This window comes from Adiantum capillus-veneris, chromosome 2 (assembly GCF_014529385.1).
Source record: "Adiantum capillus-veneris isolate H3 chromosome 2, ASM1452938v2, whole genome shotgun sequence".
Classification (NCBI taxonomy): domain Eukaryota; kingdom Viridiplantae; phylum Streptophyta; class Polypodiopsida; order Polypodiales; family Pteridaceae; genus Adiantum; species Adiantum capillus-veneris.
Window position 1 is genome coordinate 25,210,607 of NC_140932.1, and position 72,089 is coordinate 25,282,695.

At 42.8% G+C, this 72,089-nt stretch overlaps 1 protein-coding gene across 1 annotated transcript; it reads left to right on the plus strand.

Moving 5' to 3' along the window:
- Nucleotides 1–10,992: 10,992 nt before the first annotated feature.
- Nucleotides 10,993–53,521, plus strand: LOC147462526 (stress response NST1-like protein). The gene is made up of 2 exons (XM_086484252.1): nt 10,993–11,576; nt 53,082–53,521. Exons 1-2 carry the CDS (start codon nt 11,028–11,030, stop codon nt 53,250–53,252), a joined length of 720 nt encoding a protein of 239 aa, XP_086340378.1. The 5' UTR covers nt 10,993–11,027; the 3' UTR covers nt 53,253–53,521.
- The last annotated feature ends 18,568 nt before the right edge of the window (nt 53,522–72,089 follow it).

Consider the following 72,089-nt stretch of genomic DNA (forward strand, 5'->3'; position numbering starts at 1 on the left):
TATATATTATCTGACAAGTACTAAACGTTTTTTTAAAGCAAATCGCACTCATCTGGTGCGAGATGACAAATTGCATCCTTATAAGTACATAGGGTCTCTTGGTCACACTTGAACCCATGACCCGGGTCACGCAGGCCAAGTACTCAACCAACCAAGCTAACTCCTTCGGAGAAGATGTGTAGAAACAAGTGCTAAACTTAAAACATGTTACAAAAGAGTTGAAAGATCTAACCAAAAAGTTATGAACTCAAGATATATATATATATATATAGAGAGAGAGAGAGAAGAGAGAAGAGAGAAGAGATTTATTCAATCTTAATCATTGGTGGTACACGAGTTTATGCAATGGTTTGTAGGTCCACCCTAATTTCTTTATTATGTTGTGTTAATATGATTGAATAAATTCAAAAAGTATTGAATGTTTAAAAAAACTTATTATACATTAATGTAACATCCATTGTACATTGATACTTTATTTATTGAAGCATAGGTTTGTTTCATAATATTAAAAGCCATGTTCGTTTTTATCGCAGCAACACTGTCAAGAAGTAGGCGGTCTTGCCAGGAAGGCACCGGGCCTCTTGCTGTGAGAGTTTGTGAGGAAGCTCAAGGGTTATGAGAAAGAGCTAAGATGTAGATAACATAGCTTCTAGAGCTAAAGAAGAAATGTAGCCAAAGAAGCCGCTCACTTTTCCTTACAAACACACACATGATGGAGAGAACTCATGAAAGATAGTCAGAACAAAACAAAAATGAAAACATCGAGATTACGATCATATCGTATCATGGGTAGGATAAAAGGGTTAATGGATGAGTTAATGATATTTAATCTTTGTTGTCCAAATAAGCTACGGATTGCTCTTTGGAACTGTAGCTTTGTGCTTACTATAATGTATATGTTTTGTCTAGCGATGGGGATTAGTTGTGAGTACAAATCCTCTTGATCCATAATAAAATAACCACACTCACATCAAAAGAGAAGTTATAGTCAATAATAGGCAGTATGATGGGATGTGGTGAGAGAAGTATTTCGTTGAGCCTTTCAGGACCAAATAGAAACACTATGCGTTGCCGAGAGTGAATCTTTCGACTAATCCAAATGTTGACCCTAATAGATTGCACAGAATGGAAATGAAAGAAATCGCCTCTATGTGGATTATGGTTATTCATCGATGATATACTTAGCATGTTCAAAGATAAAGGTGTGAAAGAAGTGAAAGGAGAAGAAGAAGAGAGTTTCTCTCCCAAGCCCTATTGTTGCCCATAGGCAATAAGGATACTGCAGGGAGAGAAGTACCTGTAGCAAGGAGATTCTAGAGTTTGTGGAAGAGAATGAGAACCTTAAGAGAGAGAGAGATTCTTGTGGAAGATGAAGATATGGTTACTCACCTTGTGCTCATAATTGTTTCCCGCAAGAAGGTTGTACCCATTACATTGACAAGGTTGCTGCTTGAATACATGAGAGCAATCACCACCACCTTAATGGAGAGAGAAGATGAGGCAAGACTTCAACCTTTCTTCAAGAGAAAGTGTGGCACTAAGATGAGTGTGTCACTATGGAATTGAGCTATTCTCACTCACTCATAACTTGCCCCAATGAAGAGAAGGTTGCCCTTTTTATAGGTGAGGGAGCCATGTTTTACATAATCACTTGATTAGGCTTAAGAGTTAGCCCAAATCAAATGTTCTTTGGATATTTCTTAAAATGGGCAATATTAGGACTCAAAATATCATGAAATTTAGCATTTTTGGTCGTTGAGGCTCCATGTGGGTGCATGATGTATGTGGGCCCCACCTAGGCATCTTTTGTGTGGCTCCAGCAGGGGGTCCCAACTTGTGTGTCTTGTCCTTCAAAGCATCTTTGAGGTGTCACATTCACATGCTTGTGTCTTTTATCCTCCAAATATCTTATTTTATGGAAAAAGACCAAGATTACCTCTTTTCACTTGATTCACCTGTTTACCATCTCTTCTTGCAGTGTAGTTGTGAGAGGGTTTTTCATTGGTTTCCCTGTAACTTTTGACCTGTAACTCGGATTGACATGCTTCAAAAGGCAAAATTGGCCTACTAAAAGAGCTTGACTTGGTTTTGGCCTTTTCTCCACGCCCTTAGGTCGGGATTTTCAAATTGGGATGGTCCAAGAAGCTTTGGATCTTCCTTTTCATAAAGTCTTCTAGTAGGCCCTTCCCTCTTGTATGTATCCAAGAAGGTATGCATTATTGAAGGGTTATATTATTAAATAAATGTGAAAAGAAGAAAATAATTTATATATGGTAGGGTATAGCTGAGATATTAGAAGAAATATACAAATGCTTTTCCCCAGACAAAAAGAGGCACAATCATTGATACTTCTCTTGCAGTACTTTCTAATAGTAATGTACATTTATATTACTTCAAAGGTAATACTAAGGTATGGTAGAAAGCTTTTATTTATGCATATGAGTATTATATGAAGTATACTTATGCATCAAAAAGTCACAAGATAAATCGTTCAATGCCCGTTCCCACTATATACGTGCAACAGCACGACATCCACCCCCTCTATACCTGCACATCCTCCGGTATTTGCCACGTTGTCTCTTTTTAAGATCAGACCTCTTGTACATCTTCCTTGCTTTCTTCTTCACTGGATGATTCTAGAGCTTCATGTTCACTTTGATCTTCTTCCTCATCAACATCTTCTAGATCATTGTCTCCTCTTCTCTTAAACATTTTAATCCTTTTTTCCGCAATGGGAATCTTTACTTCTGTACCATCTAGTTCAGACAAGATGTAAGTAGCATTTTCATGCACATGCTTTACAACATACGGTCCAAACCATCGTTTTGAGAACTTACGCATGATTGTGTGATGGTTATCAAGGCTACTATCATACACTAAAACCCAGTCACCTTTGTCAATTGCTTTGCTCCTGAGTTGATGTCGCTTATCAAAGTAGTCCTTGTTTTTCAACCTTGCATTTTTGAGTCGTTCTTTTGCAGCTTCAATGTCTCCAGGTCTTCTCTCGAGTTGCCTTATACGCAGTGCAAGGAGATCATCCCTACTAAGCCCCTCTTGCCAAGGTAGTACATTCCATGTGGGAATTGTATCTTCAATCAGCATCACTGGCTTTTGACCATACATTAGCTCCGCAGGCATGTAGCCAGTTACTGAGCTATGCGTTGTACGATCAGCCCATAAAGTATATGGTAACAATTTTTGCCACTCACCAACTCTTCCTTCACAAGCCTTGGCCAAAGCTTTGATGATAGGAGGATGCCCTCTTTCACTCTTTCCATTGCCTTCAGGGTTGTAAGTTGTGGTAAGAGAAAGCTTGATTTCTAATCTGGTAAAGAACTCCCTTGCTTCCTCAGCATCCAGCTCACCTCTATCTGCAATGATCTTTCCCACACAACCATAAATTACCTCATCAAGAAGGAATTTGCACACAGCTTTTGTGGTTTTAGCTCTTAATGCTCTTCCTTCAACCTGATTAGTTAGGTCCTCTCGTGCAAGAACCAAGTATCTCATCTGCCAGAGTCCTAAAGGCATTGTGACTAGATCCACAACCCATTTATAGTGCATGGCTAGTGGATATGTAGGGTGCAATCCATCACGATGTCGGACATTTGAATACATTTTACAAGTTACACATGACTCTACAAATTGAGATACATCTTTATACATACCCTTCCACCAATATTTTTCTTTCAACTTGAGAAGGTTGCCCACACACCCCTGTGTCCAGCCCATAGACTCTCATGAAACTCTTGCACGAGCTTTACTTGAGTCTCTTTTTTACATATAACCCATTGTGGTGTAGCACCCTTTTGTTTAGGATGCTTCCACAAGTAACCATCCCTCAAAAAGTACCCATATGCTTTCCTGCGTATCCTCTTGAATTCTTGTTCAGACCAATCATCCTGTTTTGCTAGAGTACTCTAATAGCTTCCAATAAGAAGCCAATCACCTTCATAAAGATCTTTCAAGAACAATTCAAGTGTATTAGTCATGCAGACATAGTTACCTTTGACATGAGAGATGGAATAGAACTTTGTGCCCACATCATCTCCCTCATCAATCATCTGTGACTCATCTTCATACCTTGCCCTTGATAGCATATCTGCCACTGTATTGTCTTTACCTGCAATGTGCTTGAACTCGGGATTTAAGGACTTAATGTAGGCAATCCACCGCAACATAGCAATGTCTGGAGTTGAGCAGCTTGTAATCATCCCAAGAAGTGGTAGACAATCTGTTTCTACAACCACACATGCACCAATTAGATACTCTTTCCCACTTTTCAAGGCTGTAACCATACCCCATAACTCTCTCTTTATCTGTGGATAGTTTCTTTGGCGAGCACTTAGTACCTTTGCTCCAAATCTTACCACATACCTGTGTCCTTCTTTGTCATCTTGCCATATTGCCCATCCAATCCCTGTAGGACTGGTGTCTACTGTCACAATTACTGGCCTTTGACACTCATGGTCTGCCTTTCTCAAAGTCGTTGCTGGCTGGAGCAACTCCTTTAGCTTTTTCATGGATTTTACATGTGCTTCTGTCCATTTAAACTTTTGATTCTTTCTAAGCAGCTGATAAGAGGATCAGCTACATGTGCATAATGTGGAATCCAAATAACATAGAAGACACATGCTCCCAGAAACCTTCTAACCTCAGTGATGCTAGTGCATGTTTCTTTCATTCTTTGGATGGCATCTACCTTTGTTGGACAAGGTTTCCTACCATATGGCCCGCACATGTGCCCCACAATGAGCACTTCATTGACACCAAACATAGACTTTTTCCCTGACAATGTAAGATTCACTTCTTCCAGCCTAGACAAAATTTTATCACAATCATTTATGTGATTTACCACAAACCTGCGACATCCCTTGAGATCCAAAGCTTCATCTTTGTCACTTTCTTCACATCCTTTGATAGGCAAATCATCAATGAAAGGCATTGTGATTTGAGGAATAAAGTCACGTAAGACCTTATTCATCCCATTCATCATATGTGCAACCGAGTTGGTTGCTCCCTGTGGCAAGGTACACATCCTTACCAAACCCAAAGGTGTCCTCATGGTTGTCAAGTCTCTGCTTTCGATTGCAAGCTGAAATTGATCATAACCTGAGTAGAGATCCCCCATTGAGTAGATTGCCCTCCCTACAAACGCCTCTGCAAACTCATCCACAATTGGACTTGTACCTACATTTCTAATTGTCACCTTGTTCACTGGTTGCATATCTTGGATGAAGCGTAGAGAACCATTCTTCTTTGGAACTGTGAACCACCTGTTTGAGTATGGAGCACAAGAAGGCTCCAAGATTCCCATTTTGATTTTCTCATTCAGTAGCTCTACTAACTTTGGCAAATGAGCCTTTGGAACCGGAATAGGCCGCAGATTCCAAGGCACATGAGGTATTGTGAAAATTACCATTGGAGCTACAATAGAAGGATCAACACATCCTATCTCATGTGGCTCAAATGCAAACGCCTTACCATGCTTTGAAAGCATTTCTTTGAAGCACTTTGTCTCCTCCTGTGTTAAAAACTCCTCGCAACCAATCTGCAACTCTTGAAAAGACTCCTTTGTGAAGGTATGCCCAATCTTTTTAGGATTCCTCAAACTTGGTTGTAAAGAAGCCTGCTCAATCTTTTCCCTGTTCTTGGGTGGTAAGGGTGAAGCTACTGGTTTTACCTTCTTTGCTACACTCTTGTATTTAGTTTCAACATGGACTTCTGGGCCAACTGTTTGGCTTTCTTTAAAGGCTTCTATTACTTAATACATTTCCATAGAGAAAACTTCCACAACTTCATTTTCAAGATGCAAATTAGACCCCATTATAGCATCAAGCTCATCCATAGTATCTACAAAAGAAACTTGTTCACACAAACCCAAAACATTTTCAGTAGGCTCTAGCAACCCACTCTTTTTCATGCCTATTTGTACATTATGCACATATTGCCTCTCACATCTCTTCAAATCTTCAAGTTTTGTAAAACATACTGATCCATTCCTTGTTACCAAGGAGCCCATTGAAAAAGTTTCACCTATTTTTGGATCAGGCGAGACCCTTTTTCTTTCTGTACCACTGCAATCTCGCTTTACAATGGTACTTGGCCAAAACCCATCATTTCTCTATGATCATGAAACTCTTTGCTCACCTTTGGTAGAGGATGTTCTTTGAGGTTGTCACGATTTCTTTCATGGTTTACACAGACTGTGAGAAATTGGACAGCTCGTTTACCATCTTTGCTACGTATCCTGGCATATGCTGAACCATCATCCATTACCTTTGTTTCCATTCAAACTCCCACAATGTAGGGTTGTCCAAGGATGAGATGATATGAAGATGTATCCTGTACAAAGAAGTTTTGGTCAATCTGTACATCACCTATTGTTACCTTCACACCTGGACATGTTGCATACAATTCACCGGATGAATTGTTTGCCACTTTTACCATCCAGCCATGATCTGTGTCCATCGGCCATTTGCACTTGTTGTAGAGACTCTTTGACATTATGTTTACTTCTGAACCATGGTCAATCAAGGCAACAAATGGCTCTTCAAGATCACCTACCTTGACCAAAGTTTCTGTAGTAGCCCTTGCCCAATGACTTCGTGAATAGTAACTCCTAGGAATATCTTCAACTTCTTCATCATCATTTGAGAAATGCACTTGCTTCACTCTCCCACTAGATTGGTAGCATCCTACCACATCTCCATCATTCTCCTTATTTTGCAGATGCATCCCTTGTGTTTTCGAGGTTTCCCCTTCAACCTGTGGACGAGAAACTTCAGCAAGGGTTTGCCTCTTCCTCTTGATGATGTCAATGATCTCCTCATGGAATTTACGCTTTGCAATGCCAAGAACTTCTCCTAGAGTAAATTCAATCTTGCTATTCAAGATCCTTTCCTCCAAGACTTCCTTTAAATCTGTAGCAACCTCAATATCAGATTGTAGTTTATAAGTTGGGCCTTTTGTCTTACCTTTTGTTGGCTTTTTTTTCTTTCCTGTTGTAGACTCCTCCATGAGTACTTCAGGTGGAGATGCTCCTCGTGTTGAGGGTGTTTGAGAAGGCATTGAGTCGCTTCTTCCTCCACTTCTAGAAGATCTTTTTGATGGTCCTTCATCAGCATTCTCACGTCTACGCTTCTCTTCTACAATCGCCTCATTTTGTTGGCATTTTGTAATGTAGGCATGCACTGACAATGAGTCCACTGGATCATTCCATCCTGTTTCTAGACGTATGCAATCACCTGCTTCATGTAGAATCTCTTTTGTAAGCTTTTCCTTTTTAGCTAATTGCATGACATTTGGCCAAATTTGACCATGATGGTCACTCACCTATTCATCACTAAGATGCTCAATTTTTACTCCATAAGTAGCTGCCTCAACTGAAGAGGTGGCATGCTTAGTTGCCATATCTTCAACTAAGGTTTGCATTCCCCCCTTCCCAAAGTTAGTTCTCAAGGGTAGACCTGTCTCTCTTAAGTGGATTTTACCATCCTTAAAAAAGACAACATCTTTTGACAAAGCATCACTAAAATCATCACAATCCCTTCTTACATGGTCTGTACTATCACACCAAATACATCTATTAACAAACCCTTCTTTGGGCTGTTGTCTTTGTCTAGGAAGTGGCCCTGATGGTTGGCCTTTTTCTTCAAGCTTTGTAAGCTTCATCTTCAAGTCACGCATTCCCTTCACAAGCTCATCTAGCATGGACTCATCAAACTTAGGAGCGATAAAAGTAGGCTTTACCATTTTGTCAGAAGTTGAGGTGGAAGGACTTGTAGTGTTTATTACCATCTTGTCCCTTCTTCTTTGTCGTTTGGCAAGCAGTGAGACAACACTTTCAACCTCATTCCAGTCGGTCTTTAGTCCTTGCTCAACATCTTTATCTTCAAGAAGAAGCTCCAAATTTTCTTGAAACTCTTTACCTGCAGCTTGTAAGAAAAGATCTGTCTTCTTTGCATCTAGTGTGGCCCTTTTTGTCCTTGTGAGTTGTGCATAGCGCCGCTCAAATTCCCTAAGTAGCTCTGTTATTGATAGTCCTTGCTTTGGCTTGACTACCCATTCTAAGAATGTTCTTTTGGTCACTCTCTCCAAGTCCTCCATGAAATATTCCTCCTTTAAAGCTACTTTGAGTTCTTCCCAATTTCTCCCATGCCCATCTTTAATTCCCCTAACATGCTCCCTAATTTCTGGAGCAACAACTAGCTCAAAGCTTTGAATCATCTCACCTTCTGACACGCGATGCAGCTCCATCTCCTTCACATACTCGCGTTAAGTACTTGGCTACATCTTTGCCATTAAAACTGATCCATTCTGTTGACGACCGCTTGTATGGCCTTCGTTGCTGAAATCTCCCTTCTTTCAGAAGCATGTTGTTGTTGCATGAACATTGCAAATGCTTGAAAAATTTGCATTGTTGCTGGGTCAAAATGCATACCCTGTTGCTCAACATGATCACCCATGGTTACGCACAAAACTCTCACCCTGGCAGTTTCGCGTTGGGTTCACCAAAAGTATGTCAAGAAGTAGGCGGTCTTGCCAGGAAGGCACCGAGCCTCTTGCTGTGAGAGTTTGTGAGGAAGCTCAAGGGTTATGAGAAAGAGCTAAGATGTAGATAACATAGCTTCTAGAGCTAAAGAAGAAATGTAGCCAAAGAAGCCGCTCACTTTTCCTTACAAACACACACATGATGGAGAGAACTCATGAAAGATAGTCAGAACAAAACAAAAATGAAAACATCGAGATTACGATCATATCGTATCATGGGTAGGATAAAAGGGTTAATGGATGAGTTAATGATATTTAATCTTTGTTGTCCAAATAAGCTACGGATTGCTCTTTGGAACTGTAGCTTTGTGCTTACTATAATGTATATGTTTTGTCTAGCGATGGGGATTAGTTGTGAGTACAAATCCTCTTGATCCATAATAAAATAACCACACTCACATCAAAAGACAAGTTATAGTCAATAATAGGCAGTATGATGGGATGTGGTGAGAGAAGTATTTCGTTGAGCCTTTCAGGACCAAATAGAAACACTATGCGTTGCCGAGAGTGAATCTTTCGACTAATCCAAATGTTGACCCTAATAGATTGCACAGAATGGAAATGAAAGAAATCGCCTCTATGTGGATTATGGTTATTCATCGATGATATACTTAGCATGTTCAAAGATAAAGGTGTGAAAGAAGTGAAAGGAGAAGAAGAAGAGAGTTTCTCTCCCAAGCCCTATTGTTGCCCTTAGGCAATAAGGATAATGCGGGGAGAGAAGTACCTGTAGCAAGGAGATTCTAGAGTTTGTGGAAGAGAATGAGAACCTTAAGAGAGAGAGAGATTCTTGTGGAAGATGAAGATATGGTTACTAACCTTGTGCTCATAATTGTTTCCGGCAAGAAGGTTGTACCCATTACATTGACAAAGTTGCTGCTTGAATACATGAGAGCAATCACCACCACCTTAATGGAGAGAGAAGATGAGGCAAGACTTCAACCTTTCTTCAAGAGAAAGTGTGGCACTAAGATGAGTGTGTCACTATGGAATTGAGCTATTCTCACTCACTCATAACTTGCCCCAATGAAGAGAAGGTTGCCCTTTTTATAGGTGAGGGAGCCATGTTTTACATAATCACTTGATTAGGCTTAAGAGTTAGCCCAAATCAAATGTTCTTTGGATATTTCTTAAAATGGGCAATATTAGGACTCAAAATATCATGAAATTTAGCATTTTTGGTCGTTGAGGCTCCATGTGGGTGCATGATGTATGTGGGCCCCACCTAGGCATCTTTTGTGTGGCTCCAGCAGGGGGTCCCAACTTGTGTGTCTTGTCCTTCAAAGCATCTTTGAGGTGTCACATTCACATGCTTGTGTCTTTTATCCTCCAAATATCTTATTTTATGGAAAAAGACCAAGATTACCTCTTTTCACTTGATTCACCTGTTTACCATCTCTTCTTGCAGTGTAGTTGTGAGAGGGTTTTTCATTGGTTTCCCTGTAACTTTTGACCTGTAACTCGGATTGACATGCTTCAAAAGGCAAAATTGGCCTACTAAAAGAGCTTGATTTGGTTTTGGCCTTTTCTCCACGCCCTTAGGTCGGGATTTTCAAATTGGGATGGTCCAAGAAGCTTTGGATCTTCCTTTTCATAAAGTCTTCTAGTAGGCCCTTCCCTCTTGTATGTATCCAAGAAGGTATGCATTATTGAAGGGTTATATTATTAAATAAATGTGAAAAGAAGAAAATAATTTATATATGGTAGGATATAGCTGAGATATTAAAAAAAATATACAAATGCTTTTCCCCAGACAAAAAGAGGCACAATCATTGATACTTCTCTTGCAGTACTTTCTAATAGTAATGCACATTTATATTACTTCAAAGGTAATACTGAGGTATGGTAGAAAGCTTTTATTTATGCATATGAGTATTATATGAAGTATACTTATGCATCAAAAAGTCACAAGATAAATCGTTTAATGCCCGTTTTCACTATATACGTGCCACAACACGACAACGCGCGGGTCACATACTAGTATTTGTAATGGCGTTCGCAAACTCTCCAGCTGCTCCATCTCCGCCTCAATCTCTTGTTGCTTCGCCACCTTATACTTTTTCATTGTGCATCGCCCACCTCTGCCTTGGATAGCTGCCGCCCTCGCTCACGCATCACCCGCCTACTTCATTCTTTTCACTTCCTCGTTCAGTTAGCAAGGGGATTTTCCCAGATTCTTGCTAATTAGAGATTACAACGTATTGGGTCCCCCCTACTAGCGTTCTTTGTCTTTCCTTTGGGTCTTCTCACAAGTGAAGCATAGCCTCAAAAGCTTGTGGGTACAGATTTTCCTTCTCCATGTGACAATCCATCCGAATTCGACTATTGGATAACTAAAAATTACCACAAGGAGTGTGTCTGCATTGTGACGGCCTTGTTGGGAACTGGAGGAGGCTTCGTGTGTCCGCGCAGTATGAACTGGGCCTGAGAATCAAGGGTGTTCCAAATTGAACCTGTATTGTTATGTGGCTTTCATGGCGCTGGTCCGGCAGCTTCATTCGTCGTTGAAGGGGTTTCTGTGCAAGCCCTCATTGCACGTGCTGGCGGCGCAGTCTCGCCACATCGGCTCTTCCACACCTCGCTTTGATGATGAGAATGATGGGGATGGAGGGTCTGGAGAAGAACAAGAAGACGAGCCCAGCCCCGACTCTCCTGTCGATGCAGAAGAGAACACGAAACCTAAACCTCCACCTCCACCGTATGCGGAAGAGCTCAGGAAAATCTTGACGGCCAAGTACCTCTCCAATCAGCCCATAGCACGCCCTCATTCCCTCCGTGACAAACCATCAACGGAGCTCAATTTGCAGCAGCTTAGATCGCAGTACAAACAGAGGCTTTCTGCTGTGAGAAAGCAGTACATGTCGGAGTTAGAGAGACAGAGAGCTGCTAAGGCTGCACAGGACAAGAAGCAGAGAGAGGAGATCCAACTTGCAAAAGAAGAGCGGCTTCGCCTCAAGAAGGAGAAATCTGCCAGGCGTGCCATTGAGGTTGCGGAGGAAAAAAGAATCTTGCAGGAACAGCTGGTATGACACTCTTGCATGCCATGTCAATTATAGGTGCAAGTGTGTGTATATGGGCACTCTGATCTTGCAGGAACAGCTGGTATGACACTCTTGCATGCCATGTCAATTATAGGTGCAAGTGTGTGTATATGGGTACTCTGCAGAGGAAAATTGAATCTTTCAGGAACATCAGCTCTTGCATGGCATTTCAATTGTAGTCACGCGCGAGCACACACACAAACACATTCACACATATAGATATACAAACAGAGTATATACATACAATTATGTATATATGCACACGCGTGCGCGCGCACACACACACACACACACACACACACACACACAGAGAGAGAGAGAGAGAGAGAGAGAGAGAGAGAGAGAGAGAGAGAGAGAGAGAGAGAGAGAGAGAGAGAGAGAGAGAGAGAGAGAGAGAGAGAGAGAGATGAAAATGAGATGAAATGTTATATTGACGTCTTCAAAAGGCCAAAGTGACCCATGAGACCAGAGCGTGACAATTGGTGAATCTGCTACAAAGTCAGAGTAATAAAATGACAAAATAAAAATACTTTGGAATCCTAAATTGGTAAGTGTGAACTAAGGAGCTAGCTGGGATAGCTAAATCACAAGTCACAAGAGATCCAGCATTGGTCGGCTGGTGGATCTCATCAATCTCCTCCATGGTCAACTGCCTGACTGGGCGTCGTGCATGTCGGGCGAAAGTGATCCGAGTCCTTTGATGTAGCCTCCGTCGATGCTGTGTAGTCCTCCGCAGTCGTGGGCGTTTGGATCTCCCTAGCTCAGTCGCTTGGTCGATCAGTGTGCCTTTGTCGATCAGTGTGCCTCTGGTGTGAGGCGACAAGCTCTGTTGCGGTAGTAGCTCCTTCGGGTGGAGAGAGAGAGAGAGAGAGAGAGAGAGAGAGAGAGAGAGAGAGAGAGAGAGAGAGAGAGAGACTATGCAACATCAATGTGTGCAAAAAGCTGTGATGACCTATGAAACCAAAAGATTACACAATAATTTGATACAATTGGACGAAAAAATGTTTATTGAAAAGCAGAAGTAAAAAGGGGATAATTGAAAGGCCAAATTGTATGAGGTGTTGCACTTGAGGGCTCTATAGAAACTTAGAAAGGCCTTGAGGAGTATTGTCACGTGCACATCTAACCCTATGTGCATGTGGGCAAGGTTACTCCTACTGCTAGGCTTTCCTAAAGCCTAGGAAGTGTTCTGGCACTATGTGAGCCTGCACGCAAGACGTGCAGGTCCGGCTACTCTAGGCTAGTTGCATACCCTTTGATTGCATACGAGCACCACCAAATCCCAATGTCTGCAATGTTAGAATAGGCAGTGGAAGATGCAATGAAGACAATAATTGGCCTTTGATCTGGTGGACACTTCGACTCCAATCTGGCTCGACTCTGATAAGATCCTCCGACACAAGAGAACACTTGCATCGCCACATGAATGAACACGGCAATTGTGAAGAAGAGAGATCATTGAGGTAGTGTAACAGATTTGGACACTCCAAGTCAAGAATCAATCGAGACAGCACCAAATAACCACTTCAAAACAATTCACAGATCACAATAGATTTGCATTGGCCCAGTGGAGTTCCATGCCTAGAGATATTGGCCCCAAAGACTGGCGCCCCTTTCGGTATTTCTTTATGTATTAATCAATCACCGAAGTACAAGAGAGCGGTTAGGGTTTCACTCTCAAACTCTGCATCTAGATGCTCTGAGAAGTGAGCCCTAAACCACTAATAAAAAGGTTACAAGGGATGCCCAAAAGCAAAGCCCCAAAAGCTTAAAATCAAAAGCAGTTTCTCTCTCTCTCTCTCTCTCTCTCTCTCTCTCTCTCTCTCTCTCTCCATGAAAGTAAAATAAAGCAACTCAACTTTCTCCTTGGCCATTTGCGTAGCCAAAAATCTTCAAAAGCGTCGCTCAAATTTTTATTTTTATTTTTTTTCACCTCCGTGATTTTCGGAAATATCCGTACGTTGCCGCCACGTAGCATGGCCGCTTGCTTTTAGGGTTTCTAGCCAGCAATTAGGATTAGGGTTTCCAAAAATTAGGGTTTTTGGTAGAAATTAGGGTTTGCAGGAATTTTAGGGTTTCTGGCAGAAATTAGGGTTTTTGTTGTCGGTAGCCACGTCATCACTTTCCCTCTTGAAAGCATTGTAATCGACCGCGACTACGCTTGCAAAACTGATAAAAGCCATAAACCGTCTTAGCAGACACTGACTGTTAGTACCTACGTACTAGGAACACACATCTAGCACATGTACCAATCGACAGTCACATCACACGACATCACAGGACATCACATGACATTCAACATTCATTCGGATCTTAGACCATGATTTATCGGTAATGTAGCTAGCAATCACATCAAGGTTCAAGCGGGACCTCATCGATGTCCGATTGACTAACCCCTATTGCAACCATGTCTATTCGAGATCAATTAGACCAAAATGCTGCAGTCATTTCGTCTATCAGTTCCTGCACTCAAAAGAAGTCAAGAACAAATCAGTATCATTATCAGGAATTCCATTTCATAAAGTCATCCAGCAGAATACTGTCAGCTCTCATTATCCCTGAAGCTCAAAGAGACATCAGTGACTTTAGTATCAAAATCAAGGCATTTGTTGACAAAGGAGTGGAGCGACTCCCCTCTTGTGCATCCCATTGCACCAGATCTCCGGCCAAGCTGAATTCTGGGTTCCGTTTGGAATAGATTATGCTAAACCAAAAGCGTCGAGGTAAAGTTTCACAATCTGAGGAGTATGTGTTAGGTCCTTCTCCTCCATCCACTTCGCATCAAATGCAGGATAGTTCTTGAACTTAACCAAGAACCGCCTTCGGACTTTACCTTTCTTCGTATCCTTATGTGCCAAAATTTGTTCAGGAACAAGGATCTCCTCGTTTTCTTCCATTTCGGGTTGCTCATTAGGCTCCCTATCATCAGGCACATCACCCTTAACATGTTTCCGTTAGGTGCAGCGGAATGATTGTTTGCGCTTTGCTCAAGATGAGTGCTCCGAATTGTGCTCAAGGTTCCTTTTAGTTCTTATGGAAGGTAGAGCCTTCCGTTTCTCAATGGAAAGTGCTATGATCACAAACAAAGTGAATGGACACTGTGCGTGCAAGTGTATGAGACTAAGAGATAGAGAGAGAAGAGAGATACGACACCAGAGTCGTTGTAAAACCCTCCTCCGAAGGCCCCACTCTCGTCGGCGAGAGTGGTCTACTTTTGATTGCACAAGTGGTACAATGCGGATTGAATGGACTTCCTCCTCCATCCACTTTGCATTCAATGCAAGATAGTTCTTGAATTTAACCAAGAACCGTCTAATCACTTTACCTTTAATCTTTCTATCTTTATGTGCCAATATCTGTTCTGGAACAAGTATTGCCTCACTTTTCTCCACTTCGAGTTGCTCATCTGGCTCCCCATCATTGGGCACATCGCCTTTAAAAGACTTCAAGAGACTCACATGAAAAGCATTGTGAATTCTCCAAGTACCGGGTAGCTTCAGTCTAAAGGAGACATCATTTATCTTTTCTTTTATCTGCAAATGTCCATAGTATCTCATGCTAAGTTTTGGAAAAAGCCGCTCCTTTCCCTTTTTCTTTCTCAGGCGTGCCTTCTCAAATCGTAAGAGCACCCAATTGTCCTCCTTTAATTTCAAATCGTGACAATGTCGATCTGTTGCCTTCTTGTGTCTTTCCTGAGATTTTGCTAAAGCCTCTCGGACCTTGGCAAAAGCAGTGTCCAAGTCCCTCGTGTACTGGTCGGCTTCAAAAAATCTCATCTTTCGTGCTTAGGAAGGGTGGAACCTTCGTAGCACCTTCAATAATCTCAAATGGCGCCTTCCCCATGGAAGAGTGGATTGTTTTGTTGTAGGCAAATTCCACCAAGGCAAAAACATTTTCCATTGAGTCTTTTGATCAGAAATGTAAGACTTCAATAAATCCAGTACGACTGAATTTGCAATCTCAGATTGCCCATCTGTCTGCGGGTGAGATCTGCAACCGTGTGCTAATGTTCTCCCAAAATAGCCTTCCAGAACAAACTCGTGAATCGGGGATCTCTGTCAGAGACTATTGTCTTAGGCATGCCATGTGATGAACAGTCTTGCTAAATGATCCTGCTTGATTGTTTTCTTCATTGGAATCAAATGAGCCTGCTTGCTAAATCTGTCAATAACAATCCAGATACCATCGTGCCCACTCTGTCTCTTCAGGAGATCAAAAATGAAATCCATAGCAATACTTTCCCAGGGGCGGGTGGGAATGGGTAAAGGCTGTAACAATCCCTGTGCTTTATGCCTGTCAAACTTGACCTTTTGGCATACCAAGCAATTGCGTACAAAATCGTCCACATCCTTCTTGTGTCACAAACTGGTGACGTGGCATGCCTGGACACACTCACACCGGCTGGCAGCAGGGTACAGGCCCGTAAAAGGCGGCGACAGGCTGACGTGGTATTATCGTACAGCAAATCCCGCTTTTTGCGTTGACTTGTTGACGTGTCAGAGTGTACGGATTTTCGCTTTTTTACGCTGATGTACGGAATTCCTGATTTTGTGCTAGTTGAAAATTACTGGCAGCTTTTGGCTCCAATGCTTTATTTTTAGAAGCTTTTCACTTACTACTTTTGGGGCTTTGCTTTTGGGCATCCCTTGTAACCAATAAATAAGTGGTTAGGCCCTCACTTCTCAGAGCATTTGGACGTAGAGTCTGAGAGTGAGCACCTACCCACTCTCTTGTACTTTGAACATAGATTAATACAAAAAGAAATACCGAAAGGGGCGCCAGTCTTTGGGGCCAATATCTCTAGGCACGGAACTACGCCGCGGGCCGTGTCTACTCAAAGTGTGAATTGTGAACTGTTTTGAAGTGAATCTCTGTTGTGTCGCGGTAGAATCTTGACTTGGGGTGTCCAAGTTTGTTACAATGGTATCAGAGCACGGCCGATTTCTCTTCTATAGGGAAATCCGATCCTTTTCTCGCGACACTTATGGATTCCAACCGAGAACAGCTGACTTCTTCAGCATCTGGGAATGCGGGAGGAGATCACAAAGAAGATTCGCATGAAGAGTACGGCCACCACGGCCTACTCAGGCTGAGATTGAAGAGATGGAACATCGACAATTGGCTGACGATGTGAGAAAGATGATGATTAACATTGCGAAGGATCCAAAATTTACAAAATTTTTAACTCAGCATTCTTCGAAGAAGTGCACACCTAGTGGCAGAAGGCCACAGAGCCACCCATCAAACCGGCACTCAAGAAACCTCCTGCTCCGAGGATGTTTACAGAACAAGAATTAGACAAGAATTAGAAGAGGTGGTTGATACATGGATCAGTTAGCTTTTGGACTCAAACAACAATGCCAAAAAGCACGACAAAAAGCAGAAGAAAGGAATTGACTTCCTGGGTTATTTGGTCGTCAATCTACTTTTGCCTCGGCAAGAAGGCAGAAGAAGTGTGTACGATTTGAAGGACTACCCAGTTCTTCTTCTTCTTCTTCTGACAGTTCTCCCACTCTTTTGACTTGAGCAAGAAGACAGGAAAGGGAAAAAGCGAAGCAAAAAGCAAAGCCTCGAAAAGGGAAAGAAAAAGGCAAAGAAGCCTAAGTTTCGCCCAGTTTCTGACAGTCCTACAGAGGACTCCTCTTCAGATAGTTCGGACTCCGACGATCACAGGTTTTACGCAAAGAAGAAGCATTTCTATAAAGCCAACCAGTATGACTTCCTCGAAGATTAAAGCAAGAAAGTTAGAGAATTTAAAGAAGGTGGACATTCAATTAAGTTTGACACTTTTTCTGGATTCCGAGATGCTTCGAGGGCTTTGGCCTTCATACAACAGTTTGACATAGCTTTCTCTGGAGGGCATTACTCAGAGCACTCCAAGATTCAAAGGGCTACCTCTTTCTTCAAGGGAAATGCTCGAACATGGTGGTCCACCCTGCTACTGAACAAGGAAGCTCCGGTTAAATGGTTGAAATTCAAAAGGCTTTTTATTTCTTCTTGGTTGACTCGGGAGTATGAACGAGATATACAAACTGCTTGGAATCATCTTAGGATAACCAAGGGAGATTCTCTGGACACATATTGCTAGAGATTTTGGAGCTCTTTTCTACCAGCTTCTTCATTTAAGAAGATCTCGTTTAAAGAACAGATTGAGTGGTTTTGCTGCGAACTTCCTACAAAGATCCGGGATCACTGCTTAGAACAAAAGTCAAATTCTATTCAGTAGAAGAGGCAACAGAAGAAGTCATAAGACTTGCAGTGTCTCGACTCAGCAGTACCAGTAGGGAACCCACCAGTGTTTTCAGCCTCCAGCACTTTGCGTTTTTGCATTTGCAGATCTGCCTTAGCGTTTTCAGTTTCCAGCATTCCCTATCAGCAAATCAGGTCAGCGTTTCCAGCTTTTAGTCCTCTGCACTTGCAGCTTCACCTTTAGCCTCGTAGATCTCCGTTACCGTAGGAGATCCTCTCCATCTCATCAGATCAGCCAGCGTTTTCAGAATTCAGCAGATCAGCGTTTTTTAAGCATCATCATCAAGTTGTTGTCACTGTTGTCCTCACCAACACAGTCCTAGTACTCAGCCTCAGATCAGCTCTCAATTTTCAGCCAGATCAGCCTTAGCGTTTTTGCATTTCAGCCCGTCCTCGTCGTCGCCATCATAGTCGTCGACATCGTCGGCAAGTCCACAACATCTAGACCATTGTACCAGATTTGTGCAATCTAAAGCAAATACCTCTCTAGCAATAGAGAGGGGGGAGCCTTGGAGGGGGGTTTGGGACCCCATCTGGTGTAGTATCTTCTCTCTCTTTCTCTCTCTGTCAGCACTTTCAGTCACAGTAACATTCACTTTGTTTTGGTCATTGCACTCTCTCTCTCTAAGAATAGCGGAAGGCTCTCCCTCCGGTAAGTAAAACCCCTCGAATAAAGTTTGGAGCACTTATCCTGTAACGGACTTGGACACTCAAAGTCGAGAATGTCACAAAGTGATGACGTGGCTGACAACAGAAACCCTAATTTCTGCCAGAAACCCTAATTTCCGGAAATCGCGGAGGCTGAAATTTTTTTTTTTTTGGAAAATGATGAGCGACGCGAATTTTCCTTTTTTGATAAAAAAAGAGAAAAGATTCTCTAAGAGAGAGAGAGAACTGATGCTTTTTATTTTAAAAGCTTTTGGGGCTCTGCTTTTGGGCATCCCATGTAATCTTTAAATTAGTGGTGAGGGCCTCACTTCTCAGGGCATCTGGACGCAGAGTCTGAGAGTGGAACCCTAACCACTCTCTTGTACTTTGATTATTGATTAATACAAAAAGAAATACCGAAAGGGGTGCCACTCTTTGGGGCCAATATCTCTAGGCACGGAACTCCGCCGGGCCAGTGCAAATCTATTGTGATCTGTGAATTGTTTTGAAGTGGTTATTTGGTGCTGTCGCGGTTGATTCTTGACTTGGAGTGTCCAAGTCTGTTACAGTGGTATCAGAGCACGGCCGATTTCTCTTCTACGGGAAATCCGATCACCAATTTTTTTCCCGCGGCACCTATTGCTTCATGCAAGGATCAGTCGACTCCCTCTGCATCTGGAGATGCGGGCAGGGATCACAACGAAGATTCCGGCAGAGAGTATGGCCCGCCTTGGCCTACTCAAGCGGAGCGGCGAGAGTGTCGCCAGTTGATCGGCGATGCAACAAAGATGATGCTCAATTTTGCCAAGGACCCGAAGATGGCAAAATATATGAACCAGACCTCTTTGGAAGAGGTACAGATGGAGTGGCAAAGAACCACAACACCACTCCCGAAACCCGCTCTCAAGAAACCTTCTGCCTCCAAGAAATATACGGAGAAGGAACTAGAGAACGTGGTTGATGCACGGATTGCTCAGCTTTTTGACGTGCAAAAGAAAGCCAAAAAGCACGGCAAAAAGCAGAAGAAAAGCACTGACTTTCCAGGTTATTTGGGTCGTCAGTCGACTTTCGACAAGGCAAAGAAACTGAAGAAGCGCGTCAAGTTTGAAGGCCTACCCAGTTCTTCTTCTTCTTCTTCTTCTTCTTCTGACAGTTCTTCTAGCTCTTCAGACTCGAGCGAAGAAGACAGGAAAAGGTAAAAAGCGAAGCAAGAAACAAAGCTTCGGAAAGGGCAAGAAAAAGGCAAAGAAGGCTACATCTCGCCCAGAGACTGACAATTCTACTGAGGACTCGTCTACAGACAGCTCAGATTCCGATGACGGAAAGTTTTATGCGAACAAGAAGAATTTTTACAAAGCCAACCAGTATGACTTTCTCGAAGATAAAAGCAAGAAAGTCCGAGAGTTTAAGGAAGGTGGCCACTCGATCAAGTTTGATACTTTTTCAGGATACTCAGATGCTTTGAAGGCTTTGTCTTTTATACAGCAGTTTGACATCGCTTTCGCGGGAGGACGCTATTCAGAGCGCTCCAAGATTCGGAGAGCTACCTCTTACTTTAAGGGGAATGCTCGTACTTGGTGGTCCACTCTTCTTTTAAACAAGACTGCGCCAGTTAAATGGTTGAAATTTAAGAGGCTTTTTATTTCTTCTTGGTTGACGCAAGAATATGAACGAGATGTACGAGCTGCTTGGAACCATCTTCGGATGACCAAGAAAGATACAATCAATGCTTACTGTGAAAGATTCTGGAGCTCTTTTCTACCCGCCTCTTCATTCAAGAAGATCTCGTTCAGAGAACAGATTGAGCGGTTTACCTTGGGTCTACCTACAGAGATCCGAGATCACTGCTTGGAATAGAGGTCAGCTTCTATTTAGGAGTTGATGAGTCATGCAAAGGGGGGCTTTGCCATTCACTCTGGCAGTTTGACCTACCCCACAGATAAGGCCATGACACAACGAGTTGAACAGACTTCTGGGAATGAAAGTAGAAAGAAAAAGAGCAACCCAGAGAAAAAGGATGCATGACCAAAGCTTACTCCTGAGGAGAGAGCTCGCTTCATCAGAGAGGGGAAGTGCTTTGGATGCGGGAAACATGGACATATCTCCGCGAAGTGCCCTAAAAAGGCACAGAAAGAACAGCATGATAAAGACGACGATAGGCCTGAGAGTTCGAGAGCAGCTGAGGAACGTGGCAGAAAAGGTAGATAGAAAAACAGAACTGGTACCACATGGCGTGGGACCTGCACCGAATCTAATGAATGAAAGTACAAACTTTGCCGCTTTTGGGGCAAAGTGAAGGATCAGGAAGCTCTTTTGAAGGAGCCAAGGCCAACTTCTTTTCACTTGGAATTGGTGGCTCGATTTGGAATTACGCCCGACAGACTGACGCCACAGGCAGAGGTAGTTCGACTGGCACTCGGATGGGATGTTGCCATTACACCGAGCATTGGCAAACTTTGTTTGCAATGACAGGGGTGTTGAGGGCACGCGAGTGACGTTCTACTCAGGATCCCTTGGTACCACAAGAACTACGCCGTGGTTGACTACCGGGCCGAGAAAGAGACTTTGATAAATGAAGGGCTTAGAGATTATACTTGATGAACTTCAGTTTCTTACTCATTCTTTTGGGAGAGAACTGAACGCTGGATAAAGGTTGAATATGTTTTGACCTGATCAAAAGAACGCCAATATTTTTCTCCACACTCATGCCGTTTGCTTTTCAGAGGGCCTGAAGATCAAACCATTGATCTAATACCTGGAAGCACGCCACCGAATCGGCCACCTTATCGTGTGAGCCGAGTACAGAATGAAAAGATTATGAACCCAGTGAAAGACCTCTTGGAAAAGGGTCTTGTCCAGCCTAGTACTTCACCGTATTGCTCTCCAGTGTTGTTGGTTTTGAAGAAAGACGGATCTTGGAGAATGTGCATCGATTATAGCGCTCTCAACAAAATCACCATCAAGAACAGATTTCCGATTCCTAGGATCGATGATATACTTGACAGGTTACAGGGATCCTTGTGCTTTAGCAGGATTGACTTGAAGAGTGGATATCATCAGATCAGGATAGCGCCAGGAGATGTCTACAAGACAGCTTTTCGGACGACTTTTGGGTTATTTGAGCTTTTGGTGATGCCTTTTGGCTTAACCAATGCTCCTGCGACATTTAACCGGATGATGGACAGGATTTTTCGAGAGTACATGCTATTTGTTGGCATTTTCTTTGACGACATCATTGTTTTCTCCAAGAATGAGGCAGAACACAGAGATCATTTGCTTCAAGTCTTTCAGGCATTACGAGATTACAAGTTAGTGATTGATGCAAAGAAAAGTGAATTTTTCCTACCAGAGATACACTTTTTGGGACACATTGTGTCAGCAGCAGCAGGAGTGCAATGGATCCGGCCAAGATAGAGACTATCCGTGATTGGCCCGATTTGAGGAATGTCCATGAAGTTAGAAGCTTCTTGGGACCGTGTTCGTACTACAAGCGGTTCATACGAAAGTTTGCAGAGGTTGCTTCCCCTTTGCATACCTTGACACAGAAAGGAGTACCTTTTTCGTGGGGACCCACAGAGGTGACTGCCTTTCGGACATTGAAAGAGAAATTGACTACAGGACCAGATTTGACTTTGCCGGACTTGCAGAAGTCATTTGAAGTATTTTGTGATGCTTGTGGTCGTAGTCTGGGTGCGGTCTTGATGCAAGAAGGCCATGTCATTGCTTACGAGAGCCGATTGTTCTCTAGGCTGGAGATGACAGCACATATATATGAGAAAGAGCTTTCGACAGTGATTCATGCTTTTACTCAGTGGCGGCACTACCTACTCGGAGCGGATTGTACTGTCTTTACAGACCATCAGAGTTTGCACTACTTCTTGTCACAGAAGCAGCTTTCGGAAAAGCAAATGCGGTGGGCGAACATCTTGTCACAGTTTCACTTCTAGATCGTCCATGTGCAGGGACAGAAGAATGTGGTGGCAGATGCTTTGTCTCGGAAACCGTTGGTTCTGGCTATTTCCGCGATACATCATAGGAGCTTCGAGGATATGGTCGATCGATATGCCACAGATACAGATTTTGCAGATATTTTTCACACGGATACGAGATGGGGAGACAATAGCTCGATACTTCCTTTGGGAAGGCTACTTGATGAGAAAGACTATGTTGTGCGTTACACAACCGTTGAGGGAAAAGGTTATGATTGAATGCCGCTGTCCACCTTTTACGAGTCACCGCGGCATTGCTATCACCATGAAGGGGGTAGAGAGATACTTTTTTTGGCCGAGACTCAAAAAGGATATGGAAGAGTTTGTGCGCAGTTGCTTAGTATGCAAGAAGGTCAATTTTGATAGGCATAAGGCACAGGGATTGTTAAAGCCTTTACCCATACCCACCCGCCCCTGGAAAAGTATTGAAATGGATTTCATTTTTGATCTCCCGAGAACACAGAATGATCACGATGATTTTCCGATTACATGGCAATCTGAGACGATTGTCTCCGACAGAGACCCCAGATTTATGAGTTTGTTTTGGAAGGCAATTTGGGAGAACATTGGCACGCGGTTGCAGTTCTCGTCATCGTTCCACTTGCAGACTGACGTGCAATTTGAGATTGCCAATTCAGTGATTTTAGATTTATTGAAGTCTTGTATCTCGGATCAGAAGACTCAATGGGAAAAGAACCTATCTTTGGTGGAATTTGCCTACAGTAACACGATACACTCTTCGACGGGGAAGACGCCATGTGAGATTGTTGAAAGCGCTGCAAAGGTTCCATCCTTCCTGAGCACGAAAGATTAGATATTGGAAGTGGATGAATATTCGCGAGATTTGGATACGGCTTTTGCCAAGGTTCGCGAGACTTTGCAGAAGTCTCAAGAACGACAGAAAAAGTCAGCGGATTGCCATCGTCGCGACTTGAAACTGAAGGAGGATGATTGGGTGCTCTTACTTTTGAGAAGGCATGCCTAAGAAAGGGAAACGAGAGGCTTTTTCCAAAGCTTAGTATGTGATACTACGGACCTTTCCATATTATTGAAAAGATAAATGATGTCTCCTTTCGATTGAAACTGCCAGATACTTGGAGGATTCACAATGCATTGCATGTGAGTCTCTTGAACCCTGTTAAGGGTGATGTGCCTGATGATGGGGAGCCTGATGAGCAACCCGCAGTGGAAGAAAACGAGGAGACCCTTGTTCTTGAACAGATTTTGGCACATACGGATACGAAGAAAGGTAAAGTCCGAAGGCGGTTCTTGGTTAAATTCAAGAACTTTCCTGCATTTGATGCGAAGTGGATGGAGGAGAAGGACCTAGCAGATACTCCTCGGATTGTGAAACTTTACCTCGATGCTTTGGTTTAGCATAGTCTACTCCAAACGGAACCCAGAATTCAGCTTGGCCGAAGATCTGGTGCAATGGGATGCACAAGAGGGGAGTTACTCCACTCCTTTGTCAACAGATGCCTCGATTTTGATACTAAAGTCACTGATGTCTCTTTGAGCTTCAGGGATACTGAGAGCTGACAGTATTCTGCTGGATGACTTTATGAAATGGAATTCCTGATAATGATACTGATTTGTTCTTGACTTCTTGTGAGTGCAGGAACTGATAGACGAAATGACTGCAACATTTTGGTCTGATTGATCTCGAATAGACATGGTTGCAATAGGGGTTAGTCAATCGGACATCGATGAGGTCTTGATTGGACCTAGATGTGATTGCTAGCTACATTGCCGATAAATCATGGTCTAAGATCCGAATGAATGTTGAATGTCATGTGATGTCCTGTGATGTCATGTGATGTGACTGTCGATTTTGTACATGTGTTAGATGTGTGTTCCTAGTACGTAGGTACTAATAGTCAGTGTCTGCTAAGACGGTCTATGGCCTTTGTTGGTTTTGCAGGCGTAATCGCGGTCGATTACAATGCTTTCAAGAGGGGGGTATGTTACAAAGTGATGACGTGGCGGACAACAGAAACCCTAATTTCTGCCAAAAACCCTAATTTTCGAAAATCGCGGAGGCTTATTATTTTTTTTTTTTGGGAAAATGATGAGCGACGCGAATTTTGCTTTAAAAAAAAAAAAAGAGAAAAGACTCTCTAAGAGAGAGAGAGAACTGATGCTTTTTATTTTAAAAGCTTTTGGGGCTCTGCTTTTGGGCATCCCTTGTAATCTTTAAATTAGTGGTGAGGGCCTCACTTCTCAGGGCATGTGGACGCAGAGTCTGAGAGTGAAACCCTAACCGCTCGGTTGTACTTTGATGATTGATTAATACAAAAAGAAATACCGAAAGGGGCGCCAGTCTTTGGGGCCAATATCTCTAGGCACGGAACTCTGCCGGGCCAGTGCAAATCTATTGTGATCTGTGAATTGTTTTGAAGTGGTTATTTGGTGCTGTTGCGGTTGATTCTTGACTTGGAGTGTCCAAGTCTGTTACAAAGAATCTACCGCGACACCACAAATAATCACTTTAAAACAGTTTACAGTTCACAAGTGATTCGACACTGGCCCGTCGAAGTTCCGTGCCTAGAGATATTGGCCCCAAAGACTGGCGCCCCTTTCGGTATTTCTTTTCGTATTAATCTGCAACTCAAAGTACAAGCGAGTAGTCGGGACTCACTCTCAGACTCTGCGTCCAGATGCTCTGAGAAGTGAGAGTCCAAGCTACTAATTGAAAGGTTTACAAGGGATGCTAAAAGCAGAGCCCAAAAGCTTCAAAAGTTGTGAATTTTTAAAAGCTTGCCTCTCACAAGGGTTAGTAACCTTTTAAAAACAAAAGCTCTCTCTACTGCTTACGTAAAAATAAAGCAGCTCTTAAATTTGCGTAGGCTTTTCCCCAGCCCTGAAAAAGCAAACTGCTGCGCTCTGATTTCCGTACATTGCTGCCACGTCAGCTTTTCGCATTTCGCGTTGGATTTTACGGGCAGTTCGTACAATCATGCCACGTGTCAGTCCATGCCGCCAACCAGCCACGTCAGCAGTCTCAGTCGGTTCCGCTGTGGGTCTGTCCATACCAAAGGGGGGAATAGGTGTGTGTGTGTACTAGGCAGCCAGGTCACCAATTTGTGACATACCCCTCTGTTGAAAGCTTTGTAATGGCCCTCGATTACGCCTGCAAAACAGACAGAGGCCATAAACTGTCTTAGTAGACACTGACTGTTAGTATCGACGCACTAGAAACACACATCTAGCACATGTACCAATCGACAGTCACATCACACGACATCACAGGACATCACTTGACATCACATGACAAATCACACTCAACATTCATTCGGATCTCAGACCATGATTTATCGGCAATGCAATTAGCAATTGCATCTAGATCCACTCAAGACCTCATAGATGTCCGATTGACTAATCCCTATTGCAACCATGTCTATCGAGATCATTCAGACCAAAATGCTGCAGTCATTTCGTCTATCAGTTCCTGCACTTAAACAAGTCAAGAACAAATCAGTTTCATATTATCTGGAATTCCATTTCATAAAGTCATACAGCAAAATACTGTCAGCTCTCAGTATCCTTGAAGCTCAAAGAGACATCAGTGACTCTAGTATTCAACAATCGAGGCATCTGTTGACAAAGGAGCGGACTAACTCCCCTCTTATGCAAACCCACTGCACCAGATCTGTGGCCAAGCTGAATTCTGGGTTCCATTTGAAGTAGACTATGATAAACCAAAAGCTTCAAGGTAAAGTTTAACAATCTGACGAGTATCTGCTAGGTTCTCCTCCTCCATCCACTTTGCATCCAATGCAGGATAATTCTTGAATTTAACCAAGAATCGTCTTCTCACTTTACCCTTATTCTTTCTGTCCTTATGTGCCAAAATCTGTTCAGGAACAAGGATCTCCTCGTTTTCTTCCACTTCAGGTTGCTCATCAGGCTTCCCATCTTCGGGCACATCACCTTTAAAAGGCTTCAAGAGACTCACATGAAAAGCATTGTGAATTCTCCAAGTGTCAGGTAGTTTCAGTCAGAAGGAGACATCATTGATTTTTTCGGAGATCTGGAAAGGTCCATAGTATTGCATACTAAGTGTTAGGTGCAGCGGAATGAATGTTGTATTTTCTCAAGATTAGTGATCTTTATTGCTCAAGGTTCCTTTTAGTTCTTAGGGAAGGAGAGAGCCTTCCGTCTTGTAGAGTGCTATGATCACAAACAAAGTGAGTGGATATTGTGCGTGCAAGTGAATGAGACTGAGAGAAGGAGAGAGAAGAGATACGACACCCGAGAGGTTGTAAAACCCTCCTCCGAAGGCCCCACTCTCGTCGGCGAGAGTGGTCTACTTTGATTGCACAAAGGTGTACAATGCGTATGCAATGGACTGATGCAAGTTGGACTATGCCGATGACGACGACAACGACGACGACTTGATGGCTGAAATCTGAGATCTAATCGCTGAATTTCGGGACTGTTTCGGTGGCTGAAAATGACTATTTTGGCTGTGTTTTTATGGCTAAACTTGGGGGAACATCTGCAACCAACTTGGGGTGAATCTGCTACTTTGCTAACTGCTGAAAACCTGCGTTTTGTCACTGCTGAAAACTGCAGCTATCCTAGCGTTAGTGTTGGGGCTGAAAACGTTGGACAAGCTGAGGTCTAGGCTGGCGTTTTTGCATGAAAAACGCTGGCTGAAAGTGGGGCGTTTTGGCAATGAAAACGCTGGGCTGAATGGCCTGTGGGAAGTCGCCAAGGGAGGGGTGGTGATGGCGATGGGTCGGATGCTGAGGGAGGGTACTGTTGAGAAGTTGCCTGTTGAGCGGGAAGCTCCTGCTGCCTCTTTTGCCAGAAAGTGATAACTTGGGTTTGCTTATATATTAACTTAGCAAAATTGCCCTACCTACTTTTGTTGGAAAGTCACTTAAAAATAATAAGTGAAAATCCCAATAAATAGGAATAGGCTAAATCATAGTAACAGGGAATGGCCGTTTTCAGGTCTCCGTTCCCCGTTCCCATTCCAAGTTCCCGTTCCGAATCCCCGTTCCGTGTTTCAAACGTGAGTACCCGTAACAGGGAAGGGCATTTTGTTCCGCGTTCCCGTTCCCCGTTCCCGTTCCGGTTTCCCGTTCCTGGTAACTATGGGCTAAATGCAGTGGAAAATTCCCCTAACTGATGCTAATGGATTCTGATGGGAATTCCGATGATCATGTTGTGTGCAACCGGAGGATATGCATCTATGCTAAGTGACTGGGCATGCACGGTCTACGAATAGACTCACAAAAGTGCCAGATCACTGCTAATCTAAACTTGACTGGACTGGCTGAACCTTGCTGTGGTGTAGCTTGTCCACAGACACATAGGTTGGGATGTGTCACGTGACATGCCCTCCTTTTCAAAGTGAGATACTGGTACCGAACTGTATGGCGTCGAGGGAGATCGTCAACAGCATCCGGAATCCTGGAAGGGACTCTTCGCCGGCCCACTCTGCTGTGTGGGTCGAGCGGTACTTGAACTTCATAAAGGTCTGCAACGCTTGCTTCTTTGGGCCGCGCCGAAAGCGACTCAAAGTCTTCTGAATCTCCTTTCTTGCTTCAACTTCGTCTGGAGTCCTGCATCTTTCGTCTTCAAGAATCTCCATGGCTGAAAATTCCTGAAACCATCTCCAACACAAAACCATGAACATACCCATTCCATGTTAAGTGAAGGAAAAAAATCTTGTCTTCTCTAAAGACCGTGTATGCAATGTAGATGAACATAGAGACGGAGTGACAACCCGTTCATCAAACACATGCAAACAATGCGATCGAATCTTTTCTGTTTGATCGAAATCAATCAACTGTGGCAAATCACAATGGAAATGCCCATGCTTGGTGCTCATACAATCATGTGATCTTTCGGAAACTGTGTCATGCCAAGGAAGAGACATGAAATGTGACTTCCTGACGTACAAACTTTTCAGCTTTTCATGAACAATCCGCATACATTTGTGCTCATCCATGAGAGAAATGTGCTCAACATACAATATGTCATGCCTAGTAAAAGGGATTACATAACGATGCTGACTAAAATATAGGAAACCGTCACGAATGAAACATTCGAACAATGCGTGCGTATCAATCATGCGAACACATAATACTTCCTGTGATGGTTCTTTGAACCAAGGCTCGAGAGCCAAGATCGGATCTTCGTGATTGAGAGAATCGTCCTGTGGGGGTTCTTTGGACCTCGACTCGAAAGCCAAGATCGGTTCTTCGTGATTGATCGAATCTGCAACGAGGTTAGCTTTGATAGAAAAAGCATTCACTAATACCTCATCTGTGTGAACAATCACATCATCTTCATGCGACTCATCATGCGTGTGAGAAATCACATCCTGATCATGCAAATCATCATGCTTGTCATTGTCATCCAAATCATTATGCAAATCATTGGCATCCAAATCATCATGCTTATCATTGGCATTCAAATCATCATGCAAATCATTGTGCTTATCATTGTCGTTTAAAACATCATGCAAGTCATTGTCAACCAAATCATCATCATGATTCACACAATCATGCAAATCCTGTGTGTCATGCTTTGGAGAAGGAGAGACTGAGAGAGTCTCCCTATCGTGATTCTGTGCAAAGTACGCCTGTACTTGAGAAAAAAGTCGCAACATCTCTTTGTTTTGTCGGTCGCTCTGTTCTTTGAGGGCTTTGTTCTCACGATCAAATTCTGCTTGTCTTGCTTTGGCTTCCAAGCGTGCTTGCTCGCTCTCACGCGCTATGGCTGCCATTCTTTCTTGGTACTTACGCTCGATGGCTGCCATGTCTTCTTCGTAGGCTTTTCTTTCTGCTTCTCTTTCTTGGTCCAACTCCTCCATAGGAGTTAGTGCAATCTTTGTCGTAGATGGGGAAGGGTCGGAAAAACCTCCTGGTGGGGAAAATTCTTCTTCGCCTCTCTCATGCTCATCACCTCCAAGCGAAGTATCCATTCCGCTTCGAGTGATGATCATTCTACAATCGTGGGTTCTTGGGGGTCTTGGGTTCTTAAGTTCGCAAGGAACTTGGGTTCTTGGGGGTCTTGAGTTCTTAAGTTCACGAGGAACTTGGGTTCTTGCGGGTCTTGGTTCTTGGGGTTCTTGAGGTTTTCTTTCGCTTGCAAATCGCGTTGGAGAAGGATCCGAGTTCTACCCTTTTCTGCGGGCGCACCCCTTGGTGGCCTTGCGCTCACACCAAGGTTGCTTTTTTCCACCTCACGTCGATTGACCGGCCGCTTAGTGCACGGTCCGCTCTCAATGAGTGAAAAGAGAACAAGGGGAGGCTAGACAAGCCCTTCTTTCTTGGGATTCCTGTCACTCTTCAACAAAACACGATTAGGAATCGCCACGCCCAAGTAAACGTGGGTTCATGCGATCGCAACAAGCAAAAAAAATCTTGTGGTTCTTGTGGTGAGTAATGCAGAACACTTCCAAAGCTCTGATACCAATGTTAGGTGCAGCGGAATGAATGTTGTATTTTCTCAAGATTAGTGATCTTTATTGCTCAAGGTTCCTTTTAGTTCTTAGGGAAGGAGAGAGCCTTCCGTCTTGTAGAGTGCTATGATCACGAACAAAGTGAGTGGATATTGTGCGTGCAAGTGAATGAGACTGAGAGAAGGAGAGAGAAGAGATACGACACCCGAGAGGTTGTAAAACCCTCCTCCGAAGGCCCCACTCTCGTCGACGAGAGTGGTCTACTTTGATTGCACAAAGGTGTACAATGCGTATGCAATAGAATGATGCAAGTTGGACTATGCCGACGACGGCGACGGTGATGACGACGACGACTTGATGGCTGAAATCTGAGATCTAATCGCTGAATTTCGGGACTGTTTCGGTGGCTGAAAATGACTGTTTTGGCTGCGGTTTTATGGCTAAACTTGGAGGAACATCTGCAACCAACTTGGGGTGAATCTGCTACTTTGCTAACTGCTGAAAACCTGCGTTTTGTCACTGCTGAAAACTGCAGCTATCCTAGCGTTAGTGTTGGGGCTGAAAACGCTGGACAAGCTGAGGCCTAGGCTGGCGTTTTTGCATGAAAAACGCTGGCTGAAAGTGGGGCGTTTTGGCAATGAAAACGCTCGGCTGAATGGCCTGTGGGAAGTCGCCAAGGGAGGGGTGGTGATGGCGATGGGTCGGATGCTGAGGGAGGGTACTGTTGAGAAGTTGCCTGTTGAGCGGGAAGCTCCTGCTGCCTCTTCTGCCAGAAAGTGATAACTTGGGTTTGCTTATATATTAACTTAGCAAAATTGCCCTACCTACTTTTGTTGGAAAGTCACTTAAAAATAATAAGTGAAAATCCCAATAAATAGGAAAATAGGCTAAATGCAGTGGAAAATTTCCCTAACTGATGCTAATGGATTCTGATGGGAATTCCGATGATCATGTTGTGTGCAACCGGAGGATATGCATCTATGCTAAGTGACTTGGCATGCACGGTCTACGAATAGACTCACAAAAGTGCCAGATCACTGCTAATCTAAACTTGACTGGACTGGCTGAACCCTGCTGTGGTGTAGCTTGTCCACAGACACATAGGGTTGGGATGTGTCACGTGACACTAAGTTTTGGAAAAAGCCTCTTCCTTCCCTTTTTCTTTCTCAAGCGTGCCTTCTCAAAACGTAAGAGCACCAATCATTCTCCTACAATTTCAAATCGCGACGATGGTGATTTGCTGCCTTTTTCTGTCTTTCCTGAGATTTCTGCAAAGCCTCGGGGACCTTGGCAAAAGCCGTGTCCAAGTCGCACGTGTACTCGTCGGGTTTAAAAATCTTATCTTTCGTGCTTAGGGAGGGTGGAACCTTCGCAGCACCTTCAATAATCTCAAATGGCGCCTTCCCCGCCGAAGAGTATCGTGTTGTTGTAGTCAAATTCCACCAAAGGTAGATGCTTTTCCCATTGTAGTCTTTTGATCCGAGATATAAGACTTCAATAAATCTAAAACCACTGAATTGGCAATCTCAGATTGCCCGTCAGTCTGTTGGTGGAAAGATGAGGAGAACTGCAACCGCGTGCCAATGTTCTCCCAAATTGCCTTCCAAAACAAACTCATGAATCTGGGGTCCTTGTCGGAGACAATCGTCTCGGGCATGCCATGTCATCTAAAGATCTGGGCCACAAACAGTCTTGCTAAATGATCCGGCTTGACTGTTTTCTTCACTGGAATGAAATGAGACTACTTGCTAAATCTGTCAATAACAGTCCAGATACCATCGTGACCACTCTGTGTTCTTGGGAGATAAAAAAATGAAATCCATTGCAATACTTTCCCAGGGGCGGGTGGGTATGGGCAAAGGCTGTAACAATCTCTGTGCTTTATGCTTGTCAAACTTGACCTTCTGGCATACCAAGCAACTTCACACAAACTCGTCCACATCCTTCTTGAGTCTCCGCCAAAAGAAGTATCTCTCTACCCCTTTCAAGGTGGTAGCAATGCCGCGGTGACCCGTAAAAGGCGGACAGGCATTCGGTCATAACCTTTTCCCTTAATGGCTGTGTAACGCACAACGTGGTTTTCCTCATCAAGTAGCCATCTTGAATGGAATATCCCGCTACTGTCTCCCCATCCCGTATCCGTGTGAAAATGTCTGCAAAATCTGTATCTGTGGCATACTGATCGACCATATCCTTGAAGCTCTATAACAGACTTGGACACTCCAAGTGAAGAATCTACCGCGATAGCACAAATAAATACTTCAAAACATTTCATAGTTCACACACTGGCCCGGCGGAGTTCCGTGCTTAGAGATATTGGCCCCAAAGACTGGTGCCCCTTTCGGTATTTCTTTTTGTATTAATCTGTGTTCTAAGTACAAGAGTGCGGGTAAGCGCTCACACTCAGACTCTGCGTCCAGATGCTCTGAGTTGTGAGAGGCTTGCTCACATATTTAAAGTTACAAGGCATGCCAAAAGTAGAGCTCCAAAAGCTAAAAATCAAAAGCTTTCCCATAAAGCAAAGGCTCTTTCTCTCTCTTGCTTATAAAAATAAAGCAAGTGCCAAAAAGCTGACCATATTTAGCTTTTAAAAATATAGCAGAAAAAGTCTCTCTCTCTCTCTCTCTCTCTCTCTCTCTCTTTCTCTTAACTTGCGTGGAAAAAGCAAGTCCAACTGCTGCCGCAAATCACCGAGGTCCGTACAGCCTTCCACGTGGCAGCCTTTCCGCGTTTTACATTGCAACCAACCAGTCAGTATTTCAGGGTTGGAGTTTCAACAGAATTAGGGTTTTTGATTTTAGGGTTAGGGTTTCAACATAATTAGGGTTAAGATTTCAGCAGAATTAGTGTTTCTGGCAGCCACGTCATGACTTTGTGACATACCCCCCTCTTGAAAGCATTGTAATCGCCCTCAATTACGCCTGCAAAACAGACAGAGGCCATAACCGTCTTAGCAGACACTGACTGTTAGTACCTACGTACTAGAAACACACATCTAGCACATGTACCAACCGACAGTCACATCACACGACAGCATAGGACGTCACTCGACATCACAGGACATCACATGACATTCAACATTCATTCGGATCTTAGACCATGATTTATCAGCAATGTAGCTAGCAATCGCATCTAGATCCAGTCGGGACCTCATCGATGTCCGATTGACTAACCCCTATTGCAACCATGTCTATTCGAGATCAATTAGACCAAAATCGAGATCAATTAGACCAAAATGCTGTAGTCATTTCGTCTATCAGTTCCTGCACTTAAAAAACAAGTCAAGAACAAATCAGTTTCATATTCCGGAATTTCATTTCATAAAGTCATCCAACAGAATATTGTCAGCTCTCAGTATCCCTGATGCCCAAAGAGTCATCAGTGACTCTAGTATTCAAAAATCGAGGCATCTGTTGACAAAGGAGCGAGTAACTCCCCTCGTGTGCAAACCCACTGCACCAGATCTCCGGCCAAGCTGAATTCTGGGTTCCATTTGGAATAGACTATGCTAAACCAAAAGCTTCAAGGTAAAGATTCACATTTCGAAAAGTATTTGCTAGGTCTTCCTCCTCCATTCGCTTCGCATCCAATGCGAAGTAGGTCTTGAATTTAACCAAGAACCGTCAGTTCGCTTTACCTTCTTACTTTCTTTCTATGCCAATGTCTGTTCTGGAACGACTATCTTCTCGTTTTCGTCCATTTCGGGTTGTTCATCATCAGGCACATTGCCTTCAAAAGGCTTCAAGAGACTCACATGAAAAACATTGTGAATCCTCCAAGTATTCTAGCAGCTTCAGTCCAAAGGAGATATCATTCATCTTTTTGGAAAACCTGGAAAGGTCCACACTATGTCATGCTAAGCTTACAAAGAAGCCGCTCCTTTTCCCTTTGTTTTCTTTCTTGGTTGTGCCTTTCCATAACCCAATGCTTCTCTTCAATTTTAAATCGCGACAATGGCGATTTGTTACCTTTTTGTGTCTTTCCTGAAATTTCTGCAAAGCCTTTCGGACGAAGTCCCTCGTGAACTGGTGGGCTTCAAAGAAAAATCTTATCTTTCGCGGTAAGGAAGGGTAGAACCTTCGTAGCAAATTCAAGAAATCTCGAATGGCATCTTCCCCATCAAAGAGTCAAACGTGTTTCTGTAGGCATATTCCACCAAAGGTAAAAACCTTTCCCAAGTAGTCTTCTGATCCAACCAAGAAGACTTCAACAAAGCCAGTACCACTGAAATAGCAATCTCTGATTGCTCGTCAGTCTGCGGGTGGAACGAGAACTGCAACCGCATGCCTATGTTCTCCCAAATAGCCGTCCAAAACAAACTCGTGAACTTGGGGTCCTGTCGGAGACAATCATCTCAGGCATGCCATGTAATCTGAAGACCTAGGCAATAAACAATCGTGCCCATGATGTGTTCTCGAGAGATGAAATCCATTGCAATACTTTCCCAGGGCGGGTGGGTATGGGTAAAAGGCTGTAACAATCCCTGTGCTTTATGCCTGTCAAACTTGACCTTCGGGCATACCAAGCAACTGCGCACAAACTTGTCCACATCCTTCTTGAGTCTCGGCCAAAAAAAGTATCTCTCTACCTCTTTCAAGGTGGTAGCAATGCATCGGCGACCCGTAAAAGGCGGACAGTGGCATTCGGTTAGAACCTTTTCCCTTCAACGGCTGTGTAATGCACAACATGGTTTTCTTCATCAAGTAGCCATCTCGAATGGAATAATCCGCTACTATCTCCCCTTTTTGTATTCAACTGAATACATTTGCAAAATCTGTTCTTTGGCGTACTGACCGACCATATCCTCGAAGTTCCTATGATGTATCGCGAAAATAGCCAAAACCTACAGCTTTTGGGACAAAGTATTTGCCGCCAATTTCTTTTGTCCCTGTACATGGACAATCCGGAAGTAAATTGTGACAAGATGTTTGCCCACCGCATCTGCTTTTTCCGATAGCTGCTTCCGTGACAAGAAGTAGCGTAAACTCGCATCCTCTGTGAAAACCGTAAAATTGGCTCCGAGTTGTCGATTCTGGCCTTGAGAACAATCGGCTCTCGTAGGCAATGACATTGGCCTTCTTGCATTAAGACCGCATCCAGACTACGACCACAAGTATCACAATATACTTCAAATGACTTTTGCAAATCCGGCAAAGTCAAAAACTGGTCGTGTAGTCAAATTTTGTTTCAATTCCTGAAAGGCTGTCACTTCTGTGGATCCCCACGAGAAAGGGACTCCTTTCTGTGTCAAAACATGCAAAGGGGAAGCTACCTCTGCAAACATTCGAATGAACTGCCTAAAGTAGGAACACAATCCCAAGAAGCTTCTAACTTCATGGACATTCTTTAAATCGGGTTAATCATGGATAGTCTCTATCTTGGCCGGATCCATGTGCACTCCTTCTGCTGACACAATGTGTCTCAAAGAGTGTATCTCTGGTAGGAAAAATTCACTTTTCTTCGCATTAATCACCAACTTGTGATCTCGTAATGCCTGAAAGACCTGGAGCAGATGTTCTCTATGTTCTGTCTCATCCTTCGAGAAACAATGATATCGTCAAAGAAAGTGCCAACAAATAGCCTGTACTCTCAAAAAATCCCGTCCATCATCCGGTTAAATGTTGCAGGAGCATTGGTTAAGCCATAAGGCATCACCAAAAATAACCCAAAAGTCGTTCTAAAGGCTGTCTTGTAGACGTCTCGCGGCGCGATTCGGATCTGATGATATCCACTCTTCAAATCAATCCTGCTAAAACACGAGGATCCATGTAATCGATCGAGTATATCATCGATCCTAGGAATTGGAAATCTGTTCTTAATGGTGATTTTGTTGAGAGCTCTATAATCGATGCACATTCTCCAAGATCCGTCTTTCTTCAAAACCAACAACAATGGAGAGCAATACGGTGAAGTGCTAGGCTACACAAGACCCTTTTCCAAGAAGTCTTTCACTTGGTTCATAATCTCTTCGTTCTGGGCTCGGCTCACATGGTAAGGTGGCCGGTTCGATGGTGTGCTTCCAGGTTTCAGATCAATGATATGATCTTTAGGACGAGCTGATGACAACTCGCCTTACAGGCCCTCTGAAAAGCAATCGGCATGAGTGTGGAGAAAAATCTTGGCGTTCTTTGTTTTGGTCAAAACCATATTCGACCTTTATCCATCGTTTAGTTCTCTCCCAAAAAAGTGAGTAAAGAAACTGAAGTTCATAAAGTACAATTTCTGAGCCCTTCATTAGTCAAAGTCGCTTTCTCAGCCTGGTAGTCAACCACGACGTTGTTCTTGTGGTACCGACCGATTTCGGGTAGAACGTCACAACCTTCCAAGGCAATTACGTAAAACTCCGCGTGCCCTAAACACCCCTGTCATTGCAAACGAAGTTTGCCAATGCTCGGTGTAATGGCAACATCTTGTTCGGGTGCCACTCGAACTACCTCCGCCTGTGGCCTTAGCCTGTCGGGCGTAATTCGAAATTGAGCCGCCAATTCAAGAAGTTGGCCTTGGCTCCTTCAAAAGAGCTTCCTGATCTTTCCCTTTGCCCGACAAAGTTTGTACTTTCATTCATGTGATTCAGTTCAGGCCCCACGCGATGTGGTACCAGTTCTACTTTTTATCTGCCTTTTTTGCCACGTCTCTCAACTGCTTTAGAACTTTCTGGCCTTTCTTCATCCTGCTCATTCGGTGCCTTGCTAGGGTACTTTGCGGAGATATGCCCAGTTTCCCCGCATTCAAAGCACTTCCCCTCCTTTATGTAGTGAGCCCGCTCCTGAGGAGTAAGCTTGGGTTGTGCATCCTTCTTTTTTGGGTTGCTCTTTCTCTTTCTACATTCATTTGTCGAAGTCTGTTCTACTCTTTGTGTCATGATCTCATTGGTGGGTAAGCCAGACTGCCAGAGTGGATGGCAAAACCCCGTTTCACATGACTCATCAACTCCTAAATAGAAGTTGACTTCTGTTCCAAGCAGTGATCTCGGATCTCTGTAGGTAGACCCAAGGTAAACCACTCAATCTGTCACGTGACACATCCAGCCCTATGTGTCCGTGGACAAGCTACAGCATGATCAGGGTTTAGCCAGTCCAGTCAGTCTAGTTTAGAAGTGATCTGGCACTTTTGTGAGTCTATTTGTAGACCGTGCATGCCCAGTCACTTAGTATAGATGCATATCCTCTGGTTGCACACAGCATGATCATCAGTATTCCCATCAGAATCCATTAGAATCAGTTAGGGGAATTTTCCAGTGATTTTAGCCTGTTTTCCCTATTTTTGACGTTTTTCATTTATTATTTTTAAGTGACTTCCCAACAAAAGTAGGTAGGGCAATTTTGCTAAGTTCGTATATAAGCAAACCAAAGCTAGCATTCTTTGGCAGATGAGCAAGGAGCACAACAGGCCCTCAAGCAGCAGGTACCCCTTCTCTCTCAGCAAGAACTCATCAAGGATCCCCATAGTCCTAGCGTTTTTGGGTCATCACCATCAAACTCCCCAAGCTGGCGTTTTCAGTTTCCATCTCATCGCCTGAGTCTCCTACAGCCTAGCGTTTCAAGGTCGCCCTCAAGGCTGCAGAAAGCAGCGTTTTCAGCCCTTAATCGCAGCAGGTCTTTCAGCGTTTTCAGCATTGAATACAGCAGCAAAAACGCAGCCATAGCAACTGCAGATCCCAGCGTTTTTGCCCAGCGTTTTTCAGCAGAAAGAAACGCAGCAGTTCACGTTTTTACAGCAGGTAAAACAGCGTTTTTTCAGCCCTAAAAACGCAGCCAAACCTGCGATTTTCAGCAGCCCAAAACAGCCCCAATTTAGCAGATTTTCAGCAGATAGAAGACCGCAGATTTCAGCCCTAAAGTCGTCGTCGTCATCCCCGTTGTCATCACTGGCATAGTCCCAAGTTGCATCAGTCCATTGCATCGTCATTGTACCACTTTGTGCAATCAATAAGTAGACCACTCTCGCCGACGAGAGTGGGGCCTTCGGAGGAGGGTTTTACGTCTCTGGTGTCGTATCTCTCTTCTCTCTCTCTATTTTTCAGTCTCACACACTTGCACGCACAGTGTCCATTTACTTTGTTTTTGATCATAGCACTTTCCATTAAGAACGGAAGGCTCTCCCTTTCATAAGAACTAAAAGGAACCTTGAGCACAGTTTGGAGCACTCTTCTTGAGCAAAGCGCAAACATTCATTCCGTTGCACCTAACATTGGTATTAGAGCTTTGGCAGTGTTCTGTATCACGCAAGGAAAGAACCACAAGAATCACAAGAATTTTTTTGCTTGTTCGGTCGCACGAACCCAAGTTCGTTTGGCGTGTCGATTCCTAATCGTGCTTTTTGAAGAGTGATAGGAATCCCAAGAAAGAAGGACTTAGCAATATAACAACAAGAAGCGAATCGAGTTGCGTTGGCACAACAAGAAACCAATCGCCTTGCTTTCGAACGCGAGCGCAATGAAAGAAATGAACGAAAAGCAGAAAGGGAGGCCGAGCGTGCAGCTCAAAGAGAGCTACGCACTCAAGAATTGCTTCGACAAGTGCTAGCCTCGAAGACCGAACCATCCAAAGATCGTGGGAGTTCCTCAAGTGGTGCAAGCCATGATGCGGATTCCAACCATCCAGTTACAGAGAAGTTGACTTTCAGTAAGTATGAGTATGATGATAAGATGGATGCTACGGTTATTCATTCTTGGTTGCATCAATTTAATGCTTATTTTGCGACAACTAAGAAGACAGGAAATAGCAAGGTTTTGACGGCAGCTATGTACCTTGCCGGTGATGCCATCAATTGGTACCACCCATGGCAAGAGGCACAGCTAGCCGCGCACCTAGAGGATGTCGAGTTGCTCGATCCAATCGATCTCAACAAGGCGGTAGCGATTGCTCTTGCACAGGAGATGAAGCACAACAAGGGAAAGCCTAAGGAGAACAAGACTTCCACAAGTACCTCGCAGACTTCTCAAAACCCTCAGAACGGTAAGACTGGTAAGAATGGTAACTCTTCTAACCAATCTTTCAACAGTTCCTCAGAAAAGAATTCTTCCAATGAATCTAAGGGTAAGGCTAACACAATTGCTAAACCTAAGCTTACTCCAGATGAAAAGGTAGCACAAGGAATTGTAGGAGGATACATCACGTCGGAAGAGCAAAGCACTTATTCTAAGGAAGGTCGTTGTTTTCATTGTCACATTAAGGGTCACATAAAAAGAACATGTCTTAAGCTTGAATCGAATGAATCTAAAGAATCCTCAGAACCCACTTCTTCTGTCAATACAATTAATGATAACACGAGTGTGCCCCAAGTTTCTCATGACCCTCCCATTGATGATTCTCTCATTAAATGTTATGGTCGTACGTCGGGGCAGCGTTTTGTCATATTGTTTGACCCAGGTAGTATGCATGATGTGATCAGTCCCTCTCTTGTTGAGAGAGCCCGCCTCGAAGTTAGTCTGAGATCTCCTATGGAGGTCTCTGGCCTTTTTCTCGGTATGGATGCTCTCATCACGGAGGAATGCCTTGATATGTTGTTTGCAATTCAACAAGCTGTCTTCACTAAAAGATTTGTTGTTTCTCCTCTCTCAAGATGTGATATGATTTTGGGAATTCGATGGTTTCATGATAATAACCCTCTCATTGATTTGAGGCTAATACTTTCACTCTCAATGCCAAAAGTGATTCTCCCATTGTCATTCATGGAGAAGACGTTGTTCATTCTCCCTCTCTCATTGCTAATATGCAGGACAAGATTGAAAGGATTCGGGAAAAGGAGACTCTCTCAGTCTCTTTTTCTCCAAAGCATGACACACAGGATTTGCATGATTGTGATCAACATGATGATTTGGATGATAATGATGAGCATGATGTTTTGCATGATCAAGATGTGATTTCTCACAAGCATGATGAGTTGCATGAAGATGATGTGATTGTTCACAAGGATGATGTGTTAGTGGATGCTTTTTCTAACGAAGCTAACCTCATTGCAGATTCGATCAATCACGAAGGATCGATCTTGGCTCTCGAGCTTAGATCCAAAGAACCCTCACAGGAAGTATTATGTGTTCGCATGATTGATACGCACGCATTGTTCGAGTGTTTCATTCGTGATCGTTTCCTGTAGTTTAGTCAGCGTCTTTATGTGATCCCTTTTCCTAGGCATGACGTATTGTATGTTGAGCATGTTTCTCTCATGGATGAGCACGAATGTATGCGGAATTTTCATGAAAAGCTGAAAAGTATGTATGTAAGGAAGTCACATTCCATGTCTCTTCCTTGGCATGACACATTTGTAGAAAGCGCACATGAAAGTATGAGCACCAGACACGGGCATTTCCGTTCTGAATTGCCACAGTTGATTGCTCTAGATCATAAGAGAAAGATTCGATCTCATTGTTTGCATGTGTTTGATGAACGGGTTGTCACTCCGTCTCTATGTTCATCTACATTGCATGCACAGTCTTTAAGGAAGACAAGATTTTGTCCATTCACTTTACATGCGATAAGGTGGCCGGTTGGGTGGTGTGCTTCCAGGTATTAGATCAATAGTATGATCTTCAGGATGAGTGGGTGGTAACTCGCCTGGCAGGCTCTCTGAGAAGCAATCGACATGAGAGTGGAGAAAATCTTGGCGTTCTTTATCAAGTTCAGACATATTTGTCCTATCCTCATCACTCAACTCTTTCAAAAAGATCGAGTAAACAAACAGACTGGATTTCATTAATTTGGAAATGGCCGAAGCCGATACAATAGGGACAGACTCGCCCTTAAGTTTTATATCGAGTACAATGGTTCTGTCCTTCTCTGTGGTCAAAGTCGCTTTCCTCACCCAATAGTCGACCACGGTGTTGTTCTTGTGGTACCAGGGAACTCCCAAGAGAACATCACAACCTTCCAAAGGCATTATGTAGAAGTCCTCATGTCCTAAATACCCCTGACAATGCGAAGTTCGCCAATGACAAGTGTAATGGCTACGTCCTTGCCGGGTGCCACTAGAATTGCCTCTGCAAGTGGTCCCATCCGATCGGGAGTGATCTCGAGCTGTGTCGCCAATTCCAGAGAAATGAAGTTGGCCTTGGCTCCTCCATCAAAGAAGATCAGGGCTTCTTGGTCTTTCACTTTGCCCCAAGCTTGGCAAAGTTCTGTACTCTCGTCCATCGTGTTCGGATCAGTACCCACCCAATCTAGTACCCATCCTGTTTTTATCTTCTCTTTCCTTCCACGTTCCTCAGCTGCTCTCGAACTCTCAGGCCTCTCATTGTCCTTGGAGATATGCCCAGTTTCCTCGCATCCAAAGCACTTCCCCTCCTTGATGTAGTGAGCCCTCTCTTGAGGAGTGAGTTTGGGTCGTGCATCCTTCTCTTCTTGTCTGGGTTGCTCTTCATCTTTCTACTTTCATTTGTCGAAGTCTGTTCGGCTCTTTGCGTCATGATCTCATCTGTGGGATAGGTCAAACTACCTAAGTAAATGGCAAAACCACGTTTCGCATGACTCATGAACTCTTGGATGGAAGCTGACTTTTGTTCTAAGCAGTGATCTCGGATCTCTGTAGGTAGACCCAAGGTAAACCGCTCAATCTGTTCCTTGAATGAGATCTTCTTAAATGAAGAGGCGGGTAGAAAAGAGCTCAAGAATCTCTCGCAATAAGTGTCCACTGTATCCTTCTTGGTCATCTGAAGATGGTTCCAAGCAGTTCGTATGTCGTGTTCATACTCTCGAGTCAGCCAAGAAGAAATAAAAAGCCTCTTGAATTTCAGCCATTTAACTGCGTTGTCTTGTTTAATAGAAGCGTGGACCACCAAGTTCGAGCATTCCCCTTAAAGCAAGAGGCAGCTCTCCTAATCTTAGAGTGCTCTGAGTAACGCCCTCCGGAGAAAGCTATGTCAAACTGTTGTATAAAAGACAAAGCCTTCGAAGCATCTCTATAACCAGAAAACGTGTCAAATTTAATTGATCGTCCACCTTCCTCAAACTCTTGGACTTTCTTGCTTTTGTCTTCCAGAAAGTCATACTGGTTGACTTTATAAAAATTCTTCTTCTTTGCGTAAAAGCTGTTGTCATCAAAGTCCGAACTATCTGAAGACGAGTCCTCTGTAGAACTGTCAACCACGGGGCGAGATTTAGGCTTCTTTGCCTTTTTCTTGCCCTTTCTGAAGCTTTGCTTTTTGCCTCGCTTTTTACCTTTTCTGTCTTCTTCGCTCGAGTCAGATGAGCTAGAAGAACTCTCAGAAGAAGAAGAAGAAGTGGGTACTCCTTCAAATTGAACACGCTTCTTGTGCTTTCTTGCCGATTCAAATGTAGACCGACGACCCAAATAACCTGGGAAGTCAGCGTCTTTCTTCTGCTTTTTGTCGTGCTTTTTAGCTTTGTTTTGCACGTCAAAAAGCTGAGCAATTCGTGTATTCCTGGTAGTAGGAGGTTTCTTGAGAGCCGGTTTGAGGGGTGGTTTTGTGGTCTGTTGCCACTGCGTGTGCATCTCATCCAAAGAAGTCTGGCTCATATATTTTACAAATTTTGGATCCTTCGCAAAATTAAGCATCATCTTTGTTGCATCACCGATCAATCGTCGACGCTCCATCTCTTCGAACTCCACCTGAGTAGGCCGAGGCGGGCCATACTCCTTGCGTGAATCTTCGTTGTGGTCTCTTCCCGCATCTCCAGATGCAGAGGAAGTCGATTGATTTTTGCCTGAAGCCATAAGTGCCGCCTAAAAAGAATCTGATTTCTCGTAGAAGAGAAATCGGCCGTGCTCTGATACCACTGTAACAAACTTGGACACTCCAAGTCGAGAATCTACCGCGACACCACAAATAATCGCTTCAAAACAGTTCACAGTTCACAATTGATTCGACACTCGCTCGACGGAGTTCCGTGCCTAGAGATACTGGGCCCAAAGACTGGCGCCCCTTTCGGTATTTTTTTTTGTATTAATCTGCAACTCAAAGTACAAGCGAGTAGCCGAGACTCACTCTCAGACTCTGCGTCGAGATGCTGTGAGAAGTGAGAGCCCAAGCTACTAATTTAAAGGTTTACAAGGGATGCTAAAAGCAGAGCCCAAAAGCTTTAGAAGCTGTGAATTTTTAAAAGCTTGCCTCTCACAAGGCTTAGTAACCTTTTAAAGACAAAAGCTCTCTCTCTACTGCTTACGTAAAAATAAAGCAGCTCTCAAATTTGCGTAGGCTTTTCCCCAGCGCTGAAAAAGCAAACTACCGTGCTCTGATTTTCGTACGCTGCTGCAACGTGAGCTTTCCGCATTTCACGCTAGATTTTACGGGCAGTTCGTGCAATCATGCCACGTGTCAGTCCATGCCGGCAGCCAGCCACGTCAGCAGTTTCAGCCGGTTCCTCCCTGGGTTTGTCCATGCCAAACGGGGAAATAGGTGTGTGTGTGTGTACTAGGCAGCCACATCACCAGTTTGTGACATATCTTGAGCACTATCATCATTCATTTTCGATGCACATTACAGTTTTATTAAAGAAGGAAGCACTTTACAGAGCCAATCAATATGATTTTCTCGACGACAAGGGCACAAAGGCTAAGGAATTCAGAGAGGAAGGAGAGGCAGTAAAGTTTGAGTACTTTTCAGGGTTTCGAGATGCTCCCAAGACTTTAACCTTTATCCAACAAATTGACATAGCATTTTTTGAGGCCGCTATATAGAGCGCTCCAAGATTAGACGGGTAGCATCCTTTTTGAAAGGCAATGCACGGACATGGTGGTCCACTCTCTTGTTAAGAAAAGAAGCACCGACAAAATGACTGAAATTCAAGAAACACTTTATTTCTTTATGCCTCACACAAGAATACGAGACGCGATTACTGACTGGAATCATATTCGGATGGTCAAGGCAGAACCTTTGGATACTTACTGTGAGAGATTTTCAGATGTCTTCCTACTTACTTCATCCTTTAAGAAGATCAATTTCAAGGAGCAAATTGAGCGCTTTTGGTGTGGACTTCTTAAATAGATCAGAGACTACTGTCTTGAAAAGAAGTCTTGAAAAGAAGTCTGAGTCCATACAGCAATTGATGGGACATGCGGAGCAGGGATTCGTTATGCTTTCGGGTAACTTGACTTATCTACGAGATGAACCCTCAACAAGTCAAAACAGAAGCAAACGGCAGAGAGATCCATCGTCTCGACTAGCAAAAGAACAAAGAGACGAATATTTCAAAGCGGGGGAAAGTGTTTCGAATGTGGAGAACAAAGATATATCTTTGCACGGTGCCCCCAAAAGGCACAAGAATGAGAATGGTTGACATATTGAAAATAGAACGGGATGAGGAGATATTCGTTCTAGAACAGACATTAGATAATTAGCATTATTTTGCTTTATGAATTTATGAATGAAATATGACTTTTTGAAGATGCTTTAAGTATGAAACTCATGGTTTATGGAAGATCTTGCTATTTGTGAACAGATAACACGATTAAGAATGAGATGATGATGATTTTGGAGCAGTGACAACTCTCGAATGAACTTGATAACGAATCATGAATTGTGAATGTCAGGTGCAATGGAAGAGAATAAGGATTTGCTCGGATCTAGTACCCCCGCACACAAACACAAGGGACACTTTTACTTCTCTTGAAAGAACTGAACTGAATTGAAAGGAAGAGATAGAGACAAGAGAGAGAAAAGAGACGACATAGGGATGTCAAGTCCCAACCCTCAAGGGCCCCGTTGCTCTGTTGCTAGAGCAAGTACTTTCTTTATTCTTGCACAAATTCTACTACAGTGATTGGATGCTGATGCTAAGGGGTACTGATGCTGTGGTACTCGACGACGATTGTGTCGATGACAATGTCGATGACGACAATGGAGACTATGACGATGACAACGATGGTGTCGTCGTCAAGTCCGGGATCTACGATGATGGCGATGAAGGTGTCATTGTCAAGATAGGGATATGCGATGACGATGACGATGAGGATAACGAAGGTGTCGTCCTCAAGATAGGGATTGCAATGACGATGACGATGATGATGTCGACGACGACGATGGTGTCGATGATGACGGCGTCAAGGCTGAAAACTCTGAACGCTAGACTTCCTGCTGGGGATCTGCTAGTGCTGCGGCACTGCGGCTTGGATCTGCAACCGCCGAGTCGCACTAATGCTGAAATGCAAAAACGCCATGTTGTCTTGGCTGGATCTGCGAAACGCTAGACTGATCCGACTGGAATTGAAAACACTAGGCTGATCTAGGTTTTGCTTGGCCGATGCGGCGAGGATCTGCAACGGAATGGGGAGGATCTGCGAAGCTAAGGGCTGAAACTGAAAATGCTGGTGGTTGATGGTTGAAAATGCCGATTTGCTGCTGCTGAAAAACGCTGGGCTGAATTATTGAGAAAACACTGGGACCTGTGGGTGCCTGCCCTTCTATGTCCTGCTTCTTCTGCTTCTACTGAGTGCCCACTGGGTTTCTTTTATAGATCTATAGCAAATTGCCCTACTTACTTTTCCAACAAAAGTCACTTATTAATAAATAAGTGAAAAATGTGTACTTTGGCAAAAAGGGTTCAATGCTCAGAAAAATGTTGATGCTATTTGACTGTGCAAGAGAGGGTATGCAACTGTGACCGGCCTGGGCATGCAAGAGGCTCACAAAGTGTCAGGCTCAGTCCTAAGCTAGGCTATGACTGATGCTAAACCATGGCAGAAGCGTGTCCATGTGGCGCAAGTGAAGTGCGCACGTGAGAGTGAATCACGAATGATTCAATTGAACTGTCGTGCGTGCATCAAGAGTTCCTGCGAGATGAGATTGTTACGCAGCTAGAACTGAATGATTGAACCACTCTGTTGTTCTGTATGTACTATACTCGTACATGACAATGCTCGAGTACGGATGGAAATCTATGGACATGATCGCAATATGGGATTAGTCAATCCGACATCAGTAAGATCTGGGATAGATCTAGATGCGATTGCTAAATACGTTGCTAGGAATCATGCTTCTAGATCAAAACGGAAGCCATGGACGTGATTGCAATATGAGATTAGTTAAATCGACATCAATGAGGTCTGATGCAGATCTAGATGCGATTGCTAAATACGTCGCCAAGAATCACGGTCCTTGATTCTATATGATGTGCCTAGAAATGTGATGTGTTGTGTCACGTGACACATCCAACCCTTTGTGTCCGTGGACAGGCTACAGCACGACAAGGGTTCAGTCAGTCTAGTCAGTCTAGATTAGAAGTGATCTGGCACTTTTGAGAGTCTATTCGTAGACCGTGCATGCCCAGTCACTTAGTGTAGATGCATATCCTCTGGTTGCACACAGCATGATCATCAGCATTCCCATCAGAATCCATCAGAATTCTTCAGGGGAATTTTCCAGTGCATTTAGCGTATTTTACCTATTTTTGACATTTTTCACTTATTATTTTTAAGTGACTTTTGTTGGAAAGTAGGTAGGGCAAATTGAATAAGTTTGTATATAAGCAAACCTAAACTAGCACTAAATGGCAGAAGAGCCAACAAGAGCCAAGCTCAGCAGGCAACTTCTCAAGCAAGACCTTAGCGGTTCTCCCCTCCAAGCAAGACTCAGCCCTAGCGTTTTTCCTCATCGCCAGCCCTTTTTCCCTTGGTGTCTTTCATCAAACACAAGACGGCATTTCCCCCTTGCCCTAGCGTTTTGCATCAGCAAACCATCGCCAGCAGAAGCTTTAGCAACCTAGCGTTTTTGCTACAGTGGCGTTTTTGATAGATTTCAACATGGCGTTTTTCAGCAGATGGAACCTCAGCATGCAGCATTTTTTCAGCCATGAAGCACCTGCAGTTGCAGCCATCTATAGCAGCGATTTTCAGCCCTTAAGAACCTCAGTTCTCAGCCCTAAAGCCTGCAGATTTTCAGCGACAAAGATCGTCAGAAAACAGCCCCAAAATCAGCGTTTTTGGACTTGCCGCAGATTTCAGCCCAGAGCGTTTTTTGACAGCAGATAAAAGATTGCAGATTTCAGCCCTTACGTCCGTTTCGCCATCCCCGTCGTCATCGCCGACATAGCCTAGACTTGCATCAGCCCCATGCATTCCATTTGTACCAGATTGTGCAATCATAAGTAGACCACTCTCGCCGACGACAGTGGGGCCTTCGGAGGAGGGTTTTTACAACGTCTTTGGTGTCGTATTTCTCTTCTCTCTCTATCTCTCAGTCTCATTCACTTGCACGCACAGAGTCCATTCACTTTGTTTATGATCATAGCATTCTCTCATTAAGAACGGAGGCTCTACCTTCCATAAGAACAAAAGGAACCTTAAGCACAGTTCGAGGCACTCATCTTGAGCAAAGCACAAACAATCATTCCACTGCACCTAACATGATGGGATTGTCGTCTTTGTATTGGATTTGTGTCGTCTAGTGCGTCGGTATGTAGAGTCAGTGTCTACTAAACTGGTTTATGGCTTATGTCTGATTTTGCAGGCATAATCGAGAGGGGGTATGTCACAAAATGGTGACGTGGCATGACCACCCGCGAGCCGAGGGGTTGACATGGCAACAAGACAATACAACTGATGACGTGGCAAATTGTACGAAATCCCAAAATATGTGCTGGTTGATTGCGTGGCAGCCTGTACGGATTTCCGCTAATTGCGTTGATGCTTTTTGGGCCAGATTTTGGGACTTATTTGCTTTTGAGTTAAATGCTTTTGGGCATCCCTTGTAAGAATAAATAGACCCACAGGGCCTCACTCTACAGAGCATCTAGACACAGAGGAATCCCAAAATATGTGTTGGTTGATTATGTGGCAGCCTGTACGGATTTTCACAAATTGAGTTGATGCTTTTTGGGACTTATTTGCTTTTGAGTTAATTGCTTTTGGGCATTCCTTGTAAGAATAAATAGACCCACAGGGCCTCACTCTTCATAGCATCTGGACACAGAGTTTGAGAGCAGAGGACCCTTCGGGAGTTGTACTTTGCTCAAGCATTAATATAATAACGAAATACTGAAAGGGGCACGAGGTTTTGGGGCCAACACCTCTGGGCACGGAATTACGCCGACCCGTGTCGACTCAAGTTTTAAAGTCGTTAAGTATTTTAAGTGATTCTCTCGTGTGTCGTGTCGGATTCTCTGCTTGCGGTGCCCAAGCTCACACGACTCGGTCACTAACGGGTAGAAGGGGGTGGCAGCGCCGTTCTCCACAAGCGACGGGCAGAGCAGCGTTTTAAACGTTGCCACAACAGAGGGGGTTCCAGAACCGGACGCAACAGGTGCTAACCGGCGCCATTAGAGGATCTTGCGTTTCAGAACGCCATTGCGGGGGGCTAGGCACCAGCGACAAAAGGAGGAAAGGCTCCTCACGAGCTCTTTTCACGGGCACAGCTCTGTCAAAGGTGCAATGGAAACGGGTGAATTGAGTGATGAGCTTGTCTGCAACCATGAGCAAGACCCCTCTTTGTACCGGGTAGCCAATAGATCTCGTATCTATTGTGATGAATCTCCTTGCCGTCAAGGTCCTAGTGCTTACCGCCCACCGAACGGGCACGGGATCACATCGCACACAATGGAATAGTGCGGAGGGGTAGTGCTAGCAGAGGGCTATGAGATCGCAGGAGAAAAACGCCAGATGGAGAGAGATCGAAGTGGAGAGAGAAAACGCTAGAGAGGAGTCACCGGCTCACCAAACCCTAGCAAGCAAAAACGAGAGAGAGAGAGAGAGAGAGAGAGAGAGAGAGAGAGAGAGAGAGAGAGAGAGAGAGAGAGAGTCCCAAACACTGAATCTATGCACTGTATAACATGCCAAAAGTATAAAGGGAGGGGATTGTGTTGCTAAATTGGCTTTATTTGACAGAAAAATAATTCTAAATGAATTATTGGATTTATAAGTCAGAGGTTTTCTCGCTTGGAACACCAAGGAAAAATAATTCTGATTGAATTACTGGAATTTTAAGTGAGAGGGTTTTTCTCATTGGAGACATCCGAGTACAGAGTATTCCTAGTGCGTCATTCAGAGTAATGAGGGGAGCACTGCGAAAGGGAATATCTGTAAGGCCACCAGGAACGGGTACTTCTGATGCGTCACATCAAATGGGTGACATGGAGCATATGGAAGAAGTATCCGACCATCCGGGAACGGACATCTCTGATGCGTTATAGGATGGGTGACATAGAGCATCGTGAAGGAGATTGTACCGTAAGTTCAATAGGAAAGGAGTAGGTGATGGGTATTCCTGATGCATCACAAGGTGGGTAACGGGTGCATTGGAAAGGGGATATCCATAGTCGTCGGTCGAGAAGAAATTCCGAACTGTGTTAGAAAATTGCACAAGGAAGAGCAAGCACTTGAATGAAGATGGGTTCAGAGGAAACTTTGAGGAAATACAATTGCTTTCTGAGAAAGCAGGTTGCTTTTCGAGAAAGCAGATGCTTTCCCGCGAGGAAGTCTATGCCTGCATTGCAACTGTTGCACGTGATTGCATCTAGGGACGCTTGGGAAGTGCTGTGAAAGCATTGTTTTTAACTTATAAGGTTTTATTGAGTTTTTGGGCAGATTCAACCTATTTTTGAAATACGCTGGCCGCCCACTTAATAAATGGGCAGCCATCTGATAAATATGGCAACAAATCAGCCAGCATTTTGTCTCTCTTTTTCTGCCAAATAAATAAATAAATAAAAACGGCCACGATCTCTACGTGGGCAGCCAGTGCTCTGCTATCTTTGTCGTGGCCAGGGAACAATAAAAGCATCACATGCCCTCTCCTTGAGGGAAGACCGGTTTTTGCAAGGAGGAGATGCTGCTGCAGATTTCAGCCGCAAAGAAGACATTGCTGGTGATGCCCATGGCTGCCCAAGTGTACCAGATGTCGCCAGGACCCAGTGCGCAAGTTCCCTCGCGAAGAAGTGTCTACGGAGCATGTTTCCATCGCAACAAGCTGCTGTTTTACTCTGTTTTACTCTGTTTTCAGCCCATAAACGTCGTAGACGGGGCTGATTTACAAGAAGGAACCCGAGAACACACCTCTTTTGTGTGTAGGATTGGAAGAGAGGATTTTCTATGTAGAGATCTCTTCCCGGGAATTTCTTTTCGAGAACCGAGTTGCGTTTCGAGCGTCGAGGCTTTGAAGGTAACGAGTTTCATGTTATAATCTCTAAGTATTTGTTTGCAGGTGTAGTTTCTTTTAGTGAGGGAGTAGAAGCAGAGGAAGGCATGAGCCTCTTGTAAGGTGCAACGGAATGAATGTTTGAACTTTGCTCAAGATGAGTGCTTCGAACTGTGCTCAAGGTTCCTTTTACTTACGGAAGGGAGAGCCTTCTGTTCCTTTAGTGAGAGAGTGCAATGGACACAAACAAAGTGATGAACACTGTGAATGAAGGTGCAGGAGATTGAGAGATAGAGAGAGAATACGACGCCAGAGACGTTGTAAAACCCTCCTCCGAAGGCCCTACTCTCTATGGCGAGAGCGGTCTACTTATGATTGCACAAATCTTTACAATGCTTGGACTTGCCGACGATGTCGACGACGACGACGACGACGAGACGGGCTGAAATTTGAAAACGCTAAGGGCTGAAATCTGCAAATCTTGTATCTGTTGAATTCTGACTCTATGTCGATGATGATGTCGATGACGACGGTAGACGACGACGCGCTGAAAATGCAAATGCTGAAATCTGCGTTTTCCGGGCTGAATCTGCAAACTTCGCGGGATCTGACCGTGCGGCGAGGATCTGCTGCGGGAAGGTGAGATCCGCGAGTTTCGGGACTTCTTCTGCGATGTCTGACTGCTGAAAACTGAGAACGCTGGTTCTAGGGCTGAATCTGTTGCGAAGATCTGCAAAAATGCTGAGGTTGGTCTTGCTGAGAAGTTGCCTGTTGAGCAAGGTGCTCCTGCTGCCTCTTCTGCCAGAAAGTGCTAGCGCTAGGTTTGCTTATATACAAACTTAGCAAACTTGCCCTACCTACTTTCCAACAAAAGTCACTTAAAAATAATAAGTGAAAAATGTCAAAAATAGGGAAAATAGGTCTATGCACTGTAAAAATGCTCTTGATGGGATTTGATGGGAATCTGATGGTCATAGTATGTGCAACCAGAGGATATGCATCTAATCTAAGTGTCTGGACATGCACGGTCTGCGAACAGACTCACAAAAGTGCCAAATCACTTCGTATTCTAGACTAACTTGACTGAATTGAACCCTGGTCATGCTGTAGCTTGTCCATGGACACATAGGGTTTGGATGTGTCACGTGACACCTCTGCAGGAGAGCGCTCTGAGGAACTAGAGCTAGATCAGCCCAAGGGTTTCGTACTTGAGTTTGGGATGTAGATCCACGGATCTGAGAGTGTTAGACTCTCGAATTGGGGATCCAGAATTTGAGATTCCCAAGGAAGGACTGCACGTCCGGGAAAGCAGAGTTGTTCTGCGGGAAGAGGACTCTGGAAATATAGTCGGAAAAGAGTTGCAGGGATGCCATGCCTCGAGTCTGGAAGGTGAGATCCAGAGGCGAGAACCTTGGTTCTCGAGGATTTGGAATAAGAAACAGGAGTTTCTTAGAATAGGGTTTTACCCTAGGAATAGGGAGCCGAGGCTTTTGGGAACCATCAAGTCTTATTCTAGAACGAACGGGGTAATACATTCGGTTCAAGTGCTTGTTTAGACTTCTCCTCAGTAATAAAGATACTATTGGGGGGGGGGGGGGGGGGGGGGCAGCCCATCTTCTGGTCCAAGTACTGTGTCGATCTTCTCACTCTGTATCTCTCTCTCTATCTGTTTCTCTCTCTCTATCTATTCCTCTCTATATCCTCTGGCTTCAGTAATAAGTGATAAATCCTATTTATCCGAATATATTTTATATTGCTATGTACTCCCGTTTGTGACAGATTGCCTGTATAGGCAAACTATAAGTTTGCCCTACCTCAGCTAGAAAACCCCACGATCCCATAAATGGCCTAAAATAATAAATATTAAACTCATTGAAAGTGACCCGAGACACATATTTAGTAGCAGAACTGTAGAAGACTTGAGACTCTAACCCTGGGAAACACTAGGAACGCCTCCACACTAACTCGCACTGGCATGCTCAAATGGGATCGACGGTTGAGGTGATTTGGGCCGTCAGATGTACATTTGTAAATTCGGGGCATTTGGTAAATTCGGGGAGAAAAGTAAATTCGGGTCAATCCCCCATGTCTTGTACCCCCGACCTCCCCACCACGAGCCATGTGCACCAACCACTACGCCCTCATGCGTATGTTGAAATATAGGGGATTTGAGTATGTCATATTGTAAATGTGGGTCGATTAGTAAATTTGGGGCAAATTTGTAAATTTGGGCAAACTAGTAAATTCGGAGCAACGTCAAATCTGGCGGTCCATGATTGACGCGCCCCGCGTTTGAGCATGCCCGTGTGATATAGTGATGAGGCTAGGAACGGGGGTCTTGCCTCATGCCAGCCTACTGGGTGAGCAACACAGTGAAGTACATAGCCATGAACAGGTACGTCTACCTCAAGTATGGCCGGGCATAGCCACAAAATAGCCCTCACTCCCTAATTTGCTCCTGGGAGATACGGGAGCTACCATCGGACAGGAATCTGAACTCAACACCCCCTGTCAGCTCCTGAACTTGAAATGAGTCCCAAGGGAGCTGGCATGAGAGGATAATGTCGCTTGTGGAAGAGGTTTGGTGAAGATGTCAGTAGGGTTATCTGATGTCGGGATGTACTCTAGTCGGATAGAGCCACCCTTGGTCTTCTCACGAACAAAATGGTACTGTATCTCTATATGCTTGGTCCGGGCATGGAACACTGGGTTCCTTGCAATGGCTATTCAACTCTGGTTGTCTGAGTATATAATGGCGTCTGCAAGCGGAAGGACCATCTTGAAAAATAGCATCTGAATTCACACAGACTCACAATTAGCACTGCAAACAACACGGTACTCTGCCTGTGTGGAAGACAAGGCAACTGTTGGCTGTTTCTTGCCACTCCATGAAACTGCTCCTGAGCCAAAAGAGAAGGTATAACTTGTAGTTGATCGTTGTCCATCTGGATCTCCACCCCAATCCGAATCATTCCATCCTCGTCGAATGATCTGGGAGGCTGTACTACCAGCTGCATAGTGAACGCCTAATGACTTGGTCGCCTTCAAATACCGCAGGGTCCGAAGAGCCTGCTCCAAATGGGGGAGAGAGAGAGAGAGAGAGAGAGAGAGAGAGAGAGAGAGAGAGAGAGAGAGAGAGAGAGAGGTTCTTGTTGCAGGCCGCGGAAAGCGCAGAGAGGCGGGCTTATCGAAAGATGGTGGATATGAGGATTCAAGAGAGACGACAGATGGAAAGAGATATCATCCGGCAGGAAAGTGGGAATTGGATTGAAGAGAAAGATTTGGAAGAAAGAATAGTAGAAGCTTTTTTGAATCCCATTGAGCTGTAAAGTTGCTTTCTTTATGTTGAAAGCCGCGTATCTCTTTCAGAATTAGAAGTAAGTAGCAGGTTCGGCAACAAAAGATACGGCCTCTCTGGGTCGAATGCCGCGCTTGAAGGTTTGCTCAGTAGAATTGTAGCCTTCTGTGAAATGAACAGGTAAACACAAATAATTTGTGTCTGTTTGTGCATGCTCAGATTGCATTAGATTGAGGGAGCTACTTTTGGTATCACCTTCTGTAAATTTTATTTGCAATCAAGGGCAATTTCTTCTTGTTTTTCACGGCCTCCCTTTATCGTGGGATATTGTTTGATCAGGACTCTTACCTTCAATGATAAAAATTTTGTCTACCAAGTTTTGCTCTATGACAAGCAAGGTTTTGCCCTATATCGGTTGCACTTTTCTCTGATATACATAGGAGGGTTTTTCAAATGTTGTTTTTCCATGTTGTGATGCTTGTGTTCTGCAACTTTGTAAGTTGCTGCTATCGAACATTATCTTAGTAGATTATATGGGTCACTGAATAGGACTCGACTTTCATCTCTTGTGATCATGAAGGTCCTTCTTGAACGTAGTTTGGGTTGCAGTTTTTATCTAACAGGGTCCATAAAAGGTCAGCTAGGGTCAATTAATTGCTGTAGGTTGGGAGTGCAGTCATTTCTCAAGTTGTTTTGTGCCTTGATGAATGAGACCACTTCAAATGTTTGGTTTTCTAGCTAAGTCTTCGTGCCGCTTGTGGCTTGTTTCCTTGTCGTCTTGTTTTCTTCCTCTCTTGCTGCATATCATGGTCACATATGTGGAGTGAGAAGTACCGTGCAGAATGAATGATATGTATTTAGTGGAGCCGAACTCATGGAATCAGCTTTTAAGAGAACTGCTTCATTTAACTGTCTAAATAGTGCTGTAATCTTCAAAGGCCCCAAGCGGGAAGTCGGATGCGATGAGTACAACCATTTCAATATTGGAGTTTGGTCTAAACACCTTATCAACGTGTTCAGGTGACTGTTATAAGGCTTTTTGTTTGCGTGTGTACTTACTGAGGATTTCAGCGATGTTCGTTGTGATGAATGTTTAGGGCAACACGAAAACGGTATGGGGTTGTAAATAGACATGCAAATGTTCAATGGCTCACTTTTGAAGCCTTTCCCTTTCCCTTCAAGGAATTAACGACATGGATGGCAAAATGGTGGCTTGTCTTTCATTCGATGTTTATTTCTTCCCACTAAAGATTGGCACAGATTGGCTTTTACCAAAATTTCCCAATGGGGTTTTGGGTCCTTGGCACATGATTCATCAGAGACCTTTGCATTCGTATTTGCATGCTTTGATGATTGTAGAGTTGGTTAAAAATGGTAGGCTTCCTTGTCGAGTCTCACGCCTTACGCTCTCTCATTGCTATCTTCGCAGGATCCAATTTGCTATGGGCTAATCTTCTCACTTAACAAAAACCCAAGAACCTCCTCATGATTACCCTTAAGACTAGCTTCCTCCTACTTGGCGATTGTCTCAAGTGTGGATCCCATTACTCCAATGCACAAGAGGACAAATAGGATTAACGGTAAACATAAGAAAGAGGACTCTCGAACCTTAACAGGAGATGTCCAAAGCACTTTGGCATTAGGAAAATGAAAACCTAAAACATAGAAGACGGCATACCACCACACCCTCACTCAAATTCAGTCATGATGATGCCCTAGGAGTGAATTCAACGGTGTTCACTTTTATTTGATTAACAAATAAACATGGGGCAAATTTAAAACCTCCGTCAAACTAAATCGTGCCAAAAACTTGAATAAGGAAACGGGCAAACTTCCACCTTAGGTACTACAAGCAAGCCCTAGGTGCACAAAATCCTTGCACACCATAGCCATGCAACAAACCAGTTTGTTTGCAAGAGTTCCATTGGTAGAGGTAGGAGAAAGAGTAAAAGCAAGCATCACAATAAACAAGCCATATGGGGAGACAATGTTAAGACTAGTCGTGCGTGTGAACACTCTTGGGATCATGGGATACTTCTTTGCTTGACTAAAAGATTTTTCCCTCCCAATGTGAAATAAGGCCAAGGCTATCTTGTCTTGTACACATTGACCAATCTCGTTTTTTCAAGCCTCTCTTTTTCCAAGCTTTGTGGGAGTTGTTGTCATCCTAAACCTAGGAATGGTGGAAGAGCAAGCAATGGACTTCACAAGTAATGAGAAAAAGAATTGATGCTTTGGATGGAAGAAAGTTGGTCGCACCTAAAAGGAAGCAAACAAGGAGAACCCCCAAGCATTTGCAATTTTCTCTGGTGTAGAGCAAGCCAAACATAATCACGAGTATGATAAGAGGGAAGTGAGTATGATTGTTGCAACCCTTGAAATACCTACACCTCTATATGAAAGTTATGCCATTGTTTTGCCTTGACACTCCTAAAGTCCATCAAAAGATATATAGGAACATTGATAGTGGAGGACATGCATGATAATCAAGCTCACTATATATCTGCCAACTATTAGGGCTTGCCAAGTCAATGGTCTCTGACAAAGATACAAATGAAAAAATTAAAAAGGATCATTTCAAAAGTTATGATATTTAGTTGAATGTCTTCCACCTATCGTTCTCAAGCAAACAAGAAAATTGAAATTGTCAAGTACATTGCTCTAGATCTACTCAAGGCTTATGATTATCCTTAGTAAGATGGATTCACTTATAATGCTTCAATCGCGAGGTCATTGTCAGAGAAAGATCTCCCTTTTCAGAACACGTACTGAGATCTTCGTTGCAAATGAGTATGTGGGTGATCTTCAAACTGCTTACCAAATGATAAAAAACACAAATATTTATTGCAACAAAAGAAGAAAAAAGGCTATTTATCAAGGTAGACATGGTCTTGAATTTTTTACAAAGATTGATTAGTCCTTGCTTAAGGTTCCAAAGGCTTGCTTATGACATACCATTGGCAAGATGAGCAAACGGGTAATTAACAAAATTGTGCTAGACTAGCACAAAGTTGTTCATCGTATTACATATTTATTGAATGAATAATGCAAAGGCTTATAAGATTAACTTTTTTTTTCATTTGCACATTCATACTTCTTTTCATACACGCTCATTGATATTGTGTTAATGTAGTTGCACCCATGGAAACAAGACGATTCGATGACCTTGAGGAAAGTTTTTAGTCGCACATCATCCTTAAACATGAGGACAACCTATACCACAATGGTAAGTTACTATGGAATCTTTTGTTGAAGTTATAATTATTCTTTTGAAGAACCAAATAAATGGTGGAACAACTCATGAGTTGACTTTTGCCAGCAAAGTAAATTAGTTGGGAGACACATCCAATATTGATTTATAACATGCATAATGAAGTAATGTGCCATCTCTCTCTCTCTCTCTCTCTCTCTCTCTCTCTCTCTCTCTCTCTCTTTTTATGCTATCAATTATAACTATATTCAATTCTATTTATTGAGATGTGGGTGATCTTCAAACTGCTCACCAAATGATAAAAAAAGGCAAACATTTATTGCAACAAAAGAACAAAGTGGCTATTTATCAGGATAGACATGCTCTTGAATCTTTTACAAAGATTGATTAGTTGTTGCTTAATTTTCCAAAGGCTTGCTGACGACATACTATGGGCAAGGTCAGCAAACGGTAATTAACGAAACTATGCTAGACTAGCACAAGGACGTTCACCCTATTACATATTTATTGAATGAATAATGCAAAGGCTTATAAGATTAACTTTCTTTTCATTTTCACATTCTTACTTCTTTTTATATATGCTCATTGATATTGTGTTAATGTAGTTGCACCCATGGAAACAAGAAGAGTGGATGACCTCAAGGAAAGTTTATAGTCGGACAACATCCTTAAACATGAGGACAACCTATGTCACAATTGTAAGGTACTATGGGAATCTTTCGTTGAATTAATAATTATCCCTTTGAAGAATCAAATGAATGGTGGAACTACAACTCATGAGTTGACTTTTGCAAGCAAAGTAAATTAGTTGAGAGACACAGTCATAATGAAGTAATGCGCCATCTTACTCTCTCTCTCTTTATACTGTCAATGTTTACTATATTTGATGACCTTGAGAAAAGTTTATAGTCAAACAACATCCTTAAACATGAGGACAACCTATGCCACATTGGTAAGGTAAATGGTGGAACTAGAACTCATGAGTTGACTTTTGCCAGTAAAGTAAATTAGTTGGGAGACACATCCATTATTGATATAGAAACATGCATAATGAAGTAATGTGCCGTCTTACTCTCTCTCTCTCTCTCTCTCTCTTTAAGCATAATCTCAGATCAACAAAGCAGTGCTCAACTAAATAATAGATACTACCGTGACCTTTCCGATCCAAGGAAAGCGACTTGACTTGAACCGGCGGTGCCGTTTCCTTTCCTGTTTACTATATTCAATGACCTTGAGGAAAGTTTATAGTCGGACAACATCCTTAAACATGAGGACAACCTATGCCACAATGGTAAGGTAAATGGTCGAACTACAACTCATGAGTTGACTTTTGCCAGCAAAGTAAATTAGTTGGGAGACACATCCATTCTTGATATAAGACATGCATAATGAAGTAATGTGCCATCGTACTCACTCTCTTTATGCTGTCAATGTTGACTATATTCAATTCTATTTACTGGAATGCTATGACTCACACTTTTCCTAGATTTTGTCTCTCAGCTACTATCGAGTATACTAGCAATCTACTGCAAAATGGTTAAGGGCTACACATTTTTGGAAAGATTGCATCTAGCCTTGTTCCTCAAACACTTAGTAGTCTAGGCATGTACTAAGGAGCTTTATTGTTGCTAAAAGTGGATCCAAAGCCACCATCATCTCACTTAACAGGATTATAGTCAAGGACGACTCCTATTTAAGGGCATGGTAATATCATAAAATATTCTTTTTGATAGGAAAACAATAGATTTCAAATTTAAAATTCATTTTTAGCTAGTAAATAATTCTTTAGAGTGGTTAGATGAAATTCAAAGGATTTAGACATGATCTTGTCTCTAGGCTAGGGAGAAAAAATAATTTTGTAATACCTAATGAGAGTGGTGGAGATTGCAAGAATGATTGCAAAGCTTTGGAAATGCTATTACTTCTTGCTGATAGTTAAAAACATTGATTATTTTCTAGGGTTCCAAGAAACATTTTTTTGGGATCAAATGGCCTAAACATGACATTGGAGGTGCTAACAAAAAGTAAAAGAGTATGTGAGAGCAAGGAAATGAGGTGTGGGGGGATGGTGGAGGGAGCTTCTGAACTTCTAAGTTTATAGAGGAAGGGAGTTTTTAACATCACATCTTAGTCCCCCAAAAGGATCAATCCACCCAAAAAGATGATGGAAAGGGTATGTGTGTGTGACCAAGCACCCACCTTTCTAAAAATAGAAGGACAAATTACATGAAAACTTGTAAAACATCTCTTTGGAACTCTCTGTTCTCTTGTGAGCTCAAGGAAGAAGTGTAACATGCTTATGATTAATATAAAACCCTCTTTGAACTCTCTCTTTGTGGATTATTAGTTATTATGTTAATTACCACCTTAATCATAATGATTAGGAGAGGGTAATGGTTTAAATAAAAAAATATTTGGTGCACCATGATCACACACACTTTTGTTGTATACAAATCCTTACCTCAAGTCCTTGTGCTTGATAAAGTGGAGGGCAAGAGTCATAATACGAGCACAATTGTTATCCATGTTGACCTTACATGCCAACACTAAGAGGGCACCTAGTCATCCATGGTAGATTGTATGTGCCCATTATTGTATGGGCAGATGAGTTGCTCAGATAAAGTATCCACGTTCATAGTTCCACACAACACCTTTCTTTCAATTGGTTCATTGCCATGGTGGCTGCAACCTTGTAACTTCATGCCGGGCCCTTCACTCTCAGCTTATAACCTCCAAGCATACCCTTCACTCATTGTTAAGTTTGAAGCATATGAAGTAGAGTGGGGTACATATCATGCCAAAAGACCCCATTATGTAGCAATTTGAACCATAGACCTTTGAGAGAGGGGAGTTTGCATTAGTATGTATTTGTTACACAAGTGTTTGTGTGTATGTAGGTGTACACTTTATGGTAGTTCCCACTATCTACATCCTCCTCCCCTTTGTTTAAATTTTGGTGTATTCCAAAATTCCAAATAGTGTACTAATGTAAGTGTTTGCGCTCTCATTTATATGGATCTTTCTTTAGAGTGGCCTTCTTAATCATCTGGGGTGGAATCTAATGTGTTGCAGGTTGGATGCTTCTTTGAGCATTGGAGCCGGTATTCTCGTTCTAGATAATTTGAAAAATGGCCTCTTGATCCAGATGGCCCTTTTTGTTATTCATCATCTCCACCTCATAGGGTGTCAAGGCATTCCATGTATTTGTATCAGGATCATACAATGTCTTCTTTCCTCTGGTGAGGTATGCATCCAACCAATTGGATCTAATTGGTTGGCTTTGATTTGAGGCTTAAAGATTATTTCATCCATTTCTCTGAACTAAGTTTCAAATATTCCTTTGCTGGCCAAGTCTTTCTTAGGAATCTTGGAAGCTTCCATTGTTAATTGGAGCAATTCATTGGTATACTTTAAAATCACGCTTATTTGGATCCACCATTGCACCATCATTCCTCTACAGTTGATTAGTTCATCTTTTAGTTTTGATATTATTGTCTTCTTTTCTGTCTCATTCAACACATTCTTTTAGGCTACCCATAGTGCCTTGATGTGCTCACACTATTCTCCAATCTCGGGGGGTTCACCCTTCAGTACCCCCCAATATAACATTCTTTCGTGGGGTATTGAAAAACCCTTTTTTAACATGTCTAAATGAATAAAATGACCCCATATTTTAGGATTTTTTTTCCAAAATTGAATATAAAAACCCCTTATTTTAATGTATCTATGTTAAATTGCCTAAATTTTTTGCATTTTAAAACCCCTCCTTTCGAATTCACACTATACATTAACATGATTACATAGTGCACCCCCCGTGTCTCCAATCTGATCTAGAATTCTCATATATTGATGTTGATCAGATAATTCATTGTACTTGGGGTATAAGGTTGGGTAAAACTTGAAATTTCATCATCCTTAATAGGCAAGGCATACATTAGCACAAAGGCATCAAGTACTGCTTCAATTTAGTTCAGGACTATCGGCATCTATTGTTGCATCATCTTTCTTAGAATGCAAACTAAGTGGAACAAATTCTTGAGTGCAATTTCCTATTCTTGGAGGCTCATTTTGGTGTTTGGGTCTCTGTTGTTGGATGCATTATTCTCCAGAAGAATTTGTACGGAGAGCCTGCATCTCTAATCTAATATCTTTCATACACTCAAAGGATGGGAAGTTTCCTAGAGGCATCTCCAATTGGATACCCAAGCTCTATACATTCATCATAGTTAGTTGTTGAGCTTTGGGTTTCACTAGTAAATCATCTTTTGTCAAGAAAGATTCTCAAATTGTATTTAGTACTTGAATTGCAAAGTTGGGTGAGGGGTTAGTCTTCTTTGCCCCCACAAAAAGCATCAAATTGGATTTGGAGGGCCTTCTCTTGATGTAGGATCTTGCTCAAAATTAAATTTTGATTATAATATTTTGGATTGGGCTCTGTATCTATCTCAATCAAAACTGCCTTGCCTTTCTCTACTCAAGTCAACGCCCTGCTTTGATTTAGGCCTGCTAGAGCTTGATCTAGTGTAGCCTTTGATTGTCCCTATTGGATCTAGTTACCCTAATGTTTCCCTTGTTGACGTGATTGGTCGATTGGACCCTTGGTTCATGTGTGTGAGAGGCTAGACTAGTTTCTCCTTATTGCCAAACCCGGAGCTAAATGAGGTGGAGGGGTTGGCCGTCATAATCATCCTTCTTATATGAAGTTCTTGCCTCAATATCCTTGTCTTTATTCTGTTGATCATCTTCATCTTCTTCATCTTCATCCACATTGTTAGTGAGATGTTCAGTGAGGGACTAATTTGCCAATGTGCTAGTGTAAATTGAAGATTTATCTTCTAGATCCTCCTTTAGGGTATTCACTGGGTTTTGCAAGCCTTCAAAATTCAAAGTGAGATTGCCATTTGTATTAGGTATCTCCAATAGGCATTGGTGGTAAATGTATAGATTGTTTCAAAATAGTGTGTGCTTCTTTCAAACTATTGAGAGGAGTAGTCTTCTCATCTAAATGCACACATTGCGCATTCATATCCTTATATCAGGCTGCTTGATAGAAGTCTGTGCTTCCATCATCTAACCAATGGCATTGTCACCTTATCTGGATTTAGTTCCATTGCATCTGGATTGTTGCTATGCATCCAACTATGATGGTCTCTATATCTGTCTTGTTAGTCTTGTATGTGAGTACTGGAGCTTTATATGGTACTGGAAGTTTTTTTGATGCATCAATAACACCAGTTTATTCCTTTGGAGTTCCTGCAACCTATCCCCATCGATGTTTCAATTATGGTGGAGGTAACAAAAATAGGTTGTTCAAAAGTGGTTGCTAGCTTTGGAATCTTTTGTAATTTGATTCTAGTTTGCAGGGTGGTGCCTGGCAGCACAATTGCTGTTGCCGTTGATGTTCCAAGAGCTTTTTTGAAAATAGATTTTTCTATTTTCTCAGTAGTTGATCTGGCGGTAGTTTTCTTACTGCATAAGCACTGAGCTGATCCCAAAACTCTTTGATGAGCTTTTGTTTCTTTGCTACTGGTTCATATGTACTGCTTCAACCTTGCTCAGATCTATTTTGGTTTCGAGTGTGACTAGTTGCTCCATTTGAGATTCTCCTTTGATACTTTGACTCCACTGATCTTCAACATACCATTCTAGACATTCATATGGATTGGAATACTGGTTGCCCATTAGAGAAACTGCCATACATACCATGCCTTGAATAAATTGTATGTTTTAACCTAGCTATTTGCGTAACTACACTACTAAATAGGATAGAACTAAGATTGATTGCAACTTTATTGTTCACAGTTTGGGCCAGAAGCATGCTAAAAAGATTTCTAGATACAAATGTTGAGTTATTTTAAAAATTAATGGCTTTGGCTGTGAACTTGTATGCTACCATGTTCTCCAATGTTGACAATAGGATGCCATGATCACCATCTTTGCGTTTCTTTTTGCTCTGAATAGTTTCATTCAAGTAACTTCTGATACTATTTGTTGTGCATGGTTGGGGTTTTTGACCAAACGATAACCTCAATACATGTGAAATGGTCATAGTAGTCATCTTAAGAATTCTTCCATTGACGATGACTATTCTTGTATTAAAGTCAAATGTATCTATGACTTGCTAGATAATGGTTGCATCAAAGGTTAATCTTGTAGCTTCAACAACCACCTACATGCACCATATTAGTAATAGATCTCTCTCCCTCTCTTGAAACACATATTTGCTAATGTTTTGGTGAGGTACTATGCATTGTGCTTCTATTGGCACCAAACCTTGTTGTAACTCACCCATCTTCTGAGTTTTCTTGTTGATCATCACTTGCATAGCTTGAGAAGTCATGGTACTTATTTTCACAATCATCGCTAAACTCTATGACAAGCTCTATGTGGAGAAGGAGAACTCACTTGATGATGATGGTGATGTGAACCAATAGTATGCTGGTGTGTCAGGATGTGCAGCAGTTGAAGGTGAAGGAGATGCAAGAGAAATGTATGTAGGAGAAGGCTCTTTGTGTGCAAAAGGTGAAGGAATAGTTACGAGGTTGCACACACTCCTCATACTTATTCGATTTTGATCCATGAATGCTCCACCCTTTACATGCCTTGAGATTATACCCAATCGTTTAATGTGGTGTTCATGCATTGGTCTACCCTTATGATAATTACTGGTGGGATACCCAAAAGGATACAATCTTTAATGCATTGCTAGTGACCATTGGTTCAAATGCCTTCTAATTATCCCCTATCCAATTATAAACTCTGATAACCCTTAGATCATTATTTGCATCCTTTCCTTTAGCTATCTTGACAACTTCTAGTCTGGCCAAAAACAAATCCAGCGGCTGATCTTTAGAGGTAGATGCTTCCTGGTGTTGCCCCTCTAGTGTTGGAGGTTCTGCTAATCTAAAATTGTACAACTTGATCTTTGCTCCATTATAGACCCCTAGCAGTATCAATCCAAATAAATCTTACAGTTTGATTGTGCCTCTTGAGAACACCCAATACACCTCATATGGTCTCAACCATGCTATCTTGAGATTAGGTTTCTTCAAGCTAAATTTTGATTGATACAATAAGACTAAGTTCCCTTTTATGAACTCCCTGCCCTTTAGCCTATTGTCATGCCAATAGTTCCTTCTAGCTTAGTTCATATAGCTGAATGGCCTTTGTCGCAAAAATATGAGTGAATCTTCTATAAAAATTAATATACCCCAGTAATGAGATCAATTCACACACCATTTGTTGGTGATCTTGCTTGCTAGACACATCGGACTTTGAACCATTATGATTCCAGTTTTGGGCACAATATGTCCAAGAAGGTGTCCCTTCTAGACCATAAATAGAGATTTGAAGGGATACAGACAAACCCATTTTTCTATGCATCTCATAAATACCATTTCCAAGAAAAGGAGATGCATATCATTAGTTGAAAACATGATAAAGTCATCCACCACAAATATTGCTAGAAACTTGTGTAGAAACTCATTGAAACTTTCCATCATACAATGCTAAAAGGTTGCTAAGGCATTGCATAATCCAAATGGCATTACTAAGTGCGTAGCTCCCCATTCAATGGGATGAATGTCATTTTTTTAGTACATTTACATTTTGACCTCCTAGATGTAGAGAACCACAAAGATGTGGCCTCAATTGTAGTTGTTGTTGGAGTATTCCCTTAAGGGGGAGTGCCTAAGAGGGAAGGACCCAGAAGACTCATATATGTAGACATACCAAACAATTTCACGGTTGTAGATTGTTCGAAGGGGGTAGCAGATGTAGACAAACCTATAAGAGGCACTGCTTGACTCTGCTAGTATGCAATGGCTCTTTGTTTCTGATGCATGCTTTTCACCACCCCTTAGAAGCAGTCAATTGTACATATCTGGGAGAAAAAATAAAAAAATAAAAATTACCATCTTGCATCTTGGAGGTATACAACACCATGCAAGATTCGAAAGGGCTACATGATGCGGGTTTTTCATGAACCACTACAAAACCACCTTTTAGGCATTGCTAGTAGTTAGGAGGAAGAGATTACTCTGAACCAAGAAGGCTCCAACACGGGTGGAATCATGCTTATTGCAACCTTAAGATCAAGTGGGACACTGCCAGACAGTGCCATGGGTAAGAAACCTTATAAAGACCATCTTGGTGATACAATAAAAAAGAAAGGCTAGCTGTGGAGTATTTGGGACAATGAAAAGAACGCTACTAGGTTTCATTATATGAGGAAATGTCTATTTTCATATGCAGCCACCTATGCTTGCACCTTTAAAGAATATGGTGCAGTTCAAGCATCTTCCCAAGTAGGAGCGTTAGAATCTCGAGATATGTGGCTATGTAAGTTGTCAATATGGGCATTGTAATTCATGATGGTATTGTTAAGTTAGGGACTCTATGAAAAAATGGTGAAGTAGGTAGTGCATTGGTTGATAGGTATGCCTAATGTGGTACATTCAGGGCATAGAAGCTCTAAATGGTTTTGTAGAATAGGGAAAGGGTCTTGTAGAATAGGGAAAGGGGCAAGCTCGAGCGATTTTAAGGTCGCTCATAGAGGGCTAACACAAAAGACTTGAAAAGCTTCTAGTTTGGGAATTCATCTAGAGCTTGGTAGACTTTGGGGTGCTACACTTGGAAAGGGACTCCCAAAGTTTTTTGTCATTCTTGATTGCGGGAACAAGCCCATAAGAGCATTTAAAAGAAGAATACATTTTTGATGCCACCCTCCCAAAGGGCAAAGGAGGAGGAGCCCCCCTCCCCCCCCCCCCCCCCCCCCCCCCACCGACATGCATCACCCTCGCCCCCTCGGACTCATTCTCCTTCTCTCTCTCTAGCATAGGAATATCTCTCTCTCCTCCATAATGTAGCAAGAGACAATAAGGAGACCGATGAAAGCGAGATATGGTGAATGTAGCCAATGAGGGTCCATGGAAGATGTGGAGCGTGCAAAATAGGAAAAACGAGATAGAGGGGAGAGAGCAGAGGTCGACATGAAGATAAAATGCAACGCTTTTGTATCTAATTATTCAAAGTTTACAATATATAATTTGAAAACTTTCCATGCAAGAAACTCTACTAAAATGTCCTTCCCTACATGCTATAGAGCGTGTTCCCACAAATGGGCTTGAAAACCTAACAATCTTCCCCTCAAGCCCAAAATAGACTGACCATTCTCATGATGCTTCGAGTTTTTGGTGTACTCATGAACCGTGAGTTTTAGGTTCTCTCACAACCAAGGGTTTTGGTATACCCATAACCTAATACTACTTTTAAGCTACCAATTAATGGAGTTTTTGGTTGACTTCCAAACCTTGGGTTTTGGTTTACCCAATAACCTCATGATAATTGGTTTACAAAAATGAGGACTTAACAAAAATTGATATTTTTTTGGGAGGTCTTACCACTTTTATCTTGTGGTAGTGTCTATAACATGTACAATTGGGACATGACCAAACTAAAAATTAACAAACCTATGATATGAAAGAGAAAAAACAATTTGAACTCTAGATAAGAAAATATTTTGAACTCTCAATTTTTTGAACCCTAGATTAGAAAATAGTGCCTTGCCGTATCTGTTCGTCAAGAAAAGACACTATTTTGACAGAAGATTTTGGACTTATGAGGAATTGCACTTTTTGTCATGTAAAGTTTGGAATTGAGAAAATCTTTGACGTCACAAAAATAAATTGGCCTTACCTCATCATTCAAATGTCCAACTTGCTCTTTCTGGGTCACCGCCTTGAATCATGGAATGCTTAATAAGACTATTATAACATCTACTTTGATTGTATTTGACAAATTGCTCCACATTCTTCATGGAAAGCTGTACACAAATGGCTCCTTTTCACCGCACCACACACTACAAGCTGCATAAGAACCACCTCTTGTATGGAAAGAGGCCAATGGGCATACATAGTTTATTAAACCTTAATGGGTGAAGAAAAAAAAGCATGGAGACCTCATGAACAAAGAATCTAAGCCTACACCGAGAAGGAGACATAAATAAAGATGACAAGCAAATGCTCAAAACTCATACAGGGCTTGACATTGTTGGCTATTTAGTAGGCAAGGGCTGCTACCTCCACATTAAATCTGATAGAATTGCCACCAACTTGGGCTCTACTGCAACTGCCATCAGAACAGTAGCATTTTAGACATGCAATATTTTGAATGTTTTATCTTTGCCACCCAGCAATGTTTTGAGAACGCTAATCTGCAACCACCCTAGCTTTGTTGTAGCCACGCCTAGGCTCTGATACCACCTGCTGGGAGCAATCTATGGTGGATGTAGCAGATGAGGAGCCATGGAAGATGTTGAGCATGCAAACAAGAAAAACGAGATAGAGGGGAGAGAGCAAAGGTCAACACGAAGATAAAAAGCAACGCTTGAGTATCTAATTATTCAAAATTTACAATACATAATTTGAAAACTTGGCATGCAAGAAATTCTACTAAATTGTCCTTCCTTGCATGCTGTAGAGTGTGTTCCCACAAATGGGCTTGAAAACCTAACAGAGGCAATTCTCTCTCTCTCTCTCTCTCTCTCTCTCTCTCTCTCTCTCTCTCTCTCTCTCTCTCTCTCTCTCTCTCTCTCTCTCTCTCTCTCTCTCTCTCTCTCTCTCTCTCTCTCTCTCTCTCTCTCTCTCTCTCTCTCTGGGTGGCACAAATAGACACACACACCCACACCACTCACCCCCACCCTCTCCCTCATGCTCTTTCTCTCTCTCAGGACTTGCTCTCCTCCTCCCTCTGCTAAAAAAGTCAACTTTCAACTCTCTCTCTCTCTCTCTCTCTCTCTCTCTCTCTCTCTCTCTCTCTCTCTCTCTCTCTCTCTCTCTCTCTCTCTCTCTCTCTCTCTCTCTCTCTCTCTCTCTCTCTCTCTCTCTCTCTCTCTCTCTCTCTCTCTCTCTCTCTCTGGCATTTTGATTTACACACACACACCTGCACTCTTAGCACATCCTCCCTCTCGACCTCTCTCATACTCTCTCTCCGTCAGCCCCTCTCTCATCCTCTCACTCTCTTTCTCTTGCTCGCAACTCTCTCAGCACCTTTCCTTCTCGGCCAACCATACCTCCCTTGCATACTCTCTCACAAACACACACATTTTCAGCTCTCATTACATTCACATGCACACACGTGCACACATACTCATGATATATGCTGCGTACTCACAATTCACATGCACATACACTTTACGCATAAAGTAATAAAATCACGAAAGGCGACAACTACGACAATGAAAAGGTGTATTTCAGAAGTCCCAAATGGCATGATGGTGCCCAAGGCATGCCCTGGCCAGCTCTAAAGATAAAGAGCGCCTTCATCGGACAACATGTTGGTGCATCACTGAGCAAGTTTTTGGCTGTAAGTGGCTGTACCTTGTAATTTTGTACATATTCTTCATGCCGCACCTACCCTAGCTAGATAAAACTACATGTACTATAAATTCAAAATCCGAAACCGAAATCATTGTATAATGTCACCTCTCTCTAGGTGTTGGCCGTAGGTGTCCTCTTAGAGGCATCTATCTTTCTTTATCCTAATAACTACAAAACAAGGGTCAACTTGGTGGGTACTCATCACCTTTGATGTGTCCCCTAGATTAGGCTTAGAGATAATCAGGTTTTAGAACAATAATCATGCCTTCAACACCTATAAAAGAAGGTCTAAGGGTCTCTTTCAGGGGAGGCAGATTGAGGGCATCCAAGACACGCACCAAGAGCATGAGAAATATAATGCTCACTCACATGGAAAAGGCATGTGCACCACGTAGATTGTTGTAAGTTAATTATTATGCTTAGTGATTTGGGGGCCATGTGATAGCTCTCTCTCTCTCTCTCTCTCTCTCTCTCTCTTCATATCTCTTTCCACTAACATAGAATTGTGCATATCCCCCTTGGTCTAAGATGCACTTCTATCCTTGACATTAACTATAACTACACCTAATAGGTTTTACTCTTGAGTGTCTTTTAAGGCCTGTATCATTTTAGGAAGATACCCTTTCTGACCCGCATTCACTCCCCCACTCTCTTTTGGGTGCGTCCATGACTCTGGACTTCCTGTAAACGACGCGCAGATGAGCGTAGCTCTGGTTGGCAGGACTTGTGGAGGATTTTGCAGATTCCTATGAGTTTAATGGCTCCCAACAAAAAGGCCGCAATTGAATCATCTGAGGTAGATGCCCACTTAGTTACTAGTTTAGATTACTTGTGTTTGATGGCCCCAGGAAAAATGCTAAATTATGGTTGGCCTAAAGGTGGTTTTGTTGTTTTTGAAAAAAGCATAGGCTAGTTAAAACCATTGTTGTTGTTCATATGTACTTTGCTCAGAGGTTTTTCAACTACCTTTTCTACTCTAAGTTGTGGAATAATATAACCTGTTGCAATAGTTCATTGCTATGCTGACTATTTGACTAATAACAAGAAAGTATGGGGGGTCAACTATTCTGTGGATGATCATCAAAAATTTGGATTAACATACTGCCTAATATGGCCTCTTGGCTACATTGGTTTGGCTGAACTCCTTGTTAGTGGTGAAGTATCCCATACATGGATTCTTGATTCGGGTGCTTCATTGCATGTCACACCTCATAGGCATTGGTTTACTACATATATGGCCTCTTGGCTACATTGGTTTGGCTGAACTCCTTGTTAGTGGTGAAGTATCCTATACATGGATTCTTGATTCGGGTGCTTCATTGCATGTCACACCTCATAGGCATTGGTTTACTACATACGAGGAAACCATTGGCTTTGTTACACTTGGTGACAGTTACTCTTGTGACATTGTCAGTGTAGGTGAAATTGCCATGGTTATGGAAAATGGGATGAAGTTTCTCATCCATAATGTACGTCGTGTTCTAGCCTTGACACGAAGTCTGATTTCGGTTGGACGTCTTGATGACTTTGGTTACAAAGTCACTTTTCATCAACAGTCTTGGCGTGTTGCGAAGGGTCATCTTATTATAGCCCATGGTTCTAAAGTTGGTTCACTTTATCCTCTTTATGTACCTGATAAAAACTGTTCTTTCTGTAACCAAGCTGCCAACCGTTGCTTTGTGGCATAGCCGGTTAGGACATATGTCAAAGAAGAGAATGGAGACACTCTCTTGTTTGGGCTACTTACCGTCTTTGTCATTTTCAAATTTTTCCTTTTCTGAGCACTGTCAATATGGAAAGCAAACACGAACACATCGTACACATTCTTTTGACAAAGAAAGAAAACCCTTAGAGCTTGTGCACAATGATTTATGTGGGCCTATGCTTTCTAAATCCCATGGTGGTGCGTCCTATTTTGTTACATTCATTGACGATGCAACATGGCATGTTTGGGTCTATGCCATGAAGTCTAAAGATGAGACTTTTTCTTGCTTCAAGAAGTTCTTATCTAGTGCTGAAACTCAGTCTGCTGAACATAATTTGAAAGCTTTGCGCTCAGACAATGGTGGAGAATATGTCTCCAAAGAGTTTACAGACTTCTGTTCAAGTAGGGGAATTAAGCGTGAGTTTACAGCTCCTTATACCCTTGCACAAAATGGTGTTGTAGAACGAATGAATAAGACCATCCAAGAGCGGATTATGTCTATGCTATCACATGCTAATTTACCGCAAGTGTTTTGGGCTGAAGCATTATACACAGTCGTGTACTTGATCGATATATCACCACATGCTTCATTACAATTTCGTGTACCTTTGGAGTTATGGTCAGGACATAAATTGTCTTATGAAAAACTCCGTACATTTGGCTGTGAAGCTTATGCACATGTACCCAAGGAGTTGCGTGCTAAGCTAGATCCTAAGTGCATCTTCATTGGCTACGGTGTAGATGGTCAATTTGGCTATCGTTTATGGGATCCAGAAATTAAATCAGTGATCCGTAGCAGTGATGTTGTCTTTAATGAGACTAAGATGCATAGACAGCCAATGAAAGAGGTTGAATTTCAAAAACTGACATTTCTCAATGTATCACCTCCTGTCTAGACAGCTCCCAAGCCACTTATTACAGAGGCTAGTACGAGTTTTGATCAGCCATGGAGATCTGAAAGAGTCTCACATCCGCCAGAATGTTTTGTTTCAGGCGTGGATTTTGTTTTGCTAACAGATAGTGGTGAGCCTTCTTGTTACAAAGAGGCTCTGCTAGTCAATGATAAGGTTCAGTGGGAACATGCTATGAAGAGGGAGATGTCCAGTATTGCAAAGAAAAAAACATGGGAACTTGTTCCATTGCCAAAGGGTAGGAAAGCATTGCCTTGTAAATGGGTTTACGAGAAGAAGATTGACAATTACAAAGCTCATTTAGTGGCCAAAGGTTTCGAGAAAGAATATGGTGTCAATTTCTAGGAAATCTCTTCTCTAGTGGTCAAGATGACCACACTGAGAATGTTGCTTGCTTGTTGCCACTGAAGATATTGAGCTTGATCAAATGGATGTCATTACAGCTTTCTTACATGGTGATCTCGAGGAAGAGATTCATATGCAGCAACCTGAAGGGTTTGTGCTGAAGGGCAAGAAACATTCGGTCTGTAAGCTTATGAAAAGTCTCTATGGCTTCAAGCAATCATCCAGACAATGGTATCAAAAGTTTGATGCATTTATGTGTTCCCTACGCTATAACGGCAGTTGTTAACTGAGTCAATGTTAGTTAACAGAAGCTGCTAAAGACCGAAGACGTATGGATGCACATCGAGGATGAATACGAAGAAGCAGTAAAGATTGGAGTTACACGTTTTTCAAATTTTTCCAAAATGGTCACGTATTGTAAATTTTTGATTTATTTCAAGCCATTGTAATATTTCTAATGTGTTACGAGCTCATTGGGAGTTCCAAGATGTAAAGAATATGACAGTTATTGTGCTTAGGTTGCAGATCTAGTAAGTGGTGGAGCCATAAAGGCCTTGGGCGCCCGGACATTGCATATTTTTACCCTAGGTATATAACGGAGTGTGTAAAAGAAATGAGGGTTCTCAAGTCATTTGTTGAGAGCACTCTTTGGTGAGAGCTCTATGGAGTCCTTGAGCTTCTCCTTGCTCATGAGACTTGATTAACACTAATCAATGATTCATTCTCTTTCACTATGCCTCTCTCATGCTTCTATGATTGCCTATGATGCTTAGATTAGCTAGATCTTAACTCATTAGTGGTTAATCCCTCTCTAATCTTGTGTGATTTCCCTCTTTTGTTTGTGTATACATGTAGGTTTGATGGGAGTGTGGTGCTCAATAGATCTATGTGTGTGTGCTTGCGATTAGTGTGTTGCATGATAGGATTAGTGTTGTGTGCGTCTTGCAATCGTAGTGTGTGTGATTGGGTTGATTAGAGGTGAAGAGAAGTGGATATAGAGATTGCCCTTCACTGCGGCTTAGCTCCTCCATAGGCCGAGAAGCTCACCTCATAGAGTTAACCATTTGTGTTGCCACGATTAGCTCACTAACCGTGTGAGTGTTTCCATGCCCTAGCCGGAAAGCTCATCCCTCCGTATTGATAATTTTGTTGGTCATTGGAGCTATTGCAACGATGGAACCCCCAACATTTGGCACCGCTGCTGAGGACGATGGCCTACGCTAGTGTAATTGTGGCATAAACGACTGCGTTCCCTCACTAATTTCACTTGTGTGTTTATGTTTTTGTGGATTTTAAATGTGTGTGCATGAAGCATTGT

What these genes read in the sequence shown, in the direction of transcription:
- LOC147462526 (XM_086484252.1), top strand. Translation starts at nt 11,028, where the DNA reads ATGGCGCTGGTCCGGCAGCTTCATTCGTCGTTGAAGGGGTTTCTGTGC. An exon ending in GAATCTTGCAGGAACAGCTG is followed by an intron (nt 11,577 to 53,081) that starts GTATGACACTCT and finishes TTCTTGTTGCAG; the next exon opens with GCCGCGGAAAGCGCAGAGAG.